The following is a 72089-nucleotide window of genomic DNA, read 5'->3' on the forward strand; positions in this document are numbered from 1 at the left end:
CATAAAATCTTTGCACAAACATAGTTTGTTTTTCGATGCAGATCCCTCACAAATACAAGTACTCGTAAATCATTATTTTTATATACAAAGGAAAACTAGGAAAATACAACCAAACAAGTCTTAAAATAGCATAACCGTAAAAAATGCAACAAATTGTTTTTACAACTTATGTCTCACTCACAACTGTGGCATGCAACACACAGACACAGTTCTTCAGCTGCTGGTAACCATCGTTGCCTTTTGACTATTACGACTGTCTGGGGAAATTAGAATTGTCGTATTGCTATATTAAATTGATATTTTGACAAAGTAGTGCAGTTGGCAGCAGGCAAACAGTCAATTCAACTGTCAGATTCGCTTGCGATATGCAAATTTTGCTCGTCGAAGGGGAGTTAGTTTGTATATGTGTGTGTATGTAATGTATATTGGTTAATGTCGACGTCGACGTATTGCCTTGAATTCAAGTAAAATGTCAAGAAATAGTATATCGACAAAAGAGTTGGTTTGTCAAGTTGCAAAGATAAGGAAAACATGACAAGAGCGTGGAGGATTACAAATTAGTGTTTACTTTCTTAATGAATACGAAGACGGAGTTTAATGTTATAAGAAACTAAGTTCCTTTGTGTTCTCATTTTCTAACAATGCTCATAATATATATTGTCTGAGCAGACAAGATTACATAATAATTTGAAATGGAGCAATAAGCAGTTCAGCGAGATAGAGGCATTGAATCGTGGGACTGATTGACCGGAGCAACCCGCTTCCTCGCTCCTATTCGTAGGAACTTCAAGGCCTGTTGGAGAGCGCCATTCTGGTTATAATGGATCGTAATGCACTCCGTTCATTTTCGGTAAACCGGAGGCTTGAAATGCGACACCTCGGAAGACAAAGTTCTGATTTACCGACGGAAGATTGGAGTGCACTGAAGGTCGTGAACTTTGGCAAGGAGGATAATAGTCAAAACTGTATCCTCCGTATAAACAAGTCGGTTCGGGAAGATTATGTGAGGTTTAGTTAACGTGTATGCTTCGCGCAACAGTAAAAACTAGCTGGAGAAGACGAAAAAACCTAGGACTGGTGCATCCTTAGGTCTACCTTGAAGCTTTAGGATGAAGGTAAAGGGAGAGTCGAGGATTCAACCAGGCCTCTCAAATAAACCCTATCTTAACAGTGATAGCTTTTCAGATAAATCTGCATAAGAGCAAGATCGCCTCTGCTGAACATTACTTCGAAGATGATCGGCCACGATGCGGCTTAAGATTTGGAACCTTGATTAGCCTCGGGAAACAAGATATCTAAACGAAGGTTATTAACATTCTGTACATACGTTCCGAGTACAACTAACGATATGAGAACAGCCATACAGGTAAAAAAAGTATGCATTCGTATACTATTCTAATGTCTCCGTACTATTCTAATTGTAGCCGTAAGGAATGGCAAGGATGAGGATGAAACACCAGCAATAAAGCTCTGGAGGTTGGTGTACGCGATTGATAAAGCGAAAAGACTCCTGGTGACAGGCGCAGATGCCAAAGCCCATCACACAGTATGGAATAGCGGAGGTACCAACGAAAGGGGTGAGTCTTTATCAATCATTGCAATGGTAAGTAATCTAGCAGTAGAAAACTTTCTGGAGAAACCAACATATATTGGCGATAATTCAAAGAACGTTCTTGATTACATGTTTACAAACAATATAAGGCTGAGGTGGGTCGTACACTATGGCTTTCTGACCACGGGAATGTGAGACTCCCTTAGAACTCTCAGTCCATTATTAAAGCGAAGCCTAAAAATAGTAACAAGGATTCATAGTGGAAGATAGTAATAAGGAATTTTATTAGACAGTCACACTCACAACATTCTCAAAAAAGCGTATTACATCGCTTATGCTTCCGTACTGCTGTGAAAAAGAGATGCGTAAAACCAAAAGGAAGTCGTGGAAGAGCTTCTGCAACACGCTAGAAAAGACAACCGAGGTAGCTAGGTTTTGGAAAGTAATATCCAAGCACCGGACTACTCCTAAGCTACTACGCGAAAAATGCGGAGAGAGATTGGGTGTAGTTATACGGATGAGGATGATATGGCAATATGGAAGGTCTTCACTTTTCAGTCAAAAGAGAATTAAAATAAAAATTAGCAATCGGCTGGAACGCGGATACCTTCAGGTTTTACTCAATTGATCACTGTCAAAAAGGGAAACAATGTCGATCTTTTAAATGCCTCGGAAAAAGTTTTATTGTCCTAATGAATCCTAATGGAAGCTTTCTGGTTCAGACAGTATGTCCTAATACGACATAAACATGCTATTAGTTCCTATATATGTCCCACTCTGCCACTAATTCACCCTATAATTTTCGAAAGCTTTCTAAAATATGCGGAATTAATAACTTTCCCTATAGGCATAAATTAAGATTCACCGCATCTTCTAATTTCGAAAGTGTGTTGTGTCTTCCGCTTTAATCTCATTACCGCCTTAGATGCAACAAGTGCTAACGCCTTTGTTTAGACTGCAGATAAGCCACACGACACACGTTCTACATCACACCATCTTCTCGTATATATATAATAGTATATGTGTGAGAGTGTGTGTTCTATTGTTGTGGTGTTTAAACATTTGTTGTGGCACATAAATCAATCTCGCATGTCAGTTGTCAGCATTTGGTCGGTAATTTATTGCGCATCATCTTTCATTAACTACTTGTCATGTGGCACATACATATGTGTGTGCGTATGGATGTGTGGCTGTATGCAAAACTACGTTTATGGTCGTCTACGCAGATCCATGAATGAATATTTGAGAGTAATTTGAGTGCACGAAAGTGATAAGGAATGTCAGAGTGGATATGCAGACCTCAAGGTTTGAAGGTTACAGCGATGGCAACTGAAGGAAGTAATTGTGTTGGAGAAAGTGAGGTGAATTTTTGATTTATTTGGTAAAATAAATAAGGACACTTTATGGAATGCGCTTTTAGAGTCAATTAAATTTGGTTGTTGCAAATATATAGACTATCCAAGAAATGATAGTGTACATTAAGGTGGGGGTTACAACGATTTCATGATGACGTTTTCCACGTTTATTTAAAAGAAATCGACATCTGAAGCTATAGCTTTAATATTTTTCCATATTTATGGCATTTGTCGATTCCATATCAAACGAATGAATGTAGCCAATTTTGATTCCCTGCTCTGTTGTGAATCGTTTTCTAGCGAGGGCGTTCTACTGTGATTGAAGCAAATGGTGAAATGAAAAGTAGTAAGGTCTGGGCTATAAGACGGGTTAAGCAAAACTTCCCAGTTCTCAAAAGTTCTTGCAACATGAGGCCGAGCCTTATTAGCCATCTTTGAAATTTATTCTCTAGTGTCAAGTTGCAAATTATAGGCATCTTTCGCCGATCGCTCGTTTCAATTTTACGAGTTGTTGTCGGTGACGTTCCCCCTATTGGTTTCATCTGGTTTATAAAGCTCATAATACAGCACGTCTTTCTTTTCCCATCAAATAGAGACCATTACTTTGACGTCATGGATATTCGACTTTGCCGTTGATTTTACTGGTTTGTCGGCTTTCACATATGATTTATTGCATTTAGAGTTATCGTAGTGGATCCAGCAAGCAGTATTTCGGGCATGCAAAATTATTTTTTAACATCTTTCGACTTCAATTCATACAAGGTGCGTTCCAAAGTAAACAGGACTTTAAAAAAAAAAACAGAACAAATGGTTTTTTCGGCAAAATCAATTTTTTTTATTCAAAATAGTCTCCTTCTGCTTCAATACAGCTTTTTGCACGGTCCAAAAGCATGTCGCACGAGTGTTTTAGCTCATTGGCCGGTATGGCTGCCAATATTCCGGTGCAAGCCTTTTCAATGGCATCTATGTACGTCTACATAACGCTTTCCTTTTCTTTTCATGGGCAAATGCATTTTTCCGAAAAGGAAGAAGTCGCACGGTGCCATATCAGGTGAAAACGAGGAGTGATTATTGGTTAAATGTGATTTTTGGATTCTGAGCAATTTTTGGTCGACAGTCAATTTGTGCGGAACAAACCGTGCACACACCTTTCGTAAGCGCAAATGTTCGGTCAAAATGCGATGAATCGATGTTTTGGAGATGTTCAATTTCATTTCCATGAATTTCTGATTTTTGATGAATTCACGCACAGTTTCGATGGAATTTTCGGTGATCACGGATTTTGATTGGACCACATGTTAATCGTCATTTATGTCCTCGCGATCACTTTGAAAACGTTGAAACCACTCGTGCACTCTGCTACGGGATATGCAATCATCATCAACTTGTTTCATCAATTGAAACGTTTCGATAAAAGTTTTACCAATTTTAAAACAAAATATAATGTTGGCTCTTTGTTCGAAGCTCATTTTCGCACCGATAACATAAACATACCGACACTTATAACGCAGTAACTTCACTTTCAATGACATAATAAAATGTCATGAAATTCTCACTGGACAATCTATAAAGATAAAAAGTCCTAATTACTTTGGAAAGCGCCTTGTATGGCACCCAAATACTTGCTCTTGAATAATCCGTCTGCCTTTGGCAGTTGAAAAAGCTGCTTCACTGTCTGCCAAATATTCTACTTACTTTTCTTGTATTTGGCAACCGTCTTCAACAAATAATGCCGCCCATGGAAAAGAAATGAAAGTCAAGTACTAAACAGTATTTGGGACAGTACCTTTCCAACGCATGTTGGAAACATAGAAATATCGTCATTTCACTTTATTATTTTTATTGAAAATTCGCTTGGCGTCAAGGAACAACAAAACAATGACAATAAGTCTATATTGCTATCGTTTTCAGCGGTATGTGACAATATTTCTTGTATCATGAGATAACACTTTTTCTCTTTCGAATTGAGATCATTACTTCAAATGTCGACACACGAATAAATCATAACTCTGCTTCTTCTTCTTCTTAATTGGCGTAGACACCACTTACGCGATTATAGCCGAGTTAACAATAGCGCGCCAGACGTTTCTTCTTTTCGCTGTTTGGGGCCAGTTGGAGATTCCAAGTTTAGCCAGGTCCTTCTCCACCAGGTATTTCTAACGGAGTGGAGGTCTTCCTCTTCCTCTGCTACCCCCGGCGGGTATTGTGTCGAATACTCTCAGATCTGGAGTGTTTTCATCCATCCGGACAACATGACCTAGCCAGCGTAGCCGCTGTCTTTTAATTCGCTGAACTATGTCGATGTCGTTCTATCGAATGCGATATTCGCCGTGGCCAATGCGCAAAGGACCATAAATCTTTCGCAGAATTTTTCTCTCAAAAACTCGTAACGTCGACTCGTCGATTGTTGTCATCGCCCAAACCTCTGCACCATATAGCAGGACGGGAATTATGAGCGACTTATAGAGTTTAGCTTTTGTTCGTCGAGAGAGGACTTTACTTTTCAATTGCCTACTCAGTCCGAAGTAACACCTGTTGACAAGAGCAATCCTGCGGTGGATTTCCAGGCCGACATTGTTGTGGTGGCTGGTTCCTAATAGACGAAATTATCTACAACTTCAAAGTTATGACTGTCAACAGTGACGTGAGAGCCAAGTCGCGAGTGCGACGACTGTTTGTTTGATGACAGGAGATATTTTGCTTGCCTTCGTTCACCGCCAGACCCATTTTCTGTGCTTCCTTGTCCAGCCTGGAGAAAGCGGACTCATAACTCTGCTAAGGATCATTAATATATTGTTGCTTGTGATCGATTGAGAACTCCACAGAACTCAACCAAATATTGTTAAATACATTTCTTTGCAATTATTTTTGAACAACACTGTGAAAAAAAGTAACCGGAAATTGTAGATAAAACTCGAAATAATGGGTTGTCAAAAAAGTCTTGCGGTATTTGTATTGATTTTTTTTTTTTTTTTTTGAAATTGAAATGAATTTTTGATGACTCATGCCCAGCTCTTGACCGATTCTACGGCTGCTACTATGCCGGTCTCTTTCGACCAATTCAGCGATTTTATCGCAATTTTCGACGACATGCCTTCCAGAGCGTGGCGCATCTTCGACCACCTCTACACCAGAACGAAAACGTTGAAACCATCGTTGTGCGGTGGAAATGGAAACTGTATCGGGTCCATAAACTGCACAAATTTTATTGGCGGCTTGAGATACATTTTTGCCTTTATCGTAGTAGTGCTGTAAAATATGCCGTATTTTCTCTTTATTTTGCTGCATGTTTGCGACGCTATAACTCACGAACGACTTAAAAGAAACGACAATCAATCGAACACGTGTTAGCGCGTGAAATGAGCTTTCCAAAAAGGTATAGCATGACCCGATGCGACGAATAAAACAAGAACTACGCGCTTTCAGCGCCAACTAGCAAAAATACCGCAAGACTTTTTTGACAACCTATTATTTAAATATTCAGCAATATTTATTTTGTGGTCTTTAAAGTAATCTTCACTAGATGTAATACAGTTATGTCAACGATGTTTCCAGTCCATGCGGCACTTCTCATGAGCACTTTTTGGGATGGTCTTTAGCTCTATCAGCGAACTTTGTTTTATCTCTTCGATCGACTGGAAAACGATTCTATGGAGCGGCAATTTCAGTTTTCGGAACAAAAAAATTAACACGAAGCTAAATCTTGCGATTACGGTAGTTGACCGATGATTTACCAATGGTATTCATTAAGGTTCTGGCTTTAAATTCTGTCACAAGGGTGGCTCGATGCGAAAAAATCGGGATGAGTCGAACAAGAACGCGTTTCTGACCCAAAATATACTCTTATACTTTTCAAGAGCCCACAGAGCTGTCGCTGGGAAAGGAAGATCGCCTTCAGTTATTACACAAGCTGTACTTTGTATGCTTTCCATTTAAGATCTCAACGTTAAGTGCGCCAAGTCGTTCCATACCTCAGTCTAAGTTGCTGCAAACGGCGTTGAATCGACTCTCCAAGGTCCTCGTGTATGTATATATATATATTTTTTTTTCTTGACTGCTTGCTGGACGTGGTCTATATTATCCTATAATGAATGTTGGTTATCAGGATGGGTGATGGTGTTGTGAATAGTATGCTCAGTAGGCCGATTATGTTAACTATGAGCTCGAAGCGCAATGCGAAACACATTCTTTACCGAACATGAATTTCCGTAAGAGAGTTGAACAATTTGTAAGCGTTGTTAATACGTAAGTCTTTCCATGATGAAATGTCAAGCAATACTGAGCAAAAATAACATGAGTGGTTCATGACTCAGGCGAGATTTGTAAAAAGCAAGCTATCGAAAAAAGTACTTCCACTTGGATCTCCTGTTATACAGATGTAATAGAAACGATACGAAATTTTCTCTTGGGTTCATTGTGTTTTGTACAAGGACAAACAATTTTTACCTAAAAGAACAATGTGGAAACTGTAACATATTTATAACATTAAATTTTCCCTTAGCTACATAAAATCAATTAATCATATACACTTACATTTAATTGAATTCAAATATGCATACTTGCCATAACACACACACACACTTACATAATTATGTAGGCAAAAACATCAGCTTAATCCGTTACAATTACTTGAGCAAGTACTTAATTAATAAAGTTCAATTAAAAGCGCTCATAAACTAGTGAATGCTTCAACAAATTATGCTGAAAGTTACAAAGGTAAAATGTCACTCTGAAACCGAAGTACTTAAGCGCACATCTATGTATGCAGATATACTATGGTATTAATCCATTTTTGTATGAAAAGTAAGTATTTATGATGAACTTACAGTTTCTAGTATGGGAGTTTGTTAATCTAAAGAGCTGTGCTCCCCAGTTTCCGCTCCATAATCTGGCTAGATACTGATTCGTATATGTGATTGAGATTTGTGCGGATAACATTTTAATTGAGTTTTCATTCTGCAAAGCCTTCGATTTTAATTAAATCCAACTGAAGTCAGACAAGGCAGCAGACAGCGCATTATGCAATCAGCAGATGCGAAATTATGTGACAAATAGTTATTCGCAAATTGTAGATTATCAAGTTTTTAGTATTTATGTACATATGTTTTGGCATCTGCTCCCTCATATATTTTGTTACAGCTCCGCTTCGGCTTTTGCTTTGCTTAGCGAGGTAGAAACCGACAGATGTCGGACTCAGTAAGCTGCAGTTCAATGTGACATTTTGATAGCTAAATTAATTGTTTGATATTAATTATGAAAATGAGAAGAATAATGTAGACGTCATTTAGCAAATGTGTTTTACTCTCAAATCACGGACCCATATTAATTGGGTTTTCGATAGCGGATTAGCAACTTAGAGCATTTTGCTTCGTAACGGTATTCAGCACCGTGTGCTGATAGGAAAATTTTTAGTTATAAGATATTCCCATTTTAGAAATGCTTGGCTTGTCATTTAGTAGACTCAAACCAGGAAAGTTTTTATTTTAGTAGTTAACTAGACCCCGTTTGGGTATAAGCATATGAACTGCTCTGTCATCGCAGTTACAAAACAAGACGACTTAATTACATGATATATACATGTATGTATATATGTATGTTGATATATAGAGTATCTCGAGATTAGTTGCGTATGCGATATTCTAGTTCCTTAAGGCAATTTGATATCTTATTTTTAAATTTTTCTGCTTTGACTCTCCCGTTTCCCTGGATAAAGTCTAAACAGATGTCGGTCGGTTTGAAAATGGCATCAACTGTTCGTTGGTACGCTTCCTCCGAAGTGTGGTCTGCTGGATTTTGAATATCGCCGGATTGTAACTTTTCGAGTCCGCTGCGATCCTTAAGAGAAAGCGCAATGGACTCCTTATGCAACGTGAGAAATAAGGTTATTCCCTCAAGTGCGGGTTTCTAATTTCCTGCAACCAAACAGGAGAAATAGTTCTTTGATTATTGTTATGATTTTTTCTGTAATTATTGAAGATGTATCAGATATTCACAAACCATGGCATAAGATTAATTTCACTAAAATATATCAAGTAACCAGTTTATTAACCGATATAAGTTGCAAGAAGTCAATTGGAAAGCCGAAAATTATTATATTTTAGGACAGGGGTCTGTACTCATTTCATTTACTTTGGGCACATTCTCAACCGCAATGGTAACTATAAGGCAGTCGAGGTAATTCATGGACCAACTTTCGGCTTAAGGTAAAGCACTTTCTAAATTTGTTATAATGAGTTGTGCAGCACTCTGTGGTTTTATTATTCTTGGTACTTGTTTAGTTCTACACCCACTAGTTGCCCTTTCCAATAATGCACTCACTACCACTTTATTAAAAACAGAATGCGAATGTAATTTAGATTTAAAATGGTTTTAATCAATCACAAAATATGAGATAAATGTACAATATGAATTATGCGAGGCGATGTTCAGATGAAGCAACGAGAGATGGTGTAGACTCGAATGTAGATCGGCGGCTGCGAATGTATCGACACTGATGCAGCGCTCTGGATTTGTGATGACTCGAATTAGCGCACTCAGGATAATCGTTAACGCGGCGAGTGTGTAAGCGAAAATCTTGCAGATGAAAGTTGATGAGCGAACAGAGTTTGACGAGTTGTGTGAACGAATGTTGATGGAAGGTGTCGACGCGGCGCAGTGTGTAAAAAGAAAGTAGATGTGCGAGGTGTATCTGGCGAAATGCGTAAACCAATGTATCTGCTTTTCCGTTGTCCATCCTTTTTGATGAGTAGGTGCATGGGTATGGTGAGTTGTGTTGGTGTCATAAGCTGTGGTGAATTAAGCTGCCTTATTAGTGTGCGCCAGTTTTCACGGGTAGAGTGGGGGAATGCTTAACTCATTTAAACAGTACTTGTAAAGTGGAAGAATCTGATGATGTGTTTGATGATGTTTGCTGTACAGATAGAATCGTTCAGATTTCCTGCATATCGAAAAATTTATCGTGAGCTCTAAAATCCAACAGCCCAATTTTCTTCGACACAAACCATATCTCTTCGTCGATTTCAAAGCTGTTTCTGACAGCTTCAAAAGCTGCCTTTATGCCGCTTTGTCAGAATTTGATATCCCCGTAAAACTAATGGGTATGTGTAAACTGAATTTGAGCAATCCAAAACTTTCGTGAGAATCGGGAAGGACCTTTCTGAGTTTTTAGATATTAGGCGAGATTTCATACCAGGCGACTTTCTACCATTCGATTTCTTCCAACTGCTCCTGGAGAAAATAACGAGACCTGTAGATCTGAATAGAGAAGGTACCATCTTCTATAACAAGGTACAGCTGCTGGCGTACGCCGATGATATTGACATCAATGGGCTCAACAACGTCGCAATTGAGAAGTAAAGTCCTCCCTCTACGAAGGTCTTTTGCGGATTGGCAAAAGCACATACCGCAGTCGATGAAACGATGAGCTGAGGAGATATACGACGACATTGACATAGTTCAGCGAATTAAGAGACAGCGGCGAAAGGATGAAAACACTCCAGATCTGAGAGTATTCGACGCAATACCCGTCGGGGGTAGCAGAGGAAGAGGAAGACCTCCACTCCGTTAGAAAGACCTGGTGGAGAAAGACCTGGCTAAACTTGGAATCTCCCATTGGCCCCAAACAGCGAAAAGGAATAACGACTTGCACGCTGTTTTAAACTCGTCTGTAACCGCGTAGGCGGTGTCCACGCCAATAAAGGAGAAGAAGAATTTTCTTTTTGTGACTGTCAGGTTTTATAGTCCGCGAATACGATTTTGGCAGTGCTCAGACAGAAATTAGAAGAAAGCATTTTTATTTTGACTAGAATATGTTTTTATAGTCAGGCGGCTGCCATGGAGGCAGAAGTAGTTATACTGAACTTTCGAAAAAAGCATGCTCTTTTTAAACCGTTAACTGTAACTTGTTGCACCCTCTTTTATTGGCAAACAGAAGAATAAACTTACACACATTCGCATATACTATATAATAATAACGGTTGGCAGTTTGCAAACGTGTTTGTCAACTATTAAATAGTTTCTCCTTTTTCACGGCACACCAAAAGTCACGTGCACAGCAGACAAGCAGACACGTTAATAAAATAAAATAAAAATTCATCGCCATAACAGAAGCTAACTGTATAAATAATCGAATGTATGTGTGTTGTTGTGAGGGTCGTAACTTTTTCTTCACTTCGTAATGCCAGCAAACATTCCGCTGACGAATGCCGTGAAATATGTTTCCATTTATTGCTCTCCATACGACTACAAGTGCATTTATTTGTTGCAAAAAATCTATTTTCGCTATCGCATTTACTTTTTTCCCCTTTCGCAAGGAATTGTGCAGAGCACGTCGAGGCAATTGTGCGAGAATAAAAATTATTTATGTCAACTCTTCATTGTACTGTTATTCCAGTGTGTGAAATACACAATAGTTCCACAATAAATGTTCGGCAAAGATTTATTTGGTTATACGAAGGAGGTTTGGAATGTCAATAAGCCATTGAATGTAAATGTGGTGTACTTACAATTATTTATAAAGGCTTAACTCATGGCAATATTGATTTTGTAGTAAGTTTTTTGACGTTACATCCAACATTTGGAGTAATGTAGGTTGGGTTAGGTTCGATGGCTGATCCAGAGATGACTCTTGGACTACTATATCCAGTCCTTCGTGGAGCCATCAACACAAAGCACCTGTATTATGTCTTAGAAGTTAACAAACCGCCTTTTTGCCAAGGCAAGTAAGTAGAACATTTTTAGAAAATGGGAAAAATTCTTCTTAGTTTAAGGGAATGGTAGGTAAGAATGAGTTGATGACTAAAACTATAGCGGACTAGGCAACTTTTTAATATCCAAAAATATTTCACCAGCAAAAAATTTACCTCGAGGCAATTTTGCGTTACTGTCGCCTTAAGGGTGCCCGTTTTGACTAGTTACATACATTACTTACCATGGAACCTAAAACCGTCCACTTCCAAAGCAGCCAAGGATATCAACCAAAGTAAGGAAAAACCGGTACCAAAGGGCAGTCTCGCAAAGAGAGCTAAACGTCAGGCTACACGTACGAAAGTTTCCTAAAGAGGAAACTATCAGACCCTCACCAAATTAAGCAGCTCCCGTAAGAAGAATTGATCGCGTAATGAAACGTTGAATACTCTGTCCAAAAAACTCAATCAGCAACCGAGCAGAACAGCATAATAACAACACAACGGGATAGGACAGTTAGGTGGAGATTTTCGACAGATTGTGGAGTCTAGTTTCAAGCTATCTATTCGACAATCCGGTGAATCTCCATTCAGAATTTTACTCCTCAGAAACCCTTTGGAGCAACAGGATCATCCAGTACGCGGACCAAGCCTCCTATAATTTCTTGACGGTTATCGTTATTAAAATTAGCGACACCTTTATAAGAATCAAACTCAATATTATACCCGCCAAGGATATCTCAATGATAACTAATGCTTTCATTTGGTTACGTCTCTAGAGAATCGATGTATAAAGCTACAGAACAAGTCTGTACTTGTAATAGATGATAGGCAGCTAATTATGGAGGAGAAGCCAAAAATTTTAAACAGATACCAGTGGATATTTTCAAAGAGTCGATAGAGACTCTATGACCTATCCTATGCTGACCACAGCTGAACATGTTATATTTTAAGAAGACAAAGCGGCTGAAGAAATGCAAGTTGCTAAGAGAAGTGCTCATCAAAGAATGGAGTGATGATATAATTCTGTGTGTAGATAAATCTGCAATAAATGGAAAATGCTACAAACATTAGACAAACCTCATAAATGATAGGGCATCAACATCCGTCATATACAGAAGTCCTTTTTGCTAAGAAAATAAAGGCACACGAAAGGCTTGCAGTCTAATCAATAAATATCTGAATGTATTTTTTGTTCTAACTGCAACACGGCAGATACCACAGTGTTAAAGGTGGAAGAAGATGATTAAGAATCAACAGAAATATTGTTATTATTATTAGAAACAGAAACAGATTTTTCCTTCGGCTGTCATATGAATTTATATGCAGCTAAAGACAATTGCTGCTTAGCATAGGCTTCACAGAAGCCGCAGAAGATGGGATAATTCAAATATTATATAATGTTTTCAGAGTCCACTTTACACAGCGTAGTATGGCGATGATAATCATGGAATCTTTAAATAGCAAAACCCATAACCGCACTTCGATCGATCTAAAGTCTATGCACACAATCGAATCAGGCCTTGGAGCAAAACATCACTCGTGTCTTTCGCCAGTTACCAGTTGAAATGGTCGAACGAGGCATCGAAAATTGGACTCAACTGATGGAACATCTGAAAACTAGCCGCGTTCAATATTTGAAAGAGATAATCTTCAAAATATATATGCCAAAGAATGTTTTTTCGAATGATAATAAACATTCCCCATTGAATTTGAATTTGAAAATTCTGTGTTTTTCTTTAAGAAAGTGTGGAACCTCGAAATGGATCACCGTTTTTGCAGCAATCTTTCCACAATAGATTTCTCTCATCAATCTTTCTAGTGCTAGCTCTAAGGGTTGTGTTAATAATTAGTAAAAAACGATTAAATTTCGATACCTATTAGTGTAGAGCTAGTTCGAAGTAAGTATCAGATAGAGTTTGTTCATTTTGATTAGAGAAAAAAGCCCTTAAATAGATCTGCAAAGTATTGTTCGGTTGTAATCACAATCTGTCTTATACTCAAATTTGTAGGTGGTTAATAAGTCCTCTTCAAAATTGTTTTCAAGGCACTGAACAATGAAGTTCGCTCTTGTTTAGATAGGTAGATTAACAGAAGTCAACGAAATGAACCTCTTGATAATTCTACAAAATTAAGATTTTTCTTGAAGTTTGACACACTCAAACCCAAATTATGGCCAGCCCAATGTTAAATGGTCTTAAATAAATATTTTAAAATTCCGTGTCAAATTTTCTGGCAATTAAGCCTAGGCTTAGTCATTGTCTGCTCTTGAACGAAGACACACGTATTCAAAGTTTTTTGAAAAAAACTCAAATTTTTTGTTGTAAAACTTTAGAATTTCCATAATTTTTTCCACTTCAGCAACACCGCAACAATATGTTGCTCCCTAAAAAATATTTGCTAATATAAATAAAAACCGCACAATTACACGTACAAACCCAAAAGCATAAGTTAAAATACCGTTAGCTATTACTTTAGCCCGGCAAAGTGTTGATTTTCAAATTCCATTTACACCAATGGCCGAAGGAAAAGTGAAAATACCGACAGACTCACTAAACAAAAGTTTCGCCAGAAATTTCATAAACAGTTTAGAAATCATCGAGGCAGAGGCGGGCGTGTGGTGTGTGTGTGGGTCACGTTGTGTGCTCGAAAGTGTCTGAGGGTGTCGGCTAAAAACTTATGCAAATGCGTTCGAATGGCTTTTAAATTTGCTTTTACGTGTCATTTGACAAAAGTTCTCCGCACGAAAGTGTGTGAGTGTCACGCATGTCGGTGAAAATAAGTTTTGTGTGTGGGATTTATTAGTGTGTGTGTGAGTTCACATGCACTTGAGTTAGGCGCACTGTAGCAATGTGCGGCTGCTTTTAAAATAAACGAAGGAGAAATCAGTTTTGGTTCATCGATTAAACCCTTTCAATGAATTGGAAACACGTGTGCGACAGCTTACTTCAAGCAACAAAACGTTTTGAGCTTGGCTTGGGTAGACTGTCTCGACAACTGTGAACACATGGATTGAGTAAAAATGTAAAATTAATTAAAAAGTTGCTTAAGTTATTTGTTTATTATTATATAACGAAGCCAAGAGAGCCAAGCTTTGGCACATGCCAATTTCTTAATTCTAAAATGCTTAATAGAAACATAGAAATGTTTCTGTTTCCCTGGATTGAAAGTATATCCTTATTATTCTTTTCGACGATGAATCATAATTATGAGTTTTAATATGCTAACAGCACAGTTCTGATCCAGTCACTGTTTAAAACTTCCACAAAAAGGAACCATCAACTTCTGGATTGACTAGCTTTATGATTGGATCCAAAGATGACAGAGGCGGTTACCGTTAACCAGTGAACATACTGTTCCGAGGCAGAGAATTGAGTATCCTCTCCGTTAGCAGAGAAGCGATACCTTAAGGTCAGTGACCGCGTGCTCTACTTTGGATGACAGTTTTTTACCTTTAACTCATAATAAGCCTGGATGGTTGGTTGGTAATTGCAAAAACCAATTTAATGGCAAGGCTAATAAAGCCTGCTCTGAAAGTATTCGACGCAGCAACTGCCGGGGTAAGCAGATGAAGAGGAAGACCTCTACTTGGAATGACCAGGTGGTGAAGGTTAAAAAAATAACTGACGTTCAAGCGGTGTCTATGCCAATAAAGACCAACAAAGAAGAAGGATAAAGCCTGCAAGCAAAGACATTTTTTTTAATAAAGGTTAGTCGAAAAAGTCTTTTCGTATTTCTAATCAAACTAAAACTTATTATTATTTATATTTATAATGAATTTTAATGAAATATGTACCATTTTGGTCGACCACTTTTTTCCATTTTTCCGCTAGAGACATCATTCCATCAGTTAAAACTTTTCTGGTTTTTCGGCAAAAAAATGCGACAAGTAATTTTCACAGGCTTCTCTGCGGCCAACTTTACTCCATTAAGGGAGTTCTGCATTGACCGAAACAAATGGTAGTACGATGGTGCAAGGTCAGGGATAATGGTGGCTGCATTGAAACTTCCCAGCCTAGCTCTGCCAGTTTTTTTGGAGTCATCAAAGATGAGTGTGGTCTAGCGTTGTTCTGATGAAAGACGAATCCGTTTCTGTTGATCAGTTCTGGCTGCTTTTTTTCAATTGTAAAATGTAGAACCAATCGTTCGACTTGGCTGGAGCAGCTCATAGTGGATGATTACTTTCCAATCCCATCAAACACTCAGCATAACCTTTCGAGCCGTCAATCCTGGCTTTGTCACCATTTGTTAAATTTCACCACGCTTGGACCATGATCTTTTTCGCACATTATTGTCATATTTGTTCCACTATTCGTCTCATGTTACCACTCGCTTCAGAAATGGTTCGATTTCATTTCGTTTCAACAATGAATCGTAGATGTTAATTCGTCCATTAAATTTTTCTCAGACAATTCATGTGGTATCCAAACATCGAGCTTCTTTTTGTAGCCAGCCTTTTTTAAATGGTTCAAAACCGTTTGATGATGAATGTTAAGTTCTTAGCGATGCTAAGCAGCTATGTGACGGTCCTGATCAATATTTTCCATAACTTCACCAACTTTTTCTATGATAGGTCGATCAGAGCGAGGTGCATCTTTCACATCGAAATTTCCAAAACGGAAGCTAGCAAACCATTGTTGTGCTACACAAACCGATACAGCATTGTCTCTGTAAGCTTCATCAATTTCATTGGTGGCTTGCGTGGCATTCTTCCATTTTTTATACAAAATTTCAAAATATAGTGAATTTCTTCATTGTTTTCACTCATTTGCGAACAGTTGGAACGTTTTTTCAAATTCCCCGATCTCAATTTTTTTTTGTAAATGAAGCCTAAAATCTAACCTTTCCAACACTATATGGCATGACACAATTCTAGTATGATTGGTAGCACTGGAGGTGATATATGACTGGAACGACATTAATTGATAGTTATTACCGAATACCTGCGATTCACAGGAGCGTTGATCAATAACTTGTTACATACTCGTGTCGCTAGGTTCTTTAGGTCTTCAGTACAGCGCGAGAAATCTGATGAGCTTCTCGTCCTCAGCTTGGGGTAAAGCCAAAACTTTCATCAAGATTTTTCCGCTTCTGCGGTTGAAAAATGCAATTCAGGTACTTCGCTATAAATGGGACTCATGGTTTTATTCCCGCTATTCCCAAGGTTTCTTGCTAAGCAGCTCATATTTTTTTATACTCTCGCAAAATGTTGCTTTGGAGCATTATAGCCTTGTTAATTCAAAGATTATTTGTAACACTATTCGAGAGATTTGAGTTGAAACTCGAGTGACTGTCTGTCCATGCAAGCTGTAACTTAAGTAAAAATTGAGATATCTAGATGAAACTTAATACACGTGTTCCCTAACACCTAAGGGCGTTTTGTATTACACATGGACGGAATCGTTCCGTTACCAAACGGTGCCTGTAAACTAAATACTATAAAGGGCTATAATTAAACCTCAATTTAAGAAACAAACCCGTACAAGGTATCGTTGTGGTAAAGGGAAAATGTGAGCTGAAAATGTTAAAAAAGTAGTGTTGACTCCGCTCTCTAAGAGGTTTAATGATCATATCTCTGAAACGATGCCAAAAAGAAGAAAAAAGAACTTCATTATTTATTCTGAAAATCGGTCAAATCAGATGACAACCACGACTACTCCCAATAGGACCATAACTTTTCAAGTCCCGGGTACCGAATATGTGGAAATAATACGTCGTGTCATCAAAAATGTAAAACATCGGTTCCATTCTACCCGAAGCAAATATACAATGTGTCAAAAAAGCACACGGAAATTGCAATTAAATTGAATAAATACAATTTCAAAACAAGTAGGGCAGAGCTAAGCTCGGGTGCGACCGAACCGAACATTTTATACCCTTGCAATTTGTAGGAATCAAAGCAAGGGAAATACCTTAACTTTTAACTCATATGCTGACAGACACATAAAGTTTGTTAGAAAAACGAAAACAATTATATGTAGTATATGGAATTTTTCTTTTTCTCAATACCGCGCACAATTAAAATATCACTCACTAAAAAACTAACCATATAGAAGTTACCCGGATGTTCGAAAATCCTGATAGTAGTTCCATTGGAAGTAAGTCAAGTTTTTTTTGCTCAAATCTATCTATTTTAGGCACAAGGATACAATGTTATGAGTAAGACACGCTCTTTAATTTTCGTTGAAATAACTCACATATTGGACGATATATGCGGTACTAAGTCACCCGGAAATTCGATTATCTTTATTTTCGGTATATGGGGACTAAGGGAATTATTTGTCCGATTCATTCCATTTTTGACATACAGACATACCATTGTCAGAGAAGAACTATCCTGGTATTTTAATTATATATCTCAGACATTGACCGATATTTTGTAACAAAAATCAACTATAGGTACCGGGGTCTAAATATTCGGTACCTAGGGGCGTAAACAGTTTTTGTTGGATTTGAACAATTTTTAATCATAAGGAGCATTATTTGTGCAAAGTTTAATGTCGTTATACTAATTGCTTCTTGTTTTGTGTACTGGAAACCGAACGCATCATGTGGAATTTAAAATTGTGCTAAGTTCGGGTGTCACCGAACATTTTATACTCTAACATGATAAAGTGATAATCGAGATTTCATTATCCGTCATTTACATATTTTTCAAATACCGTATTTGTGTAAAGTTTTATTCCGCTATCACCATTGGTTCCTAATGTATATATTATACAGAGAAGGCATCAGATGGAATTCAAAATATCGTTATATTAGAAGAAGGCATGGTTGTGAACCGATGTCAACCATATTTCGTACATGTCATCAGGGTGTTAAGGAAATATTATATACCGAATTTCATTGAAATCGGTCAAGTAGTTCCTGAGATATGGTTTTTGGTCAATAAGTGGACGACGCCACGCCCATTTTTTAAAAAAGCCTGGGTGCAGCTTCCTTCTGCCATTTCTTCCGTAAAATTTAGTGTTTCTGACGTTTTTTGTTAGTCGTTGTGTTTTGTTAAAGCAGCTGCTTAAGTCAGTACACCCCAGTAGTACATGGCGATATATGTATACAATGGGTAAAAATCAAATTTGTCTAACATTTTGTATTTCTAACCAAATTTCGTGTGGGGAATCGTTGCGATTGTTGAAAAATACTAACGGTGATTCAGTTTAATCAACAACACAAGCCTACGGGTGGTCCAAAGCCTTCAAAGACCGTCGACAGACCGTTGAAGACATGCCTCGTTCTGGACGACCTTTGACCTGTTCAACTGATGAAAATATCAAAAAAGGAAATTTTATGGGTCTTGAAAATCGTCGAGCAAGTGTTAGAGGAATGGCAACAGAGCTTAATATCTCTCTCATGAGTTCGCTCCAATGATTTTGGTGGATATTTTGGTTAAGAAATGCGTTTTTGCTCGACTCGTCCCGATAATAAGTCTCTTGGACATGCTTGATCATGCGATTTCCGATCCCACATACATGGAGAGCATTATAACTGCCGATGAGACATACGTTTTTGAGTATGACCTACAAACAAGTCAACAATCATCGAAATGGAGGGAAAAGAACGAGCTGAAACCAAAAAAAAACACGCCAAAGCCGGTCAAAAATCATGGTGATGCTCATTGCTTTTTTCCGATATTCGTGATTTGATGCATCATGAATTTGTTGCGGAGCGACAGACGGTCAATAAGAAGTTCTATTCGGCCGTATTGATGCGTTTGCGTAAGACTATTCGTCGAAAACGGCCGGAATTGTGATTCATGGATTTTACACGATGATAATGCACCATCGCATCGAACCGCGATTGTGACCGACTATAAAGTCAAAAACGCAAGAAATACCAACGATCAACCACCGTATTCACCAGATTTGGCTCCTTGTCAATTTTCTGTTCCCCAAACTGAAATTGCCATTCCATGGAAAACGTTTTCAGTCAATCGAAGAGGTAAAACACAATTTACAGAAGGAGCTGAAGATCTCCCATAAAGTGTTTATGAAAAGTGTTTCGAGGACTGAAAAAATCGTTGACATAACTATATTACATACCGTAGGGATCACTTCGAGGGCGACAAATAAATATTGATGAATAATTAAATATTTTGAGTTTTATTTACAATTTCTGTGTACTTTTTATACCCTGAACAGGGTATATTAATTTTTTCACGAAGTGTGTAACACCCAGAAGGAATGGTCAGAGACCATATAAAGTATGTATATACATAAATGGTCTATGTCGAGCTCAGTCAGCGATTTAGCCATCGTCTGTCTGTATATATACGAACTAGTCCCTCGGAGCGTTTTTATCTTCGATCAACAATGTTGCCAGGACGAGTATTACGTTTTGAAACCGGTTGTTTGTAAGTAGAAATAAAAGTCAGATATCGGGTTATATATACCAAAGTGATCAGGGTGATTTTATTGGCGAAAACTTGATGTCTGTCGTTTTCTTCAGGCCTTTCCATATACAGTTCAAAAATGGAAGAAATCGGATAATAACCCGCTACCTCCCATACTTTATTTTGCTCCATGTTTGCGACGCTAACAAAAAACTCACGAAACACTAAAGAAACGGCAAGAAATTGCAGAGCAAGTTTTAGCGCTTTTTGAAAAGCTTTCCAAAAATGGGTATAGCATGCCCACGATGGACCAAAACCATATCTCAGGAACTACTTGACCGATTTCTGCGCGTATATATATTTTCTTCAGCGCCATGACTATATGAAAACAACCACGCCTTCTTCAAGACTTTTTTTTGACATCTGACTTCTCTGTATAATAAATGATCATTAGGAACCAATGATGTCGGAATAAAACTCAAAAATACGATTGAAAAATAGTAAATGACGGATAATGAAATCTCGATTATCCGTCCGTATCATGCGTCTGTCTAAAATCTATGACGAACTAGTCGCTTCAGTTTTTGTTAAGATATCGTTTTGAAATTTTGCAAACGTCATTTCCTCTTCAAGAAGCTGCTCATTTGTTGGAACTGCCGATATCGGACACCTATAACATATAGCTGCCATACAAACTGAACGATCGGAATCAAGTTCTTGTATGGAAAACTTTCACATTTGGCAAGATATATTCACGAAATTTGGCATTATTTTCTAAGGCAACAATGTAATCTCCAAAAAAATTGTTCCGATCAGATTACTATAGCATAAAGCTTCCATACAAACTGAACACATAGTTACTAACAGAAATGCACCTGTGAAGGGTATTTAGCTTCGGTGCAACCGAAGTTTACGTTTTTTCTTGTCTGTATATCATTATTAATGATCGTCAACTGTTCGCTTGACTTTAGAAATTCGATATTGTACGGTATTTTAACGAACCTTAGAAATCATATCTTGTTTTATCCTTCCCAAAATTTTTTAGTAGAAAGTTTTGAAAACACCTGAATTTATTTTGAAATATTCTGTTATTCCTGAACTTACTCCTGCTTCACTTGTTTTTCTTTCACAACAACTTCATACAAAATTTTCGACCTTAAGTTCAAGTACCTTATTAGAACCAAGACTTTTTTGCAATTTTCATATGCACAGAACTTTTCTAATTACATAATCCCAATGACTTTCTCAGACCTTCAACAATGCGGGATACTCATGCTACAGTAATAATTGCTAATAAATTTAGTAACCACTGCCAAATTCGTTGGAACACTAAATTCTGCTTCACAAATTCCAGAGGCACCCACGCTAGCCCGCCCCCTCACCCAGTCGGAATTGAATTTCACATTGCACACTCGCTTTGTTTTGAAGGCACTCATATGTTTGTCTGTATGATGGTTATGTGTGTGTGTGAGTTCCAATTCAGGCAGGATTTTGTTTTCCAATAAATTTGCGCATTTGATGAATGTTGAGGCGAAGTGTCATTGGAAATTGCCAACAAGATTTATGGACTACACGCATTCAACATATGCACCCACGGCTTTGAGTGTGTATGTGTGTGGGTGGGGGTGTAATTGTGCATGTTAACAATGTTGTGGTGTTGAGTATGAATGAGTATATTTGGTATATTTATGTTTTGGTGCTTAAAAACAAGCACTTATCAGCATAAGCAGTCGCAACTGTACATATGTATGTATGTATGTACTTATGTATGTATGTGTCTATGTTATGTGTGTGTTACGCGCGTATGAGCACATTTGTTAGCGAAGTTTGTAAAACAAGCGTGAAATTTGGTTTTCTTCTATTGGCATTTCTTTGGCATTCGGATGCGGATAATGAATGTGAAAACAAATTACTGATGTATGTTTTCGAATTTCCCAGCCATTCCAACCATTCCGAAATGTTTCTGTACTTTTTCTCTTTTTTGCGAAATTTAATGCTTAGCCATTTATTAAGCCGAATTTGCGACTTCATTAGGACCACCCAAACGGTGTGACCGCTCGGAAAGGTGAAACTGCGTAATGTGTGGAAATTTTAATGAACTTTTGAGGCGAGTTTTTTCCACGCGATTTTGGTGAGAAATTATCGTGCCAGCGGTGAGTGATGTGGCGCTTTATGTATTTAAATATCTGTGCGTATGCATAATGTATTCAACGTCATTTATGTTTATTAACGAATACATATGTATGTATAACGGCTAATGTGGTTTGTTATATGTCGTTGTAAGTTCCTGTTATATGTAAGTTGTTGTACGTGTTCCCATATTGGCTTATTTTTATGTGTAATAACTGAGTTTATTGTGCCCAAACGTAGGCTGACGAATGCTTTGCATCCTACATCCTTCCTTCTATGCCTTAAATTAAGAAGTACTTAAATAAATGTATTATTATCGCTGGTTGCCTCACCACGGTCTCTGACTTTATGTAGATATCTGTGATTCTGAGTGATACATATATACCCACATAGTTATGTACTGTTATATCCATATTTACAGATCTATCCATATTTACTTATTATTGATATTGATATTGATATTGATATTGATATTGATATTGATATTGATATTGATATTGATATTGATATTGATATTGATATTGATATTGATATTGATATTGATATTGATATTGATATTGATATTGATATTGATATTGATATTGATATTGATATTGATATTGATATTGATATTGATATTGATATTGATATTGATATTGATATTGATACCTATTGATATTGATATTGATATTGATATTGATATTGATATTGATATTGATATTGATGTTGATATTGATATTGATATTGATATTGATATTGATATTGATATTGATATTGATATTGATATTGATATTGATATTGATATTGATATTGATATTGATATTGATATTGATATTGATATTGATATTGATATTGATATTAACATTGATATTGATATTGATATTTATATTGATATTGACAAAATTGATATTGATATTGATATTTATATTGATATTGATATTGATATTGATATTGATATTGATATTGATATTGATATTGATATTGATATTGATATTGATATTGAAATTGATATTGATATTGATTGTTTTATTGATATTGATATTGATATTGATATTGATATTGACATTGATATTGATATTGATACAAAAAAATTGCGATATTTTAATTTCCAATATGGTACCTATAAAAAATATTCTAAAACCCAAACGTGGTGAAATAAAAATTGGCATTTATTTTATAAATTAGGAGCAATGATAGGGGCATCAAAAAGCCTTCATTTAATATTTCGTGGCGCCTCTTTATTTTTATTACGGTTTTTGAAGTTATACTTCTTATACGAGTTCGGAAAATATGAATCTACGCAATCTCGTCTGCGAAGATGTTCGAGCAGCAAGCGAAGCGGTGACAATCGGCGATCGTTTGTTCGTTTCTTTCGACACTGCTCGGCTTTTCTACCAACAACACAATGTTGCCATGCTTATGCTGTTGTTGTATTTGTAGAACAATGTTTCAATTTTTAGTTGGTGACATATTCAATTAAAAATAAATTCTGTTGGGATTCGAACCTACGTGCTCGTCGTAACTTTTCAAGCGCTTACCACCAACACCACCATTGACTCTTGTATTACGTTGTCCTAATTATGGTTTGGTTATGCATGAAAGAATCATACAATGGATCGCCGATTGTTACCTCTTTCCTTGCTGCTGCTGCGCATATGTATGTTTGTAGGCTTATTCATTATTGAAGTTATACTGCTTTTTCTTTCCTTTGTCTTTCATTTCTGCGAATTCTCAACTATTTTGGGTACATTTTGGTTGAAATACTCTGCGTTGGCCGTTGAAAAATTAAGGCTATACCAGGAATAAAGGGTTGTTAAACTTATTCCAGAGTGAGAGCGCCTCAAAATTAACGTTTTTTATAACATTTTCCATTATGGCCAGATTGAACAAAATTAAAATTTTTGGGCATTTAAATTCAAACACCCAACATTTAGTATGAATAAAAATTACTATATAGCGGTTATTTATTATATGGAGAAACTATTTAAATCTTTTTAAAGAATATTATAACAACTGACTTTTGTCCCAATAATTGGATAAGCTTGTTAGCTCTCAATCATTAAACGTTTTTAATCATTTTCCATTAAAAATAAAACTATGATGCTTCAAATTACAAAACGTTTCATCAAATATCTTTAAATTTTACAAATTTATTTAATTTTCCTTTTTATAAGTGGTCTTGGACGATGCAACTAATCCCTCCGTTTACATATTTATTTGATAAAATTTCAATCTGGCCATCGCTCGTTTCCAATTGCTAAACGTCGAAACCTCCTGAACTCGATCAAATGTCAAAGTTTGGGTGGTTTTGACGTTTAGCATCTCACTGGAAGTGAGAGAGGAGTTAAACATCTCTTTATCTCTGGCTATACTTTACAGGATCATTTCTGTAGTTAGTCTTCATTTAAATTTTTTGGGAATCGACCCGCGATGACGAGGTATATCGTTTTATCTGACAGCGTGAGGTTTATGAACTTCATTTCTAATATTGTGTTGTGGCATATTAGAAATGATGTTTCTTCGAAAATCGCTCGCTTAAAACGGATAAAACGACTTCTGAGTGGTGATTTTAATGAATAAATTCTAAGGTTTTACGCAAAAATAATGCGGTCAATAAGTACAGTACGTTTGTCTTTCATTTTTGCGAATTCTCAACTATTTTATGTGACTTTATTTCTTTCGTCTCTCTTTTTTTTTGTGCGAATTCTCTGAATTTCTGAACGCGCACATGCGTATACATTCATTCATATGAGCATGTGCAGATACACAAGATAGGATAGAAAGATGTATGCCTTTTAACATCGTATACTATACTAATAAATATTTTTCGTACTAATAGAAATTAAATTTATCACAGCAATATTATGTATATGTATGTATATTAGGTATATTGCTGTAATAAATTTAATTTCTATTAGTAAGAAAAATAGTTATTAGTATACTATTACGATGTTAAAATGCAAAAATTAAAGACTAAGTCCGTCGAGATTCGAACCTGCGATCACATTGCGACTTTTCATGTGCTTACCACCAACACCACTATTGACACTTTCGTGGCGTTGTCTTAAGTATGGTTTGGTTATGCATGTAAGAAATATACGATGGTTCAAATAATTTTGTTTAAGTATAGAAATATGCTTTTGTAGAACATTTGCTTTCGCAAACATACACACAAATGTGCAAACGACATAATATATGTATGATTGTTTCGCATTTTGCTTCTACGCCGGTCAAATTTCTATACAAAAATCGACTGAAATGCATGAGAAAATAAAATGGACAACTAGGGCAAATAATTTAAAAAAATGTATTGATAATTAAATATAAATGGAAATACATGAAAATTTACTTAAATTTATTTAAATTTATTAAAAAACTTATTTAAATTTATTAAGAAACTTATTTAAATTTATTGAAAAACTGCAACAAAAAATAAAAAGAAAATTCATTTTACTTTGGCCTAGTTTTGTGCGAAATACAAATGCAACGCCAATAATGAATACAAGAAAATGACTAAACACCATGATATAAGATATACAAATTATAATATGACAACCCAATTCGAAGAGTACAAAAGAGAGATGGTTACGCTGCATATTCCCTTCCGCAACGAAGAGACAGAACTACTTTCCGAGTCAAAATTCTTTCATTTAGACTTTGCTTTATAAAATGTGCATAATGAATTTAAATGTTCTAGTTTTCTTGCATATAAAATGATATGCATTTCTGAATATCACTAAGAAGTATAACTTCTTCCGCGCGTAGGGACTCCACGCACCTTTTTATTCATTCGAACATGGAATGAACTTCTTCTTCTGGAAGAACTAGGAATGAACTAGCGTCTGCAAATACCATTATACCAAACGTCTACAATTATGTATTCGACCATGTTTTGACAAAAGCCCTTGATCTCTTCTTTTTATCCGCAATTTCATAATGTGCCAGAGAGTTTTTATGGTGTTTATATCAGTACTGTTCCCAGGATAGTCCAGTCATAAAACAGACAATTCAGCTAAATATTTATTTATCTGAAAAAAATTAAAATTTTTAAAAACAAAATAATAATAAGGTTATGTAATATTAATAAATATAACATACAGATTTGGCTCGATGGCATGGTGCATAATTAGCTTAAAAAATTACGTTGTCCATATCGGAAAGATCACCTTTCAATTGAGAATAGGTTTTCCTATAAGAACTGTTGGTGTTAAAGTTCGTTGACATTTACTTCAACCAAGGCCAACTTTTCACCATTATAGCCAAAAACTCACAAATCTTTCGTAATAAACACTGCCTCACGATTGACACACTCATTATTGAAACGTTCACCAACGTTTTTGCGAATGTACTCGTTCTACGTCTGAACCGAAAATGTTCATTTGGAACTCTTCTGAAAATATGACTTTTCTCCAATCCCTTTGATCCAACTTTTGTGGAGTTTTTCAATAGTTTTTTTGGCAGTTATTCCGTATTCTTGAATGCGCCGTCGTGCAGTTGCGTACTGATTTAGTCAGCAATTTGTTTTATAGACCTAGCTTTTGCATATTTAATTCTTTTTCTAAAATTAATTTTATCAATAATTTTGCGTATGCTCAAGTTTTGAGTTTGTAAGACCAAACTTGTAGCCTTATTAACGTCAGTCAACTCTTGACACACAGACGTACCATTGTCAGGAAAGGATTATCCCTACTGGGGTCCAAACATTCGGCCGCTAATTTCGCCTTTCGTTTGATATCTTGTACGTTCAGCCCAGTCGGTCTCTTAGTTTTATTTTGATGGTGTGTGGAAAGGTACGTTTGTGCGTCAAAAATTTATTAACCGAGATTCAAATCGACCGTTTTTGATATGCCATGTTCAGGTTCCCAGAAAATGGACGGAGAATTATGGAGCAGAAATCCACGGTATTGTATTGGCTGACTGTCAATAAAATGTATGCGATATAACCTGATACCGTAGAGATATCAAAAGATTGCAGAGGTAACGTGTTTCTTGACTCCGAGCATGTTTCTCACAACCTTGAGTCCACTTTACTTTTTTTGTGAGTACCTTATTTACTTCACTTTTTTCTTTATTTGGCAGGTCAGTACTTCAATTTTTTAAATTAATATGCTTGGTTGACCGAAAAGAGCGTATAGACAGTGCAGCTGTACTATGCTTTGAAGTCCGTCATTTCCATCGAAAAGGATTTTGGCAGCATCCCCCCGAGTAGATGGACTACAATGAGGTTGGCCACACTTCTTTGAAGAAAACGGTGTAACAGTAACTGCCAAAGGGCACCGTTATTTAAAGATATTGAATGAGCTTTTTTACCCAGACCTAAGCCTAAGATGTATCCCTTTCAATAGCGTTTGGTTCCAGCAAGTTGGAGCAACAGCACACATAGCCAGGTGAGCTCCAACGAAAATTTTAAAACATATTAATATCAAAAAACTGTAGTTTCCGCTGGCTTCCAAGGTCACGTGACCTGACTGCACCAGACTCCTTTTATGGGTTTATATCAAGCAAGGTGTACAAAAAAAAACCGGAATTTGACTGAATTGAACCCAACCATTATATCGATAATTGAGGAAATCCTAAACGTGTTTTCTGTTGTAAGCAAATAATTATCGAACTGTCCTCGGAGATACTAGAGTTTTACCAGTTTCCAGAAACTAATTACGCGAAGCTGAATTTTTAATTCTCAATGTGTCATTGTGGCTGAAGGACACCAGTTAGGAAGTCTTTATAGTAATATATATATTTTATATATAATAATGTCATCAGCGTTAGTATTCACAATTATATCTAGAGTTGCAGAGATAGATTTCGTAAGCATAATATATAGTCTGGAGGCCCTACAGATAGCCTATTCCATTCAATTACTGAACAAACGAACACCATTTTGCCTCCTTTTAGCTCTCTCTAATCCCCACTCTCTGAATAGTTTTTCTGTGAGCACATAATACACTAACGGATACAAGTTTTGATCAAAATACTTTAAATACCTCAGGTTGTCAGTTCTTAAATACAACTTGAGCCATTTTCCAAAATTAACGACCATTTTTCACCGTTAACCAAAACACTACAACATTGGCATGAAACTAGCAAATGTGCAGAACCTGTGCCCAGTCAGGGCTTTAATTGCTCCAATTTAATGGCCTCCACATATGATAAATGAGTCTTTTAGCTTTCCAAAAATACTCACAACACAAGCAAAAGTACTTTTCAATTAGGCACCTGGTTTCCGACCTACCTAGCTATACCTTTCTCGCCAATTCAGTTTTATTCTTTTTACCTCAAACTCTTTCTTTCTGCATGATTTGCTTGCAATTACCTCGGCTGTGTTTGCTGCTCGACGCTTATAAATGATTTCTGTTAAGTTTTATTGCGCTCATATTTTATAACAAAGTTTAATTGTGCCGATACTGCCTACAAAACCCAACAAAACAATACAACAACAACGTCAGGCGCTGCTAACACAACAGGTTGATGAAAAGTATGCTCGACACTGAAATCGACCCAAAAATGTATAAAAAAAGAAACTTACAAAAACACCGACATCTGCTTCCCAAAACCCATTAATTACACGCCATTAGAGTTGCTGGGAGTCTGTTGCTGACATAACCACACTTTCGCTCGCCATTTTTTCACGCTGGCGCTGATGTTGGGGTCTGATGGCTTTCTGCCACAGGTGAAACAATAACAGCTGCTGCCGCCAATCACACGCACATATTTACTGAAATATGTGAGAATATAACGGAATTAAATGACAGGCTGGAAGAACTTAATTGCACTCATTTGTGGCTGCAAAGGTGATATGTGAAGTGAGCAATGCTTTTCATCAGCTGTAAAACAGCGCTAAGATTCATTAGGGTACTTGAATGATTTCCATATCATCATATATCTAACTTACGGAATAAATACATATGTGTAGTATATGTTTATAAGTGAATTTAGTTCCTACTGTGCTTGTGAAGTTTTTAAGGTGCGCGTTCTGATGATAACCGACCGACGAAATTATACAATTTTACACCATCCATATTAGCGGCATATGCCACCATATATGTATGTATATGTATATTAAATCTCATCGCCCTAACGGTATGTAATAGGCAGAATATTTCTTTTGAAAGCTTCAGCGTCTCACTATCACTTACAGACATCGTCAGTGTCAGTTTAGAAGCCTTGTAAAGTGATTCCTAATTGAACTCAGAGTTGCCGACTATTGTGAACGTTTTAGTAAGCAATCTGAAAAAAGTATCAATAAATTAAATTACTTATATTTATATCAATATACTTATGTACATATACATATGTGTGGCAACACCATAAGCTCTATTACTTTTTTTCACAATATATAAATCTCAGAATTCGAAGCCTCTAAAAAAATATTAAACGGTACGTTATGAAAAAGACGTAAAGAAACTCGCTGTTCACGCCGGTGGTAGTAGCCACCCTCCCATCGGGGAACCTTTTCCCCTAGCTTTATATACCTACCGCCAGGTACCTCATTAGCATTGGCGAAGTAGATATACACCCCTTCCCCAGTGCTGTATGCAAAGTAAGTTACCAGGAAGGGAAGAGTATATATCGTCACCTAAAATGCAAAACAACGTATATCAAAAAAATTAAAATTAAGTATTTTGTTGCCTACGATTCACTACATCATATTATATTATATCTACATATCGTCAGCTGAAATTTAAAATAACGTAATAACATTTAAATAACGTAATAACATTTTATAAATTTACAGTGGCATGAATGAAACACGAAATAAAATGGAACATGAGTGAAAAAAAATTTAATATTGTTTAAAACTGGTTTATATCTGAGCGCAGAACCTGAAAATGTTGATCATGTGTAATATTATGAATGTAATTTGAAGTAGTGAAGCGTAATAAATGAGACACTCAATTTCGAATTTTTTGATGATACGTTATTTTGCATTTCAGTTGACGATATGTAGCATAAAATTTTCAGCTGTCAGATATAACCAAAACTCAAATTTGCCTTAAGAAAAGTGTTGTTAAGTTATTTTGCAATTTAGGTGTGCCTTAGCTGGACGCAGCGTGCTGCACCAGCTGGACCTGTTCCAGAAACTAGCCCAGTTGCCGAGCTGTGATGGCGCCAGCATCGACATCCACTGCCCAGTCGACACCCGCTAAAAGCTATAGCTACGAAGATACCATATCGGTGACAACCAATTAAAAGAAGGAAATGATGTCGAAAAAACATGGAACAAATTTCATTACCATAAAAAGAAATAAACCTTGGAAGAATAGAAAACTCGTTGAAAGCAGGGAGCTCACGGTGATAGGCTAATTTAAGAGGTTACATGGGTTTGAAAAAATCTATTTTTTATTGTCTTATTAAATTCCACAATACTTCTAGAATATTGTCTTCATAATGCTCAAGCTGGTCCGAGTAATAGTTTAGGAGATACAGCCTTGAGAACTTGTACGTCATCTTTCAATGCGTTTTTTTTAACTATTTGAAATAAAAATGTCGCGAAATTCTCATTTTTCCTGTAAGGAGTTACCTGTCAACGCGGGGGTATATTTTTTCCGAGCGGTTACCAGAAATGGGGTCGCAAAGGGCGCAGTTGAAAAATATTTTTTAAAAAATTATTCCAGAGATTTTATTTTTTTTGATAGTGTATGTTTGCAACAATAAAAAATTCTAATAAAATATTTCATTTTGTATATGTGAAAAGAATTGTTGAAAAAAGGCTTTTTTACCTAGTAAAAAAATCCATGTAACCTCTTAAAATATAAAAAAGGAGTCCTGAAGGAAACACTTTCATAGCAATAATGTAGTAAACTACATAAAAAACAGGTACGGAAAATCTAAGTTCGCGTGTAAACGAACATTTTATACTCCTACAACTTGCAAGAATCAAGGCCAGAGAAATACTTTAAGGTGCAAAACCAATCATATAGAGAAAAGTCAGCCGGATGTTCGAAAATCCTGATATTAGCTATAGGGGGGATAGGCCAAGTTTTCTCTCAAATTTATCTATTTAGGCACAAAGATACACTGTTATGAAAAAAAAAAAACGTTTTTTTATTTTCATTGGGCTAACTCACATTTTACCCGAAATTTCGAAATCTTTATATTAAGTATATGAGGGCTGAAGAAAGTGTTGGTCCGATTCAATTCTTTTCTGACATACAAATATGCAATTATAAGAGAATAGTTATCGCGTAATATCAGAGTTATATATCACACATTGACCGACATTTTCGATCAAAAGTCAACCATAGGTACCGGGGTCGAAATATTCGGTACCTAGGGGCTTGAACAGTTTTTTATTGGACTTAGACAATTTTTGGTCAAAAGATGTCTAAATTTTGTCGAAATCGGTTTGGTCGGATCCCGAGATATGGGATTTCACCAAGAAGCGGGCGGTACCATGCCTATCGTCCAATTTTGACACCGGCTCTCATAAGGCTCTCTCATACGACCTCGGTGGTAAAATTTAATGTATCTAGTTTATTTCGTTATTGATTTAACGCGCTTTTAGTAGTTTTTAACAGTACCGTTATATAGGGAGTCAGCGAGGTTATAAACCGATTTTATCCATTTTCACAACGTCGATAGATGTTTTCATAAGATTTATATTCAGCAAATTTGCTTGTTGTATCTTAAGTTGTTTAGGAGATATATATGTATATTAAACTTCTTAGAGAGCGGGGTCACGCCCACTTAAAAAAAATGCTTCTGCGATCCTCTGTACCAAATTACAGCTTTATATTTTCATTTAGTGCTTAGTTATGGCACTTTATATGTTTTCGGTTAATGGCAAATTGTGGTCCGATTACGTACATTAACGAATTTAAATTTTTTTTTTGTACTAAGGTACCCTCATACCAAGTTTCATCGAGATATTTCAATTTTTATTGAAGTTACAGCTTGCACGCTGGAGCGGTTGTAATTGGACCTTTAGGAGAAATTCCATATCTCAGGAACTACTTAGCCAATTTCTACCAAAACTGGTGTGTTAAGTTTCCCAAAGATTTCTGTTGTAAATCGGATGACAGCAATATAATACTTTTATGAACAAACTCATTCTTCACCGGACAGTATATAAATCTTTTGTTTAGGCTTACGCCCAAAACTTGTCAAAATCGGACAACTTTCTAGCCTTTATATAAATTATGTAAGAAAATTTATAAAATTTACTTACAAATTTCTAACCTCCTACTGGTTTAGTACCGTATATACCGTAAAGTATCCGGACCGTATCGGTCAATATTTTAGCAAAAATCAAGTGAAAGTAAAGTTGGAATTTCGATATCTTAAGATTATATCAATACCAAATTATTTTTGAGCCGCTAATATTTCTTCCATTCTTTTCATTATATAATCAGAATGAAATATATGCCATAAGCTCAGTTAACTCGAGCGAAAAGATATTTTAATTATTTTTATTACCAAAAGTTTGCCGAGAACAAATTTATATTCAAGGGCTAGAAAACAAAAGATTTTTTTTTAACTTTTCATTTTGTTATCCCAAGGTTTTCGAAACGAGCCCTTTGTTAAAATTCCACAGAACTTTAATTACAGTCTTAAATTTCCCGCATAAAACACATTTATTAATTTGAAAGTAAAACTCATATTTTCTAACCTCCAACCCGAAAGTTTTGAACTTTTATAATTATGTGATTATCTCGACATCTCAAATTTGCTTTCTCTATTATCAACATTTGCTTCCAAACAGAGTAATCATTTACGCTTGTAATCTCACTCATTGAGCATTTGTGTACACATTCAGCAAGTGGCAAGAGAACGAGTGCAATTTATGTGAATATGTTTGCTAATTGAAAATTCCTTCACTCCCATAAATAAATGAAAGTGTAGATTACAAATACATTTACTTGTATAAATACACAAGCGAAGAAAGAACGAAGTCAAATACATTAGCATAAATGAGAAAAGTAATTGTCTATCCAATGAGAAAAGAAAGAAAACTACTACTCCACTTTGAATTTTGTCATCTACTGTTGACAACACTTGTTAACATTATTTCAATTTAATAAAGAGCAAAGTAAAATGAGTTTATTTTGATGGGTGTAGTATCAAAATAGTAATCATGATATATTTAATTACAATTAATTAACAGTTAAAGAGAATGGTATTGAAATATACACAAATCTCAAAAAAAATTAGATCACATATGCTTGAGTGTTTCTTAAACTTCCCAATTAATCAAACGATGAGGCGTAACGTCTCTTTTGTCGTACTGAGAACCTAGTCCGCAATGAAATATACCTATATAGATACCTAGAAATATCTCTGTCTTCTCGCTTCACTGAGTACAACATCAATGTGGCTCTGTAAGCTGGGTACGGCAAGCAGAAAATATGTATCCATTTTTTTGTAGACCAGTGTAGGTATTCTATTATGATAATGAAGCGCAAAAGAAGCATTTTAATTAACACCGAATGAAAATTGACTGTGTTCGAAGCAGATCAACTGTGCTTGGCAAAATTCAGCTAGCTCGCTTAAGAGATCGCATTCCTTCGCGTGCGGATGGTGTAAAGTAGAAGTCAGTAGACTAGAAATTCCGCTATTATTGATGCTTAAAAGCTCTGAATGGCTTAATTAAAAAGGTTAAACTATATAAACAAGTAAGAGACCAACTAACCAACTTGATAGGTGGATAACTAAATTAACATCCGGTGGTTAGAATATTTCCCACCTTTCGACCAAGAATTATTTAGATCGATTAGTTGTTTACTTAATAAATCGGGAATCAACTATAACACAAACAGCAAAATCGTTAACTTCACTTGCAACGAAGCTATAACACTCTTCACAAATACAATGTAATCTATGTAATAACTCGATTTTGATCGGTTAGTTTGTGTGCTAGCGGTTCCACAAATGAACAATTTGTTAGGAAGAAAGGAAGGTGTGTAAAACTTCAGATCGATATCTCAAAAACTGAGGCACTAGTTCGAGCTCTGAATGTTGACCTTTTATACAATGGGTTGTCAGATTCTTGCGGTATTTTTATTGAATTTTTTTTTTTATTGAAATTGAAATGAATTTTTGATGACTCATGCCCGGCTCTTGACCGATGCTACGGCTGCTACTATGCCGGTCACTTTCGACCAATTCAGCGATTTTATCGCAATTTTCGACGACAGGCCTTCCGGAGCGTGGCGCATCTTCGACCACCTCTACACCAGAACGTAAACGTTGAAACCATCGTTGTCGGTAAACGCGGTAATAATTTTAATGAATAAATGGAAACTGGATCGGTCCATAAACTGCACAAATTTTATTGGATGCTTGAGATGCATTTTTGCCTTTATCGTAGTAGTACTGTATGCCGTATTTTCTCTTTATTTAAACGACAATCAATCAAACACGTGTTAGCGCGTGAAAATGAGCTTTCCAGAAAGGTATAGCATGACCCGATGCGACGAACAAAACTAGAACTACGTGCTTTCAGCGCCAACTAGCGAAAATATCCGTCCAAGACTTTTTGACAACTCATTATACATATACATATGTATATTGTGACAAAAAAGTAAAACGAATTTGTAATTTAAATTTCCAATGTAAATGATATTTCAAAAAATGTATTTAACTAAGTTAGTAAGACCGTTCTTAGTTACTGTGCCAAATATAAACGCGGTCGGTCAAACAGCTTGTTTACAGAAGCTGCTTAAGTCGGTACACTTCAGTAGTGCGTTGCGATTTTTACGATGGATAAAACTATCGAACACAGAATTTGTCTAAAATTTTGTATTTCTAACAAAATTTCGTGTGCGGAATCATTGCGAATGTTGGAAAAAGCTTACGGTGATTAATTTTTATCAAAAACACAAGCCCACGAGTGGTACAAAGCCTTCAAAGACAGTAGAGAAGACATGGCTCGTTCTGGACGACTTTTGACCTCTTCAACTGATGAAAATATTATAAAAGTGAAGGATATAGTGCTTGAAAATCATGAGGAAACTGTTAGAGAGATGGCAAAAGAGCTTGACATCTCTTGCTAGTCCGTTCAAATAACTTTGATGGATATTTTGGGTATGAAACGCGTTCTAGCTCGACTCGCCCCGATAAAACTGAATTTTTTTCAAAAAAAGTACCGTAAAAAGGTCTCTTTGGACATGCCTGATCGCGCGAATTCCGAACCCACATTAATGGAAAGCTCTATAATTGCATTTGGACATGGGTTTACGAGTTTGACATATGTACAAAGGAGTCAACAATCATCGGAATGGAACCCGTTTTAAGTCGATCGAAGAGATAAGACAAAATCCGCTGAAGGAGGTGAAATCCATCTCATAAAGTGCTTATGAAAAGTGTTTCGAGGACTGGAAACTGAAAAGGTCGTTGCCATAAGTGTATTAGTGGGGTACTTTGAAGGCGACAAAATAAATATTGATTAATACTTAAATATTTCGGGTTTCAATTACAATTTCCGGATACTTTTTGTCGCAATAAGGGTCTTTGATGTTTCCTTCTTGGTGTTATAAATTTGGTGTCAAACTTGATGAACGCTGTTCAAGGTATAAAAACTGCGGGAAAACAAAATTAATTCATTCAATTAGCTTCAACATTCGACGTATTTCAAATGTTTACTTACATATAAAACAGTATTATCGTAAATATTTGTATATAAAAGTATAGTAATAACAAACCTACCATTAATATTTGAATGTACCAAAAGTACACCATTTAATAATATTTTCCTTGCCTTTGCTAACACGAAGTAAACAGTGTTTCTCACCTTCTGAGCTTTCGTGCTACATAAGCTCCGTTGCAGAGAGCTTTTCATAGATAATGATAGTTTATTGTTTCTCAACAAGGTAAGCTTGTTAATGTATGTATAAGTAGTATGGCAAAGCTCTTTGTCCTCCGATTCTCAAAACCGGATACTTAGAGCTTTTGAAAGGATACTACAAACATGCGTTTGCTAGCAAATTTATTATAGCTATAAAAAATATTATAGTTAACAATATAACTATACTATAGTTATATTATGTTATCTACGCTATTGTGCCAAGTGTTAAAGTATGCATAATAGCGGGGTCTTTAAATTTTCCGACATTAATCTTTTCCAACGAAGAGTAATCACCGATCCAGGTAGAAGTTGGAGATTATATGAAAAATTGAAACTCTTCTTAATTGACAGATTGGTAAACAAAATTTGACCCAAACCTTAGATAAAAGGCTTAAAGTAATAATATCTGATTTATTTACAGAAACAAAATTATTTCAAACTCAATAAATGTGGGCAAGCCCACAAAATCCTTTTTATCTAAAACATTTAAAGTGTTATAACTAAGCTCTAAACGAAGACATCAAATTATAATTTGGTACGGTTTCCTCTTCATACACTTTGAAATGGGCGAAATCGGATGATAGCGCGGTCGACAGCATTTTTGCATACGGTTTATACATATCTTATTATTCTCTTGAAACATGTGCGTATCACCTAAAACTAATCGAAACTTTAATCGATTTGTATATATGTATATAGGGTAGTCAAATGTCTTTTCGTATTTTGTCAATAGATGTCGTTGCAGTCCAGTGCTAGAAAGATGCACCTCGCTATGGTCGACCATTCGTTGAAAACGTTGATGAAATTATGGAAACAAAAAGTGTATCGAATACGACAATAATGTGCGAAAAAGAGCATGGTCCATGGTCTCAACAAATAGCCAATATTGACGCCTCCCTCATATACCTAATATAGAGATTTCCGAACTTCCGGGTGACTTTTTACCTCATACATCAGCAAATATAAAGATATCCTAATAAAATTTAGAGAGCGTGTTTGTTCTTAGAATGAATAAAATGAAATTTTCAATTATACCAGTATTTTTCCGAAAAGGAAGAAGTCGCACGATGCCATATCAGATGAATACGGGGAGTTTTTAATAGTTAAAATAAGATTTTTGGTCAAATAATCGTCCTTCGAATGTTCGATTCTGAGCAATTTTTGGTCGTCAGTCAATTTGTGTGGAACAAACTGTGCACGCACCTTTCGTGAGCCCAAATGTTCGGTCAAAATGCGATAAATCGATGTTTTGGAGATGTTCAATTCCATTTCCATGAATTTCAGAATGATTTCAATGATTTTTGAAAACAGTTTCGATGGAATTTAATGTTGCCCCACATTTGATAGTCGAAGCTCACGACCACTTTGAAACGTTGAAACCAGCAAACACACTGCAATCATCGCCATTAAATTGTTTCATCAATTGAACGTTCGGTAAAGTTTCACCAATTTTAAAACTAAATTTAAAGTTGGGTCTTTGTTCGAAGCTCATTTTCGCAAACATACTGACACTTAAAGCTCAATGACTTCACTTCCATTGTCATGATGAAATGTCGTGAAATTCTCACTGGACAATCTATAAAGATTCTAACGCACCAGTCGACATATAGATGGCGCCACCAGGGGCACTAGATTCAGATAGTCCTGTTTACTTTGGGACACACCTTGTAAATGCGTGATCATTTAATGTTCTTAAATATTGATGTTGTTTCATGGAACCATCGATGGGAATCAAATCTAAAACATGACACTTCTGACACCATGGCTAACCTTTTGGCAAACGGGTGCACGTTTTTTGTAAACATTTGCATTTATTCTTACATACACCGGTTTTAAGGATGAATGGTATTCAAAAGAACTTTCATCAGACCAAAAATATTACGCCAACTTTCTAGGTGCTTATTTGTGAATTTTAATTTTATTTTTAAGGCTTATTAAGATGGTTGTCCTTACTATATATATATTAAAGTTATTTTCTTTCAACCGCCTGTGAATTGTTCTTTCACTAAAGGAAACATTTTTGTCCTTATTCCATTCCAAAGCGACCATTTTTGGCGTTTTATGGGAATCCTTTTTGATTCAAAATCAAACGTTCCTGATCGATGTAAATTATAAGTGTCTTCTGTATTTATCTTTCTGTTCTTTTTTTATATTTTTTAATTTGATAATAAATGTATTTGGCGTGACAAATTATATTATTCAGCGATATTTATAACGAAAATACCCAAGATAAACTTTGTCACTATTTCTGTTTTTATTTTCTTACTTACTTTAACCATTATAACTGTAATCAAAATTTTTTTAATGTACAAGCGTATTTAGTAAATAATTCGAAACATGTCAAAAAATTGCACTCATTTTTAACTTTGCATTCAAAATCGACTGATTGACTCGATATCACATATATTGTGACAAAAAGTACCCGGAAATTGTAAATAAAACGCAAAATATTTAATTGTTCATCAATATTTATTTCGCTTATACCAACGATTTTGCTAGTCCCCGAAACACTTTTCATAAGCATCTTTTGGAATGGCCTTCAACTCCTTCAGGAAATTTTTTTATCTCTTAGATCGGTATAAAACGGGTTCCACGGAGCGACAATTTCAGTTTGGAGAAAAATCACACGGAGCTAAATCTGGTGAATACAGTGATTGATCGATGGTTTTCATTGCGTTTTTTGCTATAAATTCCATTACAATCGTGGCTCGATGCGATGATGCATTATCATCGTGTAAAATCCATGAATTATTTTTCAACAATTCCGGCCATTATCAATAGTGTTCTCACGCAAACGCCTCAATACGGCCAAATAGAACTCCTTATTGACCGTCTGTCGCTCCGAAATAAACACTTGACGCACCAAATCCTTCGAACGGACTCGCGAAACTATCTCTCTCACACTTGCCTGACGATTCTCAAGCATCAAATCCTTCACTTTAATATTTTCATCAGTTGAAGAGGTCGAAGCTTGTCCAGAACGAGGCATGTCTTCAACAATCTCTTGGTAGTTTTTGAAGGCTTCGTATCAATCGTAGGCTTGTGTTTTGGATAAAACTGAATTACGGTAAGCATTTTCTAATATTCGCAAAGGTTCAGCACATGAAATTTGATTGGAAAAACCAAATTTGAGACAAATTCTATGTTCGATATTTTTATGGACTGAAAAATCGCAACGCACGACTGAGGTGTACCGTCTTAAGCAGCTGCTGTAAATAAGCTGGCCGACAGATCGCGCTCATATTTGGTACAGTAATTTAGGACAGTCCTACCAACTTATCATTTACCCGAGGAATTTATTACAATTTCCGGATGCTTTTTTTTGTCACAATGTATATTGGGTTATAACTATATTCGTGAGATTTTGTCTTTTCAAGAGTGTATTTAAGAAATCATGAGCAAAAAATTTTTCAAGGTATTTCCATTTGAAGCTATAGCATTTTACCATCTTCCAGGATTGCACCGCAAAAGAACTGTGTTGGCTTTGCGGCGAAAAGAATCCAGCCAATTCCCTCACTACTTATATCGATCAGTTTCAGGTATTATTACCACCATTAGGTTAACAAAACTATGCTACTGTGCAACATGTTTCAAGGATACAATCAATAATTTGCAATAATATATATTTTATATCTTTATTTTAGTAAAATATTGGTTCATTGTATGTGAAACTATAATTAAAGCTTCATGGCACCACAAATTTCTGGTTTTTACTATTCTCTCTCTCACACGTCCATTTGTAATAGTAAACAGTTTATGCGGTGTTGGTGTAACCGCATTAAATGGCAAAATGACACTTTGTTCTGACTTAATCACCCCAATAATAAGCGCATAACAGCATAAATTCTGCACTCGGGCGGCCTGAACCTAAATGACATTAATTAATCCCAGAGGTTTCTGGCATAAATGAGACATTCATAACTATTGACACACATACGCACACACAGGATCGCACACAGGCGCACACACTCACACAGGCGCAGCGTTTAAATGCATTATGGAGATAAATTAATTTTGTGCATTTCAATTCAATTTACACAATAACTAAATGTTGCACCGAAAGTATTGTGTTCAACACACTTGAACCGACGCAATGTCACACGGTAGGTCGATCCTGTGGGGTCGTCATGATTTGATATTTGCATTTGCGACAGCAGTAATAGCAACAACAATGCGCAATTAGATTAATGTGCCGGACCGAAAGCATAATTAAAGTGTAAACAAGTGTGTGTTGGTGTGCATAAGCAAACACAAATGCAACACACACATACACATGTACATGAGATCATGTGTGTGAGGAAGATAGGTGGGAGTATTTGCATGCCCAAAACTGTATTAGCTCAGCTGCATATTAATAATAAATTGGTTTTAATAGAACAAAACGCCGGAAGTGGCATGATTGAAGCCCACAGTTTTGGCAAAATTTATAATTTTAGGAAATATTATCCCATCAATGAATGCAGCTTCTCATAAAGATACCCAATTTAATTAAATTGCAATATTTTTCCAATATTTTTAAAGACTTCTGAAAAGGCTGGAAATATGTGAGACGCTATCTCTTCACTACGAGGGCTTAAGTTTCGAAGCATTGCATTGATAAAGAAAGATTCGGCAATATAGAGGAAAGCCGTGCAGCAGAACTAGTTGCATGATTGGTCAAATGAGTACCAATGCTCACCATTAACTCGCATGAATTGCACAGACCTTAGTCCATCTAAAATACAATGTACATATGAAAGCTTTGAGATATAGCAGCACTAAAGAATATCAATATAATTTAGTCTGAATATCACATCAAAATACGAAAGTATGGTTCGGCCAGAATACAAAAAAGCTACCCTAGCTCACCTGTAAAATGTGAGTAGGAAAATACGAATTATAATGGAAAAGTCGACTAAGTTTATTAGAATGGGACAATGATTAAAATGTGGACCGAATAGTTGAAATGTATTTATACCCTAAAATAACTATATAAATGATCAGAATGATTGAGTCGATTTGCCTCGTCCGTGCGTTTATACGCGCACTAGTCTCTCAGTTTTTGAGACACCACCATAGCATATAACTGCCATTCAAACTATTCAATCAAAATTTAGTTCTTTTATGGAATCTTCTCCCTTTTTGAATGATGTTAGTTTTCCAGTTTTTATCAAAATTTGTTTTTAGTATTCATTATAATTATTATCAAGGACGATTGCTGGTTATAGCTGTCTTATACTATTAAAAGACAAATTCTCTTAAATTAGTTCTCTTTCTTCTGCGACTGCCCCTTTATTAAAGCTAAATTTAATTTAAACGAACTCTTTTTGAGATTTGAGAATAGATAAAGTTCCATGGATCCAGATCCAGATTATACAATGCCCCATTCCCTCAATTCAGGCAGTTTTTTAATTGATTTGCGTCGCGATTTCACCCACTAAACATTCCTCTAAAGCTATTAAGAGACACTGTAGATATTTTTCAAAATAGTCGATAGAAGTTGGTTTCAAAGCTCGCGTGGAAGCCCGAATATAAAGAATATTCATAAACGATATACCCAAAATCTCCCTTTTATCTTCAGAATGTCAGCTTTTTCGAACATCTCCCTTTTACGGACATCTAAAATAGTTTTCTTGATTTTTGTGATTATTTATTTCTACTAAACTCAAAAATTCTTTAGTAAGCCTGTAACCGATTTTAACCATATTAAAACAACATTATCTTAGAATTTCAATAATAAATTTCAAAGATTGATTAGCCACACATAATTTCGAGGAAATATAAAAAAGGAGGCATATTTACAATTGAGAAAGTCTACAAAAACAAACTAAGAATCGTGTGGAATGCAGCAGCAGACTGTACCACCAAACTGTACGATGTATTGCTGAAATTTCCGTGAACAACTGGTGGTTATCTCTGGAAATATTCATGAAATGTTTCACCAAATTAGGTTGAGAGCCTCGACATTGAGAGCGACATTAACAGATGTCCCGAAGTTTTCAATATAACTGTTATGACGTTTAAGTCGCTGTGGGGTCCATAAAATATATGAAGCTCGACGTGTCCAGAAGACACATCCATTGATTCTCGCTACTGACGCTTCATACATTGTGAAGGGGAACTCTGGCTGTTGAATTTCAAACGAGTTTTGCAAGTGCTCTCAAGTCAGTATAAGCTCACAAACAAATGCTTCACATAGCCAGCATCAGAATTTCAAAACGTTTTCGGTATGTGGTGGTTAACCTACCAGTGACTAACTTTTGTTCACAAGACAAATGCTTCGAGTGTGGATGACTATCCTTGAGTTTGTAGAACTAAACTAAGAACATGAGCCCTCCATACAAACTAGCCGACGTATTTTCTTGTGCGATTCGATGGACGTCCTATATTGGATTAGGTCCGAAAATTCAACAATTTCGTTTATGTGCGCAGTAGCAAAATTTTATAGCATTTACAACTTAACGAGTGGCAGTGGGGGCCAACGAAGGACCACATATCAGAAACTCACTGGCTAACATCTGAATTCAAACAGCCATAAAATTATGAGCGACTTATAGAGTTTAGCTTTTAATAGAAGGAAAATACAGCACGTGACAATTGATTTCAAATATTTTTGGTCATCGAAACTCGATGAGATCTTAACCGGAATAAAAAAAATACAGCACGTGGACTTCGTCTATGAAAATGCAGCGAAAAGCCCAGTTAAGCTACAAATCTATGAATTCATCATCCCTATAATGAGAAGGTGGTAAATGAAATGGTCAGCGATTTTATATAAACGGGCCACGAGCGATAGCAAAAGTGTGTCAACCTTCGGCGTGACGGTTGACTAAAGGCATAGGAAGCATTGAGGAGTTGCTTTTACCCGTATGGACCATACTTGCAGTACATATTGAGATTTCATCATTATTATCCACTGCCTCATTCCTCCTAGCGCGAAAATTGTTTATGTCACGAAAAGATATCATCTGGCACACTGATGAGAAAATATCCTGACATTGAGTGGACTTTTATAACACCAGCAGCACCACATATGAGCGGAGCTTGGGAGAGCATGTTTCGATCTATAAAATCAGTATTGATGGACGTATTACCAAAAACATCGGGGAGGAAGAACTGAGAAAAAGCTTAGCCGGCGTCGAAAATATTTTTAACATGCTTTCTTTGCCAAAAATTTAGACATCGTGTTGAAATGAGACTTCTGGTGCATGTGTTCCTTGGCAAAAACAAAGAGGACAGGTTCATAAATGGATGTAAAAGAATCAGTGCCTCGCCTATAAAACCTTTTTAAGAGGTTTTATGTACATACATATACATATCAAATTACTTAAGCACCCAATCGACTCTGTAACCACGCCACCTCCTCATGTAACGGTTCTATTAACAACTACGAATAAATAAATACTCCAGAGGCAGTAAATTTTACGGCTGAAATGATAACGGACTTTCTTGGAGTCGTGGCCAAAAATATACCATGGGCGTGGCACTTTCCGCACCTACTCCACCGATATCGACGAAATTTGTTATATTAGGTTGTCAAATATATCCCTTCCACCTTTTTATCTTTTGAATTTCGCGGCTATGTATAAATAATACTATAAATCTTGGAAAGGACTTAACATAACCTACAAAACGACGCCAGACATGATTAGTTTAGATATTGCGTTCAACAGTTATAGACGTGTAAGCATGGAGTTCACTAACGCCGAAATTCGCGCTATTTTAAAGTTTTCTTCATTAAAGGCAAATCCGCTAGAGAAACGTTCCGTGAGATTAATGATGTTTTGGGGGATGGTACTCTATCACTTCGAACTGCGGAGGAATGGTTTCGACGATTCAGAGCAGGTGAAAACGACACCATGGATAAGCCAGCCGGCGGAAGACCTGCGACAACGAATATCGATCAAATCATGGAAAGCATCGAGTCAAACCGGCATATGGCATCGCAAGCCATTTTAAGCCATCTGCAGAAGGCTGGATACACAAAAAAGCTTGATGTTTGGGTGCCGCATGATTTGACGCAAAAAAAAAACCTTCTGGACCGAATCAACGCCTGCGATATGCAGCTGAAAATGAACGAACTCGACCCATTTTTGAAGCGGATGGCGCCGGAAAATGGATACCATACAACAATATCAAGCGAAAACGGTCGTGGTCGAAAACCGGTGAATCGTCCCAAACAGTTCTCAAGCCGGGATTGACGGCCAGGAAGGTTTGCTGTATTTGGTGGGATTGGAAGGAAATCATCCACTATGAGCTGCTCCCATATGGCCAAACGCTTAATTCTACCACCTACTGCGAACAACTGGACCGCTTGAAGCAGGCGATCGCCCAAAAGCGTCCAGAATTGACCAACAGGAAGGGTTTAGTGTTCCCCCAGGGCAACGCCAGACCACACACTTCGTTGATGACTGGTCAGTAGCTACGGGAGCTCAGACGGCTGGTTTTATCGCATCCACCATATAGCCCAGACATTCGCCAAGTGATTGTCACCTGTTCCTGTCCATGGCGAACGCCCTTGTTGGTGTAAAGTTGAACTTACTATTAAGGAGGGGGACTTCTACTAGGAGGTATTATGAAGTTTCCATCTAGATGGAAACAGATTATCGAACAAAACGGCGCATATTAGAACTAAATCCGATTACTGTAACACTTTTTATAAAGCATTGCAGAGCAAAAGAAAAGGAAAGGAGATATTTGACAACCTAGTAGTCTTCTAGTATGTCTTTATATCGAGAGCGGTTTTTTCTAACTAACTCCTAAAACTTATCCTAGACATCATATAACTTGCAAACCTTATGCACCTAAAAGTATATCCCGGCTTTGGTCCTCACAAGTTGCAAGACTATGAAATGTTCGGTTAAATAAAGTATTGCTTAAGATACAAAAAAAATCCCAAATTGTATCAATGTTTCAAATAGATTGTTCTAAATCCTTTATTAGCTTTATTTATGCTTGAATATTATCAAACCGTCGGAAAGTAAGCAGATTCGCTTTCGCTTTTGCTCGACACCGAATTGCTCATTTGCTTGCGTTCATCCACTCAGGATGCTCACCAACTCTCCCACACGCGCATACGGCAATTGACAACCGCAATCGCAGCCAAACACAAGGCAATAATAGCAACAATGCCGTACTGTAACAACAATAACAGCGCATCGACCGCCGATTCGTTCTCGGCCAACCGATGTGCACACATTTGCTGCGGTTGAGGCTCTTAATAAATTCAGGAAGTTTTCAACAGCCCATAATTATCCCGTTTCGCTGCAATCAACAGCATTATGATGGTGTACAACACGCCGCATGTCGCACGCCACATGCCACATGTGACATGACACACAACTCTGCTATTCGCAAGCACCTCATGCCTCGTGCCTCGTGAGCTCTCCTGTTAACTGCCGGTTTTGTCACAGCCGAAGCCGCCGTCAGGCGAGGCACCCCCAAATGGGTAGCGGCGCCGCGCTGTTATTGCTATTGTTGTACCGCTGCATGCAAAACGCATTCGCCCAATAAACTGAATGACTGAGTGACTGTCTGCCGGAATAAATGACTGGCGCATTCATATTTCATTTGACCGCTCGTTGCTGACAGGATAATGCGGTTGAGCGGCAACGACAAATCACATGCCGCACGTTTGTGATTAACACACGCATGCATATATACATACACCTAGGCTCGAATGCATTTTCATATTGCTGTGTGTGTGTGTGTAATTTCAATGGCTTGCTCAGAATGCATGTGGCGTTTCTACTCGCATTTGACCAAAATAGTCCTGGCACTTGCTTGTGCGCGTGTGTGTGTCTGCTGATTTCTAGTTTAGTACCGCTAGTTTATGTGCACCTACGGGCGTATGTGCGCATGATTACTGCAATCTGCAAGCTGCCAAGCGTTGTCTTTGATTGTGTCTCCGTCAAGTCGATATGACCGCTGCAGTTAATGCCGAGACAGATCCTGCCTTGGCTTCTATTTATGAACGCGTGCAATTTTCGTTGTGACAAAAGTAGAAAGCAATAAAGCGAAACATTTACCAGGAGAAGAAGAGCTGTACTTCCGACTAGTTCCAAATTGTTTTGATGAAATTGGAATAATTGCGATATCAGCAGTTAAATAATCATTAAGAACGCATGCCAGGGAACATGCAGATACTCAAATTGCGGGTTGCATGTTAGCTGCTTGTTCCTTTGGAAATTATATAAAGAAGTACTTATGGAAATCAAAATATCTTTCGATAGAAATCTAGTAGGTTTTCCTTTGTCGTTATAGCGTTGGACCTTTGGATCTCCAGTGAGCTCAACAACCTCTGGTAAACGACCAGATCTTGTGCGACTGTGAAATACTTCTGTCACAGAGTGACATCTTTATGAAATCTTCCGAACTCTTAGCAAAGTCAATCTCGCCACAATCATAGGTATTCTAGCTGGATACACTTCAATAGCTTCACCCGCGGTGCGCACGCTCTCTGCCAAAGCTGCATGGAAAAAGTCATGGGATATCATTATATACTTTCTTCCCGAGTGTCTCATTTTTGGCAGACTCAGATTGAAATATCTCGGTAGACACACCTTTGGTGAACCTAGCGAAGTTGGTTTGATTGTTATTAACCGCCTTAATAAATTTTTGGTAGCATCAAAATGCTTCGTCTATATATGAGGGTCTGATAACCCACTTTTTGGAGTTTATTGGTAATACAAAGGATATAGTATATCTGTCTAAGTAAGATCCATTAATTTTGAATCAATCCTAGGACGTAACCGTAAAAAAATCATTCCTCGAAAAGTTCTAAGTTAAGACAGAAAATTTGGATCTACATGGTAACTTTTTTTCGAAGGCGACTGTTAAAAATTGTTCGGACGATGGAGTTTTTGCTATCCAGGCAACAAGTTCATCCATAAGACGACTTTACATGGGTGTAACCCGATGTAGTTTCGGCTTAGTTTCGAAACCGTCGATGAAGGAAGGATAAATTAATACATTTTACACCAAATCTTAATGAACGGTTGAAAAAGGGTGGGTGATATACATACATAGTTTATTATTCGGCATCGACCATATGGTGGTGGTTATTCGGTCATGGCCTCATTGGTCAACTTCTTTACATACGCTCCACGCAGAAGCACAAACCAGAGACTCGATAAGAAATATATGTAACTACTATAAATGATCTTTGTGACGAGATGAGTTGCTTTAACCATGTTCACCGTCTGGCCGTCTCTCTGTTGGGGTGATCCAAGTAGAGGTACTTTTTTCAATAGTCAATTTTTGACAGATCATGCGTGTGTCATGACAAGCTGTCATGTTATTTTGGTTCAGTACTGTTCGACATTTCATCATGAAAAAACTTGCACCTGAACAACGTGCAAATCGTTCAACATCATTACGAAATTCTCGTTCTGTAAAAAATGTGTTTCACGCGCTTCGCTCAGCTTATGGTCAACATAATCGGCCTACTGAGCGTACTATTCGCAACACCATCACCCATTCTGAGATCCAGCATTCATAGAAAATATAGCAGCCGTAGTTGATAGTGTACACAAAGACCATGGAGAGTTGATCCGAAGCTGTCCGCAGCAACTCAGGCTGACGTATGAAACGACTAGGCGCATTTTGCGTCGAGAACTTATTGAATGCGTGCAAAATACAGTTTTTGCAAGTACTGAAGCTGGTCGACCTTGCCTAGTGACATGGCTGGCTTCGCTCTATGGGCTCTTGAAAAGTTCCACGCAGCACAAACTTTTTCGAGCTAATTTTGTTCAGCGATGAGGCCTATTTCTGGCTCAATGGATATGTCAACAAGCATAATTACCGCATTTGGGACAAATAACAACCTGAAGAGATTCAAGAACTGCCATTTCATCTAGAAAAAGCAATGATTTAATGTAGTATGTAACCATCAATGGCCACTTTTATCGTGCTTTGATAACAACACTCGTGTCATTTGTTAATTTTGAGTCGAAATGTTCGAACGAGTCAACAAAAATTCGACTCGACGATTGAACTATCTGAGATGTAGCCGCGGCAAACATTTGAAAGAAATAATCTTCAAAAAAAAAAAAAAAAATGGCAAAGAATGTTCTGGCAAATGATAATATAAATTCCTCATTAAGGTTGAAGTTTATGTGTTTTCCCCAAGTTCCCCCAGGCTGGAAAAGTTATCTAGATCCCAGATACAGATATTTTAAATATATTATAAAATAGAAAAAGTCTGAGCTAAGTAAATCGATGTTAATCGTAAGATCTTTTCAGAAATGAAAACACTTTAAAAGAGCTCTTTGCATATCTGCTGAATTCGTAGATACTACTACCAGTATTAATTTCTTAATAGTTTTACTTGGCTTAGGTTACACAGTTCCGCTAAGAATGGAATATAGTAATCGTGGCAACTAAAAAAATAGCTGTGCTGGTCTACAAACATCCGCAAATTTAGTTCCTCAGTTTGCTTGGTTTAGAAATCTCCGCCGAACTCCTGGAAGTTGATACATACAAAACAAGGATTCAATAATTTTCTGTGAAGTTTACTGTTTAAAACTTTAAGCTAATTTAATGCCGTTCCAACTTTTGCGTAATTCTTGTTCACCTCTTTCTTTATTACCCTTTTCTGCATATTGAATTCTCCAAAGTGACTGCGACAATGTAACGGCATTGGGCCTACCCAGCTGGCCGCGTGGCGTTTCGCCATCGCAATGGTCATCACCGGCGCCAATGAGCCAATCGTTGCAGTTCAAGTACTTGCGAAATGAGTTTCTTCAAGTGACCCCTTTTAAGTAGTCAATGGCGGAGAGGCGTCCAGCATTGCGACGCTGAAAAACGAGCGGCAGCTGCAATCGAAATGAAACAAAGAAAGCGCGGTAAGTACTGGCAGAAGATGCGATATGCAAATGGGAAATTGCCACGGGCGGCGGGTCTTGGCTGTAGGTGTGCGTGTGTTGGTGACAGGGGCGTTGCGCAATTGGCGGTGAGTGAGGTAGCCAAGTGCGCATGCAAACAAGGTGTAGCACCGCAGCGTCCTTCTGCGAAAGTTTACTATGAAGCACCTACTTTTTCCATTCGCTTTAAGGCTTTTTTGTTTGGCATTAAAGGAACTCTTAAATAGTGTCGTGTACTTGAACAATTACGCAGTAGAAATGAACGAAAATGAATTTTCTAAGTAAGTTATTGACATGTTGTAAAAAATATGCATGTTTAATAAAAATATCTCAATATAAAAATTTGTTCACAATTTTGATATTATTCAAAATGAGGTGATTTTTATTTTGTGTAGGCGATTGGAGGATGGAGCCATGTGTAGAAGTTCACGCTTCTCTAAGCGCTATTCAATTGGGAGTGGCCCCAAGTATTCTCTGAGAAAACGAAATATTCCTCCCCAGGGTCTTGTGCTGGGTTTGGGATCCTCCACGTAAACAATCCCCACAATGAAAGAAAGAAAACAGCCTCGGATGAGAGATCCGCACTTTGATGCTGACCACGGCAAACGATTACGATTTAATGGCACGCACTTGGCATGTCCGGTCGCTTACTTGGAAACTTGCTGCTATCCAACTAGTTGATGTCACCGTTAGAGTAAAGGCTGACATCACCGCCGTCCAAAAAATGCGATGGACATGAAAGGGACTGAGACTCAAAAAGTGCGTTAGACCAGAAAAGGACTGTCTTTGTCGCATTTACTACAGTGGTCAGATAAAGGAGTGCAAATTAGGTGTGGGATTCGGAATTAGGAGCATGCATTAGCTTCTTTGTAGAATATGGTCGGACGACAGCATGATTCGCGATTGGAATTTAAGTGTGCTCTACCCAATCCACAAAGAAGGAGACCCTACAATCTGTGTCAACTACCGTGTGATAAGCTGAATAGAGAAGGAATCATCATTTATAAGAGTGTACGCCGATAATATTGATATCATTGGCCTTAACAACCACGCCGTTAGTTCTGCTTTTCCCAGACTGGATAAAGAAGTGAAACAAATGGGTCTGGTGGTGAACGAGGGCAAGACGAAACATCTCCTGTCATCATACAAACAGTCGTCGGACTCGCGACTAGGCTCCAACGTCACTGTTGACAGTCATAACTTTGAAGTTGTAGGTAATTTCGTCTATCTTGGAACCAACATTAGCACCAACAATAACGAAAGCGTCGAAATCCAACGCAGATTATCTCTTGCCAAAAGGTGGTACTTCAGAAAGAGTAGGCAATTTAGAAGTAAAGTTCTCTCTCGACGAACAAAAACAAAACTCTGCAAGTCATTATTCCCGTCCTGCTATATGGTGCAGAGGTACGAGTTTTCGAGAGAAAAGTTCTGTGAAAAATGTATGGTCCTTTGCGCATTGGCCACGGCGAATGTCGCATTCGGTGGAACGATGAGCTGTATGAGATATACAACGACATTGACATAGTTTAGCGAATTAAGAGACAACGGTTACGCTGGCTAGGTCATCGCATTCGCATGGACGAAAACCCTCCAGCTCTAAAAGTATTCGACGCAGTACCCACTGGAGGAAGCAGAGGAAGAGGAGGACCTCCCCTCCTTTGAAAAGACCAGGCGGAGAAGGAAGTGGCACAGACATATATATTTCACGCATTATCGGCCGGACATAATTAAACTCTAATTAAATCAAGTTTCTCCACTATTTAAATCTGATTGAAAAAATTTATTTCAGTGCTCCACATTTCCACATTTCAAGGACCTCAACTCAATCAGCTTATAAATGAAAGTCGAACAAATATTAAATTACACTTATGATTACAAAGCAATGTCATCGGTTTCGAAACGATTTATTACTTATATAGTATATTTAAGTTAGTTTAGGTTTGGTAATAAGTTAGATAAACTTTTGAAGATATATTTAGTTCTAATTCCTTTCTTACTTGTCTATATTTTTCTTTTGTTACTTGAATTTTGTGTAAGAACCTTTATGGTGTATGTATGTATTTGTAAGCACTAAATGCATTTACCGTAACTTATCTAAGTGGTTCATGTATTCGTCTATGCCAAACCCGAAACTGTTTTGTGGTTATGACTCACGACTGCGTTGTCTGTTTGTGGCAACTTGCGGTTTCCCCAATTAATTTTCAGTCACTTCTCGTTCACTTCTATGCAACCAATCTGAGAAAAGTCCACATTATAATTAAGTAGTAGACAAAGGATTTAATTAGCATTAAAAATATTGTTTGGGGCATACAATTTTTCGTTGGACCGCAGCTTTGTGGAGTGTTTTTTTTCAAACAATTACATAATGTCTTGAAATAAGCAATATTCCTACTTAGTTGCTCTGAAATAAGTGTTCTACTTATATTTTAATAGACACCTTTCAGACATTAGAACAGAAGGGTCTTGTGGTCTCTATTCCATTTCAAATCCGACAGTCTCATATTCTTTTTATATATAATCAATGAACTTGAATGTAGATTTGCTTACTGCTGATTTGATACGTAGAATTACGGTACATTTACTAATCTGAATAATGGCGTTGTATGCGATTAGACTACTATAAGAGTTTGAAACCCAATATTTCTTCCAAGTACAATAAGTGGTTTGTGACATAAAGATATCAAGCCTATTTGGAAGAGAGGTAAAATTTTCATATTCCTTATAACCATTCTTACATTGTGACAAAAAGATGGCGGGACTATCCTTAATTACGATGCCAAATATGAGCGGGATCTGTCAACCAGTTTATTTACAGCAGCTGCTTAAGTCGGTACAGCTCAGTAGTGCGTTGCGATTTGTATTTCTAACCAAATTTCGTGTGCGGAATGTTGACATAGTTTTTTTCAAAAATGCAATCCAAACACACAAGTGGTACAAAGCAGGAAGGAACTGAAGGCTATCCAAAAAGTGCTTATGAAAAGTGTTTCGAGGACTGGAAAAACCGTTGGCATTAGTGGATTACTTTGAAGGAGATAAAAGAAATATTGATGAATAACTAAACATTTTGCGTTTTAATTACAATTTCCGCGTATTTTGTCACAAACAAGGGGTTATCAAGTAATCATGTATTTTGAATAGCTCACCTGGGAAATGTGTAGGTTTCTAGTTATTACAAACTTACTTGTTTAATTCCACATCGACTTAAAGATATATAGGAATTAATATATCAATCTTCTTTTCCAACAAGTGTTCAAGTTTTTTAACAATTCTTGATTGAAATGGAAAGAATGTTATCTTAAGTAATATTTAATATAGGTTTATATTACCAATAAGTTCTTCTATTAAGTTAAGGCATGACATTTAATCCGAAACTCTATTTTCTTCAAAACGAGATTAATTTCAAAGCATTAACATATCAATCATTTATTATGAATCATAATTATGATTTTGTTTATGTAGCCACTTATTTTATTATTCGAACTAAGAGCACAAATTATTATTATAGTGGTTGCTCTTGCGGAACTCTCTTCGAGCGAATAAATAGATTCTCTCTCTTAATTTACTCTTTACTGCTGCGCATTTCAGTTTGTAGTTTATTTACTCTCTTGTCCAAAATCCCTTTCGTTTATGCTCGGTACAAGGAAGTACTAAAATAAACCGAAACCTATCACAACAAAACTCAATAGAATAATTTTCAGTTGCTCACTTGCTGTCAAAGGACACAAGCCGTGTACTTTTAAAAAGGATCTGAGTTGAACTATGTTTGCACAATAGCATTTGTGAGATAATAGGCGGATTATATTTCACCAGCAAATTAAGCTATTGGCTTATTTTGTATGGAAGACTTAGAAATCATAATTATGTTGGCTTGTCATAAGCTATCATAGCTTGTATATTGAACTAGAGGCATTGCTAGTTCATCGCCTTTTTTCATTCAAAAAAAGTAGTTGTCAGTAACGTCAAAGTTCATTTTGACAGATGAAAATGTAAACAAATTAAAATTACAAAATTTTGTGGTTTGTTTAAGTTAAAATTAATAAAAATCTGAACATTTGTTATTATGTTTTTGTACTAATATCATCAAATGAACAAAATAAATATATTTAATTTAATATACCGTTTACAAATTGAAGAATTCAAACTAGTTTTTTCTCCACACCAGACATTTTGAAACAAATTGAACACCAACTGACTGTTCCCGCTCGCATTGCCAACACACTTCGTTTTTAAGCGAAAATATGAAATAAGCTAAATGCGTTTTATTTGTCCATGGTTTAGCTATTAGCTTCTGATGGTCGAATAAAACACGGCTAATAAAAGGCTTATAAATATAAATAATGAAATAATATGATTCAAGTATTTTTCTTATAATACATATCCGATAGGGTGGGAATAAACACATATTAAAAGCTTTCCTTATATGGTATATACCCTGTCAAGAAAGTATCGGGAATTGTTCAATCATCATCCAAATTTATTTTATCGTCTTTAAAGTAACATCCATTTGAAGCGATGCACATGTGCCAATGCTTCTTCTAATCGTCAAAACATTTTTTATAGGCACTTTCCGAGCTGAAGGCCATAGCTTTCTCGTCGTATTTGTTTTGATGTATTCAGTTGAGTCGAAGCGTGTTCCCCGAAGTGGATATTTCAGTCTGAAGAATAAGAAAAAGTCACAGAGGGCCATATCAGGTGAACACGGTGAGTGTTTGGCCAAAAATTCATGATGAAGAATCTACGAATTGTTGGCCCACAAACTCGGACGTTTACGACCGATGCACAGTGGTCGGTATTGTATGGAATCAGCGGCCAAAAATACTTCCACTGCATATATAAAAGTGAAACTTTGCTAAAGGTTTTTAAAATCTCCCTCTCCCGTTTCCCCCTCTGCCACCCCCGATGGTAATAAATTTTAATTAATTATATTAAATTAAAAAATTGTATAACGGAAAAAATAATTTTTTTTTTTAATATTATTCAACTAAATCAAAAACTCATTTTAATAAAATTGATTTACTTTTGCGTGATAGTTTCATTGACTGGTGATTAAAGGATCTAAGCTCAAAAGCAATCGGTTTAGCAAGTCCTGATTTGTAGCGATCCGTTTGTTCTTTCATGTATGATGGAGTCGATACATCTTAACGTCCTTATTGCTTGACTCAGCAGATTCTTATGAGAGCTCTACAATTGAAAGTGGTGCATAGTGAATAACATCAGGAACGTGAATTAAAATTTTCCGGACTGACAAAGGAAGAAATATTTTTAAGTTATTTCCTTTGCAGGAACTAGCGCAAATCTAGTGCATTGAAGGTTTATTAAACTAATTCCTTTTGAAATTGAATCCGAAGAAGACGGCAATAGCGGGTGGACAAAGGTCGGTCTGCAGTTTTTCCAAATTTGTTTGTGCTCTTCATCATTTTCGGATTTTATTATCAGTTATATAGGGACATATGCCGTGACAAATAAATTATTGTCTTCCAAATTATTATTTTCAAATTTCTGCTTATATTCGCTCTGACCAGAATTGCCATCAAAGCCACATGTTCTTATTGATAATAGGTATTTAGAGGACTCATTCCGTTCATTAATTATATTTCTGACGTAATGTGGTCCAATAATTTTTTTATCTCAACTTCAACATCAGATTCTGAGACCTTTATTGGCTCAGGATAACTGTTTTTCCTTTGAAACTTTTTAAATGTTAGTATCAAGTTGTTTGTTAACGAAGCTTCTAATAAGTAAATATTGAAGCTTTATTAAATTTGCTTCGGTGATAAGTGATATTTCTTCACACATTTTCTAAACACCAAAATTCAAAAACATATAGGCGTGAAAGCTTACACCGATATGATATGCCTAAATAAAAGTACGTATAAAACAAACATTTGATAAAAGTGAGAAAATGATAAAATGAAAACCAAAGCTCAAATATGTGTATATATGTGTATGATGAAAAAAAAAACATAAAAAACAATAAAATATGCACGAATATACGTACACGTAAATACAAAAAATTATAAAAAATAACTCACAAAAATCGCATGCCTGGTAAAATAACATAAATAACAAAGCATAGACTTAGAAAACTTTATCTAATATAAACAAATTTGTTTCATCTAAGGGCGAGACAGGGATCACAACTTTTTGTATTCCTTAAATCGATGTATAAGGAAAAACATACCATTCAAAAGGGTACTTATAAAACAATTATTTTAAAATAATAAAACAACATATTATTACATAAAAACTACTTTGTTATATAACATATACCTTTATTATCATCACTCATTTCGATTTATAGTGATTAAACACGATTTTATATCGCAATTTAATTTATTATAAGAGCTAATTTTTAAGCTATTTTTTATTGCACAGTCCGTGTGTTTCTATTGTCTCACTTCTCTTGCTTTTCGAAGCCCCTGCGAATGGGATAGATCAAAAATGTATTTACCGTTAGTTTTATTGCCGTTTTAAGAAATAGTCTTGATACAAACAGTGGTAAATTTCAAACTTTTATTTTTTTATTTTTGGCCTATGAAATCGACCAGTGTGCGATGGCGTCTCGTTAGCGCCTCATAATATCAAGATAATACTCTTTGTTGACGGTTTGACCTGTTGGAACGTATTCATAGTGTACGACACTTTGGCCCGCTGGTTCGTAAGTGTGTCATATTCATAGACCTATGTCACCAGTAGTTATGCCTTCCATGAAGGTGTGATCCGAATTGGCTCGATCCAGCATGTCTGCAGCTACCTGCTCTCGATACCTTTTTTGAAGGAAATTCAGCTCTATCGGAACAAGTCTTGTAGCAACGCATTGCATGTCCAATTTTTCATGCATAATCGTACGTACGCTCTCGTGTGGCATCTACAATTTATGGGCAATTTCTTTCAAGCTCACATGGCTATTTTCGGCAACAATTTCCTTCACTTTTTCAACGTTATCGTCGGTCATACTCGTTGAAGGCCGTCCAGATCGAGGCATGTCTTCGACGATCCCCCGACACTCCTTGGAAGCTCTGTACCACTCGTAAGTGCACGTTTTTGATAGAGCAGATTCACCAAAAGCCTTCTGCAACATTTTCAATGTATCGGCACACGAAAATTCGTTCGCAACACAAAATTTAACCCAAATACGTTGATCAATATTTGCGGTCATTGTAAAATTCGACAAATACTACTGAGGACTACTGATATAAACGCTGCTGTAAGCACACACGTGATATATATAATTGCAATTTGAATGTATCAAAATCGGAGAGATATTTCAGGTTTTGGGAAAACTTTGTGAAAACTAAGCGACTTTTTTACTGCTTCCATCATTTTGGTACTCTATTTACGAGATTTTTGAAAATATTTGCCTTTATACATATGTTACTTAAAATATTTTCCTTTTAAAATGGCCCAAAGATTCTCAATGGGATTGAAATCTGGGGACCGGCGTCCAGTTGTGCAGTTCCCATTATCCACAAACCACGCAATGGGAATTTTTGCGGTATGTATGTTTCGGATCATTTGTCTGTATGAAAAGACACTATATCTTTGTTCTCGTAAGAGTCCGAATATATTCAGACTTCTTTTCCGCGAACCATTAGTTCTCCTTTCCAAATTTTATTATTGCCATCCCGTATACCAACCTGTTTTTCAATTCATGACCATGATCTTATTCGATTAATTTTGGTGTCATCGGACTAAATAACTCTTTTCCAGCCATCAATGGTGAAGTGCTCACTCTAATTGGGCCTTAATTTCTAATCACTTAGGCTCTATTCTTGAACTTGTTCTGTTTTAGGCATATTTGTACTGTTTTGTAACTGACATATGTAGACTGCATGGACCTCTCTAATTACTTTATTAGTTTCCACATGTTGTTTCTGCAACATCTAAGCGCCCGGCAATTTGTTAAACAGTTAGTGACAACTTTTACGGCCGGCCTCCACTCGATCGTGCTAAATTATTTTGCTCTTTTATTTTAGTGATTCTCCTCCAGTGTTGGTCGCTATGTCAAATTTATAAAGAAACATTTGGTCTTACGCCCATCTCCTATTGTGAAACTGTGAGGATACCAACACCAACACCACCCTAAGTTAAGCCAAGGTATCGAGGTACCCATGCTGATGGCTAAATGGTCAGTGGACGGTAATCGAATAACTGATCCTGAACGGCCCCATCCGATGTCCGGGCGAGGTCGGAAGTAATAAATGCCTTTTGTACGCAAACTGGCTCTGCGGACGAATGTCCCAGCTTTTTCGGCTGACCAAAAACAAACCAAAAACAACAACTATAAATACCTTCATGACTAGCAGTCCGACAGGGACAACGCCAATATTATATTGGACTCCAAGACGATTAAGAGTGCCCTCGGTTGTACCAACCATAGCGGGAACAGCAGGTAACACAGCGGGTACCAAACAAAGTATCTCAAACACGAACGAAAAACCATCCACCTCCAAAGCAGACATGAGTACCAAGTATACTGGTTGCTAAAGGACGAAAAACCATTCACCTCCAAAGCAGGCATGAGTACCAAGTATACTGGTTGCTAAAGGAAGAAATTCTTGAATCAAGTGAAGAAAAGCCGGTACTAGAGGGCAGCCATTATACAAGGTAAGATTGCCAGGAATAAGCTGCCAGCACTTCAGTTAATGAAGAGGACATAAAGCGCCAAAAGCAGATAGTGGAGGAATCTGAAAGTTTTATGAAATGGAAACCAATTGAACCTCCTGTCGAAACTCGTAAGTAGGCAGGTTTCAAGAAAAGTAATCGCTTTCAGAATGGAGAACTATGCCCAAAAAAACCCCAAACAAGAGCAGAGCAATGCACTTCAGTGATGTGGCCAGAGACAGCCAGTAGATGGCTGCCATTGAGAGGAACTCTTTCTTACCGAGCACCATACAAGTGAGATATTTGGATATCGACGGATATGGACTGTTGAATCAAGTGTTAAGCTACATATGTGCTTGGTGATGTATTAACTTAAATACTCTATTTTTGCAAAGACATATTCCGATATCTTTATGAAGTTTGACTCATATACTTATTTTAAATTGAACTGTAATACTTATTGTATAGAAAAAGACGTGGTAGTGGAACTTTTCGTGCGTTTTCGCCATTTTATGGTCGTAATAATCGTCCACCTGTGTTCGTTATTTGTCGAATTGTTGAAAATTTCGAGCTTACATTTGTACCCTGAACAGGGTATATTAAGTATGTCACGAAGTTTGTAACACCCAGAAGTTTCCTTCGTCGGAGACCCTATAAAGTATATATATAAATGATCAGTATGTTGAGCTGAGTCAATTTAGCCATGTCCGTCTGTCTGTCTGTCCGTCTGTCCGTCCATCCGTCCATCCGTCCGTCTGTCTGTATATATACGAACTAGTCCCTCAGTTTTTAAGATATCCTGCTCATTTGTCGGAACGGTCGATATCGGACAACTATAACATATAGCTGCCATATGAACTGAACGATCGGAATCAAGTACTTGTATGGAAAACTTTCACATTTGCCAATGTATCTTCACCAAATTTGGTATAGATTATTTTCTAAGGCAACAATGTAATCTCCGAAGAAATTGATCAGATCGGTTAACTATAGCATATAGCTACCATACAAACTGAGCGATCGGAATCAAGTTCTTCTATGGACAACTTTCACATTTGACAAGATATATTCAAGATATAAAGCACCAATGTAATCTGTGAAGGGTATATTAGCTTCGGTGCAGCCGAAGTTAACGTTTTTTTTGTTTCTTTACATAATGTTCCAGTTCCAATACTTAAGGCAGAGAACTGCTCGAGGTCATGAAAATATTGCTGCCGTTCAGGCAAGTCTTGCTGAAGACCGCAATTCGTCGATTCCAAGACGTTCTCAAGAATTGGGACTGATTCAAGCCATAACCTGGCGGATTTTGAGAAAGGATTTGAGCTTGCATCCGTATAAATGGACCACTCTAAATGTCTTGAATTTGCTGAATTTGGCTTGGAACAACTTGAAAACGATGATTTTTTAAGAAAATCATCTTCTTCGTTGAGGCTCACTTTTATCTGATTGGAGCGGTAAATAAATAAAACTTTCGACTCTGGTACCAAGGAAATCTAAAAATTATTCATGAACAACCATAACATTCACCTAATATTGGTTTTTGGTCGGGGTTGCATCATTGGTCCGTATTTCTTTCGAAATGATGCTGGTGACACCGTCACTGGTTCCAACGAGACGGGGCTACGTGCCACACAGCGCGTGCAGCAACATAATTGGAGATTCGACTATTTCAAGAAATTGTGACATTGAACGTCCTCCAAGAAGTTGTGATTTCACACCGGTGGACTATTTCTTATGGCGTTATTTGAAGTCATTGGTTTTTACCAATAAACCAGATTCTCTTCAAGCTTTAGAAGTTAATACTGAACATGCTATTCACTAAAAACATTAAATGAGATATGACTTGATTCTGGGGAAAACGTATTCGAAAATTGGGTTCATCGAATTTGTTCCTGCAAAAGAAGTCGAGGAGGCCTATTGAATGATGCTATATTCAGAACTTAATTGTATGGATTGTACTTCATACTAAAAAAACATTGGAATTTATGTAAATTATTACAGAAGATTAAATGCCAGCTGAATCATTTGAATGTATTGAGTAGACTACAGATGCTATTTTTGAGTCCCTGAAAACATTAAGGAAAAGATCAGACGCTCTTTCAAACCACTAGAACTTAGAAAGGAACAAGAAAGTTAGAGGATTTGTCAAAATTTCGAGATCTTGCGGAGAATCCTTGACACTAACTGAATTGTTTTCTTTCTTCTGATGAGTTCTTGAATTATGCTTAATAATTTTCTCCGAATTTCTAATCCTTCTTAAATTTTAATTGAATTAGTAATAAATTTACAACTTGAGAACTTTTTAGATAAATATGAGAGTTGCCGGAACTCTGAGCACACATTAACTAAAAGCGGCCAAAATATGTTCAATACTTTATCGGCTGCAGACATTGCGCACCTATTGACGAAATGAGTCAAGTATGAAGAAAAACTTTTCACATCTAATTTACTGAATAATCCACAAGCTTTGCTGCCAAGAGCCGATAACGCGGCGAATGTGTCCACAAGAGCACCACAAACAACGCCACGCAGTTTGACTTACAGCAAAAGGCGAACAAAAACAAATATGCTTTGGGTGCGAGCGTGAGTACAGACAGCTCTCACAGTCACCCAGCCGTCAATGGACAATGCTGTCAGTCGCGCGGACTACAAATGCTGACAAAAAGCATAACAACAGCTGCCAAAATAGAGAAGACTGCAATAATAGAGGACTCTACTTTAGTCAAGGGGAGAATGATGTGCGTCAAGGCAGAAGCAACAATAACAATTGATGATTGAGAGTAAATTGAGTGCGGCATTACGACGGCTTGTGGCTGTTCACCCGTGGCCTTTCAAAGAAAACGCCGCTTACAACAAAAGTGCTGCGAGTGGGAGTAACATTTTTGACGAGAGAGTGAGATAGTAAATAAATCACTAAATGCTTTGCAGCTCGTATTTACCGAAATTGATTGATAAAACAAATGATAGGCAGCGGGTAATGAGGTAAAAACGAAGCGGGTTAGCAAACCACAGCTAAGCACATGCGATTGCAGTCAGCTGATCAACAACCGATTTATTCCAACGAAAATTTCTCAAAGCAATCTAAAGGCAAAAGCCACAGCCACACACACAATGTGCGTCGAAAGTCGTAAACCAGCCACAAATCCTCAGCAATCCAGCAATGCACCTCCTACTCCTACACACATAGAGCAGACGCCCGCAGTTGATTACCTCATCGTGAACATTGTCGTCATGACGAAACCAGATCTGATTCGCATTATATGGATTTTGGTTGGCTGCGTCGCAGTCGGCGCTATTAATTTGCCTTAAGTATAATTGAACAGCGTTTGATGCGGTCGACTGCTGCAAAACTAATTGAAATGCTAATGAGTTTTGCTGCAGTAGTAGATGCCGCACAGGCATAGTCGAAGATCTCCCACACACACACACATACTCACGCATATAAAATGGCATACACTGGTGCGTGTGTGTGGGTGTGTTGACGTGTAACGGCAAAAGTTTGCAGTCATGTGTTCGTGTGTGTAAAATCGCTCTAAAACCCACGAAGCGAATTGCAACTTATCTGCCGCAATACACGTGTTCCTCTTGTGGCTGTGTGTGCGTGAGTGTGGTGGGGAGCTTTGCGATGCGGCACCACATTTTGTTGCTCTGTGATTAGATTACAAATCGTACAAGTTGTTAATGTGCCTACACTGCTTTGGATGAAGTGATTAACTGCTTTGTAAGGACAAGTTTCGTTCGAACATTTAGACACAATTTGGTGGGGACTTGCTGGGAGTGGATCCAAATATTTTACAATAACGTGAGGGTTGTCTACTCATCTTCCAATATTGCCACTACTTAAAAGCCACTAAATCAGCCTATTGCTTGGAGTGGTGTTCAACAATAAACTGAAATTCGTCTGAATTACCGTCGATATAAACCTTTGGGCTTATAAAATAAATAGTTTTTTCATAGAATATTTCGGAGACAGATTCATTGTTAAGTGTTAATACTGATAAAGAAACAATAAGGGCGAAGAAAAATATTAGTTCGTAACTGTTCGGAAACGACTATCGCTTTTTGGATCCCTTCGATTCCAACAGAATCCTATTAGAATCAAGTCTAGTAACTGTAATAAACCTGAATTTTTTTTTTTGACCAAGGATTATCAGCTCTGCAAAATTACTCAATTTTAAAGTTATTTAAAAATGCTTTCTACTGTTACAACAACAATAAATATCCTCCACGTAAAGCATACTCAAACCAAAGAGAGCAATTTACTCCACAGAAACATATCAGAAACGCCATGAAACACATGCTCCTTTCCAACCAATTGCGGAATCAACCGACACTTGTGGCATTTTCAATTTTTTGTTCTAACGATATAAGAAACATATAAAGTACATTTAAAGATAAATATTTAGTAAAACGTAATTGGTCCCAACTATATAGAGAATAGTGCTCTAAGCTTTGTCGAATACATCTTTATGGAAAACATGATAGAATCATCAGCCCATTCATTTAACCCATTCAAATCTCCAGGTATGGATGAAATCATTGAAGCCATTTTGCAAAATTCCGATTTTTAGGTTATGCCTGAAGTTCAGCTATGGTCTGCACTCAAGGAGAAAGGACGGTAGAGAAAACCCAACTTATTCGAAAAACTTTAGGAGTATAAGCTTAACTTCCTTCCTGCTGAAATCATCAGAGAAAGATTTTGGATGTGTATGGACGTATTATTTCCGCAGCGCCTCCTGGAAGCTTTTACAAAGCGCAACACGCTTACACTAAAGACAGATCCATAGATCGATAGAGACTGCAGTTTATACGCTCTAAGAGTGTTCCTGTAATAAAGTTTCTGCGGAATGTATTCTGAATAGTGTCTTGACTTGACAGATGTTGATCCTGTTAAATTACGTTGGATCAGAAGCCTCTAGATCTCTTAAAGGATAAGAGCGGAATGGAATGACACCAAAATGACTCAGGAAGTCTGTAGAGGCACTCTACAGATGGAATGCAATCTTTGCTTCTACTTGTATGGTCATTAGTAGTGAATAAACTGCTATTAAGGAACTTAGGCGGCAAAGCCCTAAGATTGAGGCATATGCAGACGACATTGCCATCTTAATAACGAGAAGGTGTCTAGACACCATTTTCCACTCTCAATACAATCCAGAATTGGGCTTCGAAAGTGCGTATGTGGTTAAATACAGAAAATATTGACGTGATTGTAAAAATTAATAAAGAAAACAAAAAAAAAAAAATCTCCAGGGAGGCTCTCTTCGGTAAATTGGACAGAACACTCTCTCTAGAACCACATCAAATAGCTTGGTATGGGTCTTGGACAGCGCACAACTGCGGAAGCACAATGTGGCTGCAAGAGTACGAAAGTCATCAATGCCTTGAATACAAGTGGGTAAATGCCTGGCACAATCTGGGGCCTTTCTCCCTTTCTTATGCAGTGGTGCTACGCAACGAAATTGAAAACGTTGCGGGAAAACTGACGCGACTGTTAGCTGCAGGAGAATTCACTACTATATGTTCGGGCACAGCTCGGTGGCCAATGACATCCTATTCAATTGGGAAAGAATGTTTGGAGTAAGTAAATATAGAAAAAGAGGGTTGGCTTAAACGTTAAACATTTATACGGATGATACGGAAGTGGGGGACGGAGTCGTGTCGCAGTATACAGTCCAGAATTAGACATAAGACATAAGACTATGCTGCCGAAACATTACAGAATAGTTCAAGCAGAGGGCTTTGCTATTGGGAAAGCCGGGGAGATAGTCTCTTATGCATCAGCAGGTAACTCCACAGTTAGCCACCAGCCCAGCAGCAATCAAGACAATAACTTCGTTTCGGATATCGGCCAGATGAGGCTGTGGAAGCAGGGCAGAGAGTGGAGAGTATCAAAAGAAGCTAGCGGCTTGACGAAAACGCGATGAACATTGGAAAACCTGAAAAGGAACGATATACCTGGGGGCAGAACTGCAAAAGTTATGTATAAATTGGTCAAATCGGAAATTCTGATACTTGATAGAAGGGACACCAGAGAAACAATGATACATTTGTTGTGCATCTGCATTGGCAAGGCAACCCTTCAATCATTTGGAGCTTCACCAAATGAGACAATGGAAGAAGTATCGTTATCGGGCCGCAGACATACTAAAGGATAACTAGTCTTCATGTACTTTATAGCAAAACTCTATATCATAGGGCAGAGGACCAACAATTTATTTACTTTATCCGTTTAATAAATTTTTAAGTGTTGGAAAAAAACAGTAATTCCAATGTCTTAAGAAAGGAACTCATATGGAAGTCTTCTTAATTTGAAAGTTTTGTTGGAGCTTTAGTAAGAAACCAAAATTAAATAATTAATTATAGTCGTAGACGAGTTCCATATTTTTTTATATAAATCTGAGATTTGAGCGTAGTATGTATTTAATAAAGCTCAGTGTATTTTAGTATAGGAAACCATAAAGGCTTTAAATATGTAGGGAAAATAACTGGAAACGCCAAATAGTGAACCGGCCTTTATTTACGAAGAAATTATTAATTAATTAGCGTAAACTAAAATGTCTTTTTGTGTAATTTTCCATCATACCAACACTCTCTCTTTCATCTCAGTTCGACTACTCCGAAGTGACGCAGCTACTTCTAGTATTTACGAACTTCAAGTAAAAGTCACCGCACCTCTTTATATTTAAGGACGCTTTTAGAAGTGAAGTAAGCTTTTGCCTTTCTTATCATAACTTCCTCGCATTTAAACGCTGTGCACTGTGAAGTGAGCTCTTTTAAGTCAACAACCCGTGATTTATGAGCAAAATGGTGAAAGTTTAGAAAGTCACTTGCGAGTGGCGCAGACAGAAGAGCAACACAAATAAAAGTGAAACGACTTTGCAACTTCTATATACACATTTACTTGTATATACAAAATCAAATATGCGTGTATGAATGCCCTAAATCGGGCTTGACATACAAATCTACATATTTGCATTGTAATGTGTGCTTATAATTTATAAAACTCCAAAGCCAGTTTAAAGTTTAAGTATGTTTGTTTGAGGATGTTATCTTTGTTCCTTATTTTCTCAGAACAAGGAAGTGAGTTTCCATACTGGAGGGAAACTAGTGTAAACTTTCGGGTACAATGAAAAAGGGATCACATACATTGGGAGTGTTAAACAAGAAGGGATTTTCACATTAAAATGAGAAACAAATATTAAAATGAGAAATCTTGCATGAAAATTAGGCGAGTGAGTAATACATATATGAATTGCGCTTTAGGTTAGAAAGTTTATCTGGTAAATGTTTTTTAAATCCGAATTGAAAAAAATTATATTAATGAAAAATTTCTTCGATTGACTATCCATTTTGTACAGCAGATAGCTAATCTAACTAAACTTTTTTTTTTTAATAATGCTAAAAGTTTCCTTTAGTTTATATGATGAGCTATGAAAGAAAATAAATACATTTGCGCACATAGCCTCTTTACCAAGATAGTTTCGTTAGCTTATAGGTTAGATTAAGTTAAGAGGTCGATTCTGACATGAATTCCACTTGGTCCGTTGTGGCACCTAAAGTCTATCTATAAAACCGATATACTTGATCCTAAGACCTTCACAAGTCGACAATTTATTGAGGCAGCTAACGCCTATTGGCTCGTTGAAGGTACGACTTCCAAGGTATTTGCAAAAGCTACTCAATGGAGGAGAAAGTGCTTATATGTTTCCACCTTACCTTCCATACAACTTTGACAAGGTAAGATTTTTAGCCTTACCGCATGAGAGTTTATTTGAAAATGCGCAGGAAGATCTTCAGCGATTGCAGAGAAATTAACTCTGCAAGTAGTTTAGTAGATCTCCTGCTGATAAAGTAACTTGTTGTTATTTCTAGTGAGGGGGACACTCCTTAATCTTCTTTGAGCGCAGAGTTAGTGAGCTCAGCACTAATAGTGCCGCTATGACGTCGAAGTAAAAGCTCACGCAACGGAGGAAGAAAATGGGTTATCCGATAAAAAAGCTGTCTCATAATTATTTTATAACGACAAAAAAAGAAATCAAAATAAAAGTTATTTACATTTCATGAACATTTTCTGAATGTAGGACACCCTTTCAGTCTTAATGTTTAAATCAGACTACGTTTCAAGATGCTAAGAAAAAGGATTCGGTCTTGAGGTCAATGAACGATAACGCTCAAAAAGAGTTCAAGCTGATGCAGATAAGTTTTAATTACCATGGGTGCAAGAACGGCGGAAGATTTGTGTAAAAAAATTTATATTTCGTTTTCCAAATAGTCCAATTACGTTTTGAAATTGTTGCTGTTGATAGTTTATCCTATATTTGCCAGCAGACGCTTTGGAGCGAATTCGTCGTGTACAGTCCACTCTGTCGTCTATCGATTGGACTTCAGAATGTAATGATGGAGCTATGTGTCATCTACTGTCGATGCAGTTATTCGATTCACTTAAGATTTAAGATTTCCAAACACTGTTCCGAGTCATCATATCGTCGTTTTTTGGTAAAAACGCGCGGCATCCACTTTGCATAGAGCTTTCTCATCCCCAAATATTCGTCAACGATATAATGTACAAGTTCAATTGATATCTTTAGAGAGCCTGCTATCTCGAGCATTTTCACTTTAAGGTCATCAAACAATTTTTTGTGGAGTTTTTTGGTGTATTCTCGCTAAAACCTCTTTTGGGTGCTCAATTCACCATGTTTATACTACCCTTGAATCGGTCAACCTGTTATAAGGCGGCTTCAAATTTGTTTATGTATAACCAACTTAAGTATTTTCATGGAAGAATCTTGATGAAATAATCCTACCGGGTTCTCAGTAAAATTTCTGCAAGTTTGATAAGAAAAAACTACCCAAATGAATTGATTTGCTTGTCAAATAACTTTTGGCACACGTGTTTCTAGATAAGAAGCTTAATGGAAAGAGTAGTACGAGTATTACATAATAAAGAAAAGTTAAATAGAGCACAAGACAATAAAGGAATAAAGACAAGGTGATAAATAGTGTCATCCCTTTCGAAATGCAATCAAAAGAAGAATTTAGTGTAAGAAGAACAAAGGGCAATGATTTAAAGATGGGGAATTTCAAACATGCAGGAAGCTAATAAGTGTGGGTGGAAAGGAAGTCAAAGGGGGGGCGTAGAGTTGACTTTTTTATTTTCTGTACACACATATCTCATATACATATATTAGCACACGCATATTTGTGTTGAGTTACGCATATTTGCTCGTATACGATTTGTTTACCCTACGCATGAAGTTCGATATGTGGTACACCTGCTTGTGTGTGACACGGCGTATACGCAACTCGTGTTCCACATAAGCGCACTCATGCTGCCTGTTCATTTGTAAGCATCCAATAAAAGCGTGTAGAACATTTATTTTAGCTTGTTTGTTGATAAAGCTCGTTTGTTAGTGTCTCGGAAAATGTTTATGCGACTCGCTACATTGCTAACCAAGGCACCTAAGCACTATCTACATTGTGGCTATGTATCTATTCTTTGCTCTTTTCTACAATGTGTATTTGCATTTAATGGGTTTGGCTCAAGGTGACAGCTGAGTAAGTCCCAGGTTGGCACTTCTCAAGTGACAAATGGTTTGGGTGGGGTTACTATTTGTCAGTCTTGCGCGGAGCCACAGAACTAGTACACAGTTTCTTGTTAGTTTACCGTTAGTGGGTGCGTCCATGGCATTTGTACTACTTACCTATTATTGTTAACCTTTTCAGTGATTTCCACATACGACATATATATGTACATATATATATATATATATATATACGACATATGATGCGCTCGGAGTGTGAGGTGCATCAAAGTACTTCACATACTCCCACCAATATATAAAGAGTGAAGTCAATTAGATAATCAAGGATTTTTGGCACAGACAGCACCCTTATTTAAAAAAGAGGTTCTCTCAATTTTGTTAAGATATCTCAAACATTTGCCGATATATGCGGCATAAGGACAGCTGCAAGTTCAAAACTATTTTAATTAGATATTTGAGGCCTAAGGAAATTAATGGTTCGATTCACACTGAACATTATATGAAGAAAAGGCTGGATTACAATCCGAATTCACACATTTTCAAAAGTGAGTGAGGATGCTTAAAGAATATGCATGGATGACCTCAGCTTATGACTTACCACAGCTCCCATATACCCAATCTAGTTATTTGCGAACTTCAGATTGACATTATACCGCATTTCAATATGTCAGATATATTAATTAAATAACTCAGGAAGTGTCTATATCTACTAATTAAAAATTAATTTATTTTGTTGAGAGATATATCTTCATGATTTTAAGTGAACTAAACATAGAATTAACACCAAATTAAGGATCAAAATCAACGCACAAAATAAAACACAACAGTAGAGTCCAAATAATCAGGACGATTCCGGATTTTATGCGGCCAACGACTGTCAACTCGATGGGGGTGGACTCATTGCTTACCACCGACACGATGAACACGTGGGTCGAAGTCGTCAGCTCGGCGTGTAAAACTGAACTGAAGAGCTTCTGTTCACTAAAAACACCGGAGGGCGTTTTGCAGACGTTTACTCAACAAGGCCCGTGGGAGTGGGTCAACTGACGACTGGGCGTTAAATGAAAAGGAACTTGCAGTAAACAAGTCCTAGATAAGAAAGGTACAGAAGACTTCATGGAAAAGCTTCTGTGCGGATATTTGTTGGAGTGCTGCAAAAGGTTTGTGCAGCTTTTGTCGAACTTCTGGATGAATGACACTTGAGTTTTGCGATCAATTCGCTCAAACTTTCAAGTTCCCGGGACCGGATCGCATCATAACAGCGCAGTTGTAGCAGGCTTTATAGGTGTCATGCAACTGATTGGCACCTATCTATGCGTACGGCATAAGACTGGGGTGTGGAGACGGGTCAGAGTTACGTTCATTCCGAAAGCTGGTACAGCCAAGCAGTTCAGGCCCATCAACCTCTCCTACTAAAACCTATGCAGAGACTGATGGACTGGTACATAAAGAAGTGCATTTCGAGGAACCATTCATCAGGAGTGCAACATGCTTATTGTAAAGGCGAGCTAGACATACTATCCTAGCATGGCTTGAGAAAGCCATTGAGGTTAAATAATTCCTGTATATTGACGCAGCTTTCAATAACGGCCTGGCGGAAACAGACGTAACTGCTCTGGACGGTCCTGGGAAATTTCTTGAGTGCCGTGCACGAGTTGACGCTAGGGTATTTAAGCATCATATGCTTCGACCTCATACCGGATCACTTAAATAATGGAGTCTGGCGGCTACTTCTCTATCCATATACCGGCGAAGGAGTTGTGGGTGGAAAGAAGTCGTTGGAGAAGAGGGGCAGTGAGTTTATTTACGGATAGGTCAAAAATTGGGGCAAGGTTGGTGCAGAAGTTTACTGTCAGGAGCTCTCTATCAGACCCAGTGATCTCTTTGCTCTCAGTGAGGCTAGGCTCTCCCTAGTTGTAATGGACGAAAACGATGGACACATCTCAACACTTCCTTTTTGACTGTTCCGCATTTGGGAAGTCAAGGTCTAAACTCTTGGCAGCGCATATCTTCGGATATCCCACCGAAATAGGGGGATTGGAAATTAAACACCTGTGCAAATTTGTATTGGCTACTAGGCGTTTTGCTAATCTATAATTTCGAACACAGGAATTATCCTTTTATATGATTTCACTAAGGACTACTTAGCAGTCCACGTGCGATCTCTCTAGATCAACCATCTAACCTAACCTAATTTGTGAACTCGGTACCTTGCTGGAAATTAGTTTAAGAATATTTTCTGCTGCTACAACAACAACAGTATTGCGGAAATCCAAGCTAATGATCTTTGCTCCTGAGGTCCAATGAAATGGATTGACAGAAGGGGAATTCGGGCATTATGTAGCTACAGCAGGTTTTGTCGTTGTCGTACTGTAATGTAGTATGTCAACGTTGACTTTACCTAGAAAATAAGATTAAATAAATATACGAGACTGAACATTATAGCTAAGTGAGGTATAAAAATATAGGGATTCAATATAATTGCGCAAAGTCAGTATTTTCTTTCTAAACTTCCGAAGGATGAGGAGTTGTAATATGTTTCTTTTAATCAAGTTTTAAACATATTTGCGAGCTATCAACTTGTTATAAATTTGTGTAACTTCGCTCTTGTTTTCTGTCTTATTTAATTTCTATAAGTATTACGAAATTTTACAGTTAAATCGTCGTTTGTAATGTGGAATATCTTCTCTAAAGAGGGTCTGAACAAATTATTTGATCTTTTAGTTTAACAGATAAGTAGTAATAATTTTTGAGTTCAGACATCGAATAACTGTGGGATAAAAACAATTAAATTTACATAAAACTTTTTAGTTTAGTGCCTGTAGTACAATATTTAATTTGCTTTTTTTACACTAATGAATAAAATTATATAATTAGGTAGAAGCACTGGCAAAAATATTTTACTATTAAGCTTTTCTTATTATTTGCAGCCACATTTTAAATTATCCTTAAATTTTACAAAAGCATTAAGTTCTAAGTTTTAAACAGATGGGAGGTCTCGGCAAAAATATGTTATACTACAAGCGTTTTTAACCCTGTTATATATGATAAAAGTTTTATAATAAAATTATAATATTTGCGAAATTTTCATAAAACATTTTAACATATCTTGCAGCTCTCCTCAGAAAAGCTTGATTTAAAAAACATTACTTTTTGAGTATGCCATCTGTGTGCCTTTCAAATTGCTTAACTAAATTTTTCAAAATGAATGACAATCCTGCAATTTTTACCACCATCCAATACTATAATTATTAAAAAAAAAGTTCTAAAATAGTTATTACAATCGCATCTGACCACTTTACGTTTGTCCTCCGTACACTGCCACGGTGACTGAACTCTGTTGCGCAACATAATTTCCTTACTCTAAGAAATTTGCTTCATATGAGCGCATTATACATATTGCAAGCATATTTCCTACCGAACCCTTTTTGAGCGATTCAAATATTCTCGAATATTATGGAAATTTCTTGCGTATAAATACCTTGGAGAGTACATATAAAAAGACACTTCAACGCTCATATGCGAGCGTGGAGATGGTCCCATGCTTGCTAATGTGGGATGGGGTGCACACTCAGTTATGAATAATAAAAGCGCTAAAGTCAGATCAATCAATTTCGTCGACAATGTTAAATTTATTACTTTCGCAAATGTGTTACGGATATAATAAAGATGTGCTTTAATTCAATGAGCATTATTTCTAGACTTATTCATGTATTGGTTATGTGCTCTGTACAAATTAGAGAGAGAATAAGAGGATACCGAAAAAGTGTTGCTAAATGCATGAGTGACAGCTGTTCCAAAGCAAGTCTTAAAATATAACTCGGGAATGAATGTAGAAGGGAATATAAGGTAATAGCTACAGATACAGTTATGTAGGTGTAGAGAGCGTTCATAGGAGTTTTTAAGGACTTGTGCAAGTACGTGTGTGGGATAAAAATATATCATTTTATTTGCGTATTTTTATTTCGGTTGATATAGGAATAGCAAATGTAAGAAGCCTTCAAACGAAATATGTATATGCACATATATAGGGTGATTTATATAAATACATCTATATGCATATATGTATGTACATTAGGGTGGCCGTTATTTCCCAAGGAGAATTTTTTTGCAAAGGAATTTTCAGTTTTACACTAAAATAGTAACCAACATAAGCTAAATCGTAATTTTGTCCCAAGAAAATAAGGAAAAAATCTTGAAATTATGATATTCTAATGCAAACTTTTCCTCTCTAAAAATATGTTTTTTATTGATTTTTCCAAAATAATTATTCCTTTAAATGTTATAAGCAGTTACAGTTATATAGCATTCACAGTAGGATTTAAACATTCTGTATTGCTCATACGACATGGTGTACTCTATGAATCATATAATATCATAAATGCGAATGTAAGTTTGTTTGTTATGCTTTCACGCAAAAACGACTTAACCGATCATCATGAAACTTTGTAGATATACTCCTGAAGGTATTAGAAGTAAAAGAGGGTACTTTATGTTAAAAAAAAAATTTTAAGAAAGATAAAAAAATTGTTTGTCAAAAAATCGTAAAATTTAGCTACTTCAACGCCATCTAGCATTAAAGTAATGAAGTTTCAAACATGAGTACTGTAATACCGTCCCACTGTATTACCGGCGGTGACGACAATATCTTATTTAATTGAATATACATAGTTTCAACTGTTTCTAATTTTTCTATATTTATTGTTATTTTCTTCTGTCGTTACATGCAGTATAAAAATATTAAAATTTGTTAGGTAATCAGTAGTTTTTGTGGTTGTGCGCTGATGTTAATTATTACTCTGCTTTTCTTAGAAAATGCCTCGGAAGCGGAAATGTGTTATATCCAAAATTTCATCGCGTCCCGTGTCGCAAAAGTTGCACGAAATCAAGAAACTTCGGCTCACGCAGAGCTGAGAAGACAGCAACAAGCAGAGCGACAAAGAGTTTTGAGAGCAGCTGAAACGCCTCTTCAGGCACGAGTTCATTTAGAAAGACAAGCTGCACTGCAGACAACTAGAAGAGCGATAGAAACACCAGAACAATCGCAGGTGAGAAGAATTGATAATGCAGACATGCAGACCACGCGCCGCCGAAATTTCATGCGTAATGATTGGGCTAAGTATAATGGTACTGGGTTTCAATATGATCCTTCAGTTGAATATCATAATCATCCATTGATTGTTATTGGCTCAATGAGTAAAAAATGCCATTACTGCGATGCTTTTAAATGGAAAGATGAAACTGATGGAATGTGCTGTTCCGGCGGTAAAGTTTCACTTCCATTAC

The 72089-nt window shown here is 36.8% G+C and overlaps 1 pseudogene; it reads left to right on the top strand.

Annotated features, from left to right (window-relative positions):
• The first annotated feature begins 24391 nt into the window (after positions 1-24391).
• On the top strand, positions 24392-24594 carry LOC126757714 (small nucleolar RNA U3; annotated as a pseudogene).
• Positions 24595-72089: the final 47495 nt, after the last annotated feature.

This window comes from Bactrocera neohumeralis, chromosome 4 (genome assembly GCF_024586455.1).
Source record: "Bactrocera neohumeralis isolate Rockhampton chromosome 4, APGP_CSIRO_Bneo_wtdbg2-racon-allhic-juicebox.fasta_v2, whole genome shotgun sequence".
NCBI lineage: Eukaryota > Metazoa > Arthropoda > Insecta > Diptera > Tephritidae > Bactrocera > Bactrocera neohumeralis.